Source organism: Fukomys damarensis, unplaced genomic scaffold (assembly GCF_012274545.1).
Source record: "Fukomys damarensis isolate Sample0158 unplaced genomic scaffold, DMR_v1.0_HiC HiC_scaffold_17, whole genome shotgun sequence".
Classification (NCBI taxonomy): domain Eukaryota; kingdom Metazoa; phylum Chordata; class Mammalia; order Rodentia; family Bathyergidae; genus Fukomys; species Fukomys damarensis.
The window spans coordinates 45,552,727-45,624,815 of NW_022900929.1; the positions used below are offsets into that span (position 1 = coordinate 45,552,727).

The 72,089-nt window shown below is 38.7% G+C and overlaps 1 protein-coding gene, 1 long non-coding RNA gene, 1 pseudogene and 4 gene segments (V, D, J or C); 6 read left to right on the forward strand and 1 right to left on the reverse strand.

The window, feature by feature from the left end:
• The first annotated feature begins 18,860 nt into the window (after positions 1–18,860).
• On the forward strand, positions 18,861–19,769 carry LOC104871753. The segment is given in 2 exon segments: positions 18,861–18,972; positions 19,414–19,769. Coding segments are annotated over 2 exon segments (336 nt in total).
• A 4,179-nt stretch (positions 19,770–23,948) lies between these two features.
• LOC104871752 lies at positions 23,949–32,910 on the forward strand. Of its 3 annotated transcripts, none has more exons than XM_033765065.1 (3): positions 23,949–24,355; positions 24,459–25,001; positions 32,836–32,910. In XM_033765065.1, the coding sequence occupies exons 1-2, from the start codon at positions 23,950–23,952 to the stop codon at positions 24,893–24,895; spliced, it is 843 nt and encodes a 280-aa protein (XP_033620956.1). In that variant the 5' UTR covers position 23,949; the 3' UTR covers positions 24,896–25,001; positions 32,836–32,910. The 3 variants fall into 3 exon arrangements, with proteins under 3 accessions (XP_033620956.1, XP_033620957.1, XP_033620958.1); XM_033765066.1 differs by having other exon boundaries at positions 24,459–25,055; positions 32,836–32,904; XM_033765067.1 differs by lacking the exon at positions 32,836–32,910 and adding an exon at positions 25,741–25,777 and having other exon boundaries at positions 24,459–25,055.
• A 4,039-nt stretch (positions 32,911–36,949) lies between these two features.
• LOC104871751 lies at positions 36,950–38,051 on the reverse strand (annotated as a pseudogene).
• A 1,688-nt stretch (positions 38,052–39,739) lies between these two features.
• LOC104871805 lies at positions 39,740–50,263 on the forward strand. The segment is given in 3 exon segments: positions 39,740–40,290; positions 40,411–40,970; positions 50,155–50,263. Coding segments are annotated over 2 exon segments (459 nt in total).
• A 10,871-nt stretch (positions 50,264–61,134) lies between these two features.
• On the forward strand, positions 61,135–61,642 carry LOC104871804. The segment is given in 2 exon segments: positions 61,135–61,186; positions 61,341–61,642. Coding segments are annotated over 2 exon segments (354 nt in total).
• A 4,822-nt stretch (positions 61,643–66,464) lies between these two features.
• LOC104871803 lies at positions 66,465–67,193 on the forward strand. The segment is given in 2 exon segments: positions 66,465–66,617; positions 66,877–67,193. Coding segments are annotated over 2 exon segments (363 nt in total).
• A 786-nt stretch (positions 67,194–67,979) lies between these two features.
• On the forward strand, positions 67,980–70,035 carry LOC104871749. Its single transcript, XR_782963.3, has 3 exons — positions 67,980–68,146; positions 68,367–68,489; positions 69,973–70,035. It is a non-coding gene; the product is annotated as an uncharacterized LOC104871749 (long non-coding RNA).
• The last annotated feature ends 2,054 nt before the right edge of the window (positions 70,036–72,089 follow it).

A 72,089-nucleotide genomic window follows, 5' to 3' on the forward strand; every position in this document is an offset into this window, starting at 1 on the left:
TTTCTTCCTCTTGGATTGTTCCCTTTACAAGGATGTAGTGGCCTTCTTTGTCTCTCCTAAACAGTTTTGATTTGAAATTTGCTTTGTCTGCCAATAAGATTGCTACCCCTGCTTTTTTCTGTGCTCCTGTCACTTGGAGAATTGCTTTCCATCGTTTCGCTTTCAGTCTATGGGCTTCTTTTTGCACTAGGTGCGTTTCTTGTATACAATATATTGTTGGATTTTGCTTCTTAATCCATTCTGCCAATCTATTTCTCTTGATTGGTGAATTGAGGCCATTGACATTGATAGTTATAACTGATATGTACTGACTTATTATTGTCATGTTATTGTCCTTTTGTTGACTCTTTTTATTTTTTGTCCTCTCCTTTTAGTTTCTTGCCTTGGCTATTTGATTTGCTCTGTTGGGCCTCCTGGTGTTGTGATCTTCATTGTCTTTTTCTAGGATATTGTTTAAAATTCTTTGTAGTGCTGGTTTAGTATTCATGAAGTTTCTCAAGTGTTCTTTGTCATGGAAATATCTTATTTCTCCATCCATTTTGAAAGAGAGTTTTGCAGGATACATCACTCTTGGTTGTAGGTTATTTTCTTTTAGGGCTTGAAATACCTCACTCCAGGCTCTCCTTGACTTGAGGGTTTGTGCTGAAAAGTCTGCTGTGATTCTGGTGGGCTTTCCTTTGCATGTGATTTGTTTTTTTTTTTCCTCTTAGTGCTTGTAATATTTTGTTCTTCTGTTGGGTTTCTGGGATCTTGATTATTATATGTCTAGGTGTAGATTTTTTTTTTGATTGTGGCTAGTTGATGTCCTATATGACTCGCTTATCTGTATGTCTAATTCTTCCCCTCTGTTTGGGAAGTTTTCTGTCATTAATTCTTTGAACAGCTTTTTTAAGTCATTTGTATTTTCTCCTGCTACTTCATGGATTCCTATCAGTCTTATGTTATTCTTCTTTGCATCATCTAGGAGTTGTTGGATTGATTTCTCATGCTCCCTTACTGTTTTCATGGTCACTGTCTGCTATTCTATCTTCTATATCTGAGATTCTACCTTTGCAATTTTTTATTCTGTTGTGTATGCTTTCAATAGAGTTTTTAATCTCCTGGATATCTGAATCTGTTTAATGGATTCCATTTCTTTCCTACGTTGGGTGTTCATTGTTTCCATTTCTTTCTTATTCTGGGCCTTCATGGTTTCTATTATGTTCTTAAGCTCATCTATTTTTTTTGTCAGTTTCTGTTCTGGAGTCTTGAATCATGTTTTTCATTTTGCTCACCGTCTCTATGGTTATCTGGGAAATAATTTCTGTTTTGAATTTTTCTAGAGCTTGATTGATCAGTTTTTTTAACTTCCTGTGCTGTGAGTTCTGAGTGTCCTGGGGGTTCACCATCTAATTTTTCACCCTCTTTGCCCTACTGTTTGCCATTGGTGGACTGGAAATCTGTTTTTGTGGCTTGCTTAAGTGTTTTCTCATCTTTATTTTTGCTGTTGGGTTGCCCTTGATTCAATCTCTAGGTCATTAAATCTTTCTGATATCATTGCATCCCAGCCTTTGATTCTCTAATGACTTATAGACATTCTCATTTTCATAATTGAGAAAACAACTCATCAAATCAATCCCTATCCTTTATCCATATCGATACAATCAGGAACATAATAGGATCAATCACCACCCTTTATAGTCCACCATGCCTCTGTGGAATGGGTCCAAGGACTGGCTCAATCAGGGGACCTAACAGCTGGTGGGGGGGTACAGGCGCGGTGCAACAGTGCTCAGCGGTGCCCGCTTGGCTACCCTCCTGGCGCTGTATCGAAGCCAATCAGTGGTGCCCACTGGAAATGGCATGGCTCCAGAGGAGGCCCGTAGATCGAGTCAGGCCACGCAGCAGAGAGGGCTTGGAGTCCAAGCCAGGGCAATGACACAAAACTCACCTGCCTGGCACTGTGCCCTGTATCTTTACTTCTTATAGTCGGGTATCTCTACTCATTGTCTTGTAGAACTGATTCCCTTGGAGTTTACTCATGACTGAGGAATAGTTCAGAATGCCTTTCCTTTTTTATGACTTTCTTATTGAGCATAATTGCCATGCAATAGACTGGAACTATCAACAATATACAGTTTGTTGTGTACTGATATATGCATACATCCTTGATGACAAGTAAGTCCATTCATTGACAACCAAGTTATCACATGTCAAATTCACTGACTTAATCTCTTTTGAAAATTACCCCATGCTCCCCCATATTCTCAATCTTGTTTTGCCAGGCAGCCACTTATGTGCTTTCTGTCACTGTAGAATAATTTGCATTTACTCAAAGTTCTAGAATTTTAGGTAAATTTTAGGTAAACCAGTATGTACTGTTTTAGGGATCTAATTTATTTCACTCAGTGTAATTGAGATTTATTTGTGCCATTTTTTTGTGCCAATGGCTGGTTCTTATTGTTGCCAAGTACTGTGCCACTGTAGGAATATACTAGTTTGTTTTTCCAGTGTATAAAGATGTGGTCTTTGAAACAAGTTGGAAAGTACACAGTTAACCAAAAGATACATGGAACAAGAAAAACACAGAAACAAATGCTGCCTCATGTAACAACCTACTATGGGGTAAAAAGGAGAGAGGAAGTCATACAATTAGACAAATTTAAACATCATTTTTGGAATCACAATAAAAATGGAGCCAGAAGTCTAGATCCATTGTTTTATTTAATACAGTATGAGTAATTAAGCAGTGCAATGACATATTAAGCTGATGTTGTGTATGTTTGTTAAATTGCTTGTGACATGCTTTTCTTTAAGAAGGATCATTAGCAGTGGTGTGCAGGATTGATGAGAATGGGAATTACTGAGATATGGGTGCCAAAATAAGGAGGCTGTGATAGCATTAGAAATATGAGTTAATAAAAACAAGGGGATGAGAATAGAGACAAAAGGGAAATTACGAGATTTCAAAATTTCAAGGGAAGAACTAATAGGATGTCATATTTTTCTAACTGCAACTCCATTAAAGAAATCCCTTAACATTTTTTCCAGACTCTTCAGGTGGCAGAGACTCATAACTTGCCTTGAAGATTAAAGAACTAGGAGACTGGAGATCTAGCTGTACATCTTGTTCATCTACGGAGTTTCCTTATGACCTTAGATAAATTGTATGTACTTCTTGAATATCTACTTTCTCTCTTGAGTAATGAGTGATTTACAGCAGGGCAATTCTAAGTCTTCTAGTTCCAAATATGTGATAGGATTTTATTATTTTAAAATGCATTCCCAACTGAGTTTTAGACAACAGCTGGAAATGAACAAAAGGAGTGGCTTGTATGGATTAAACCACCCACACAGGGAGGGTCCTGGTGAAGTAGTTGACTATCATTTCATTGAGTGTCTTCTGTACACTTTGCTTTTTTTTTTTTAATGATAAGGAAGCTGGATATGAAGGGATAAGGTTACAGGACACTAATTTGCTTCTGCTCTGCTGGGTCAAATGACACTCAAGAGGTTAAGGGTTTGTAGATGAGGTACATGCAAAGTTCTGGGAAGGAGGAAGCCTAAACTTTGGTTACTTTTGACAAGTTACAGATCAATAGGGACTTCTTGTTAAAAAGACCCAGAAGAAAACACAACTTTTTAATTAATCTCCTGTGCTTCTCTGGCTCACGCCAACATCATAGATAAAACAGAGGTGGCCTCTAGTGATTCATTATAACTCTTACTCTCACTGATTGTTCTCTGCTCTCTCAGTGCTTCTCTGGGGCAGGAAGTATAAAGGGAGTTGAGTTCCTCAGGGGACCTTATTAAAACTGTTGTGGTTATGAAGTGATTATGTAAATGAATCGTTGTGGCCAAAGAACCAAGTTACACACACAGAATGTGTCCAGGAAGTAGAGAACCATGAGGTCCTGAGAAAATTGGTATTTAAAAGTGAATTCTGGGAGAAAGATGAAGACAGCCTGAGAATGATTGTTTTGATTCAGAAACACTAAATGCGAAGGGGCAGAATATTAGATCTTAACAGAATTTGTACATTTTGCTGTAGAATAGATTCCTGGAGCAAACGTAAAAGTTCCCATTGAGGAGACTGCTGTGCTCAAGACTGTACTAAGCTACCATTATCCATCTAGTGGAATCATATCCTCTCTATAGTCAGCCAACATCGCCAACTCCCTTAGCTGTGATGCTTGTTGATCTCAGAGGCAGATCACTTTTACTCCTCTGTGTAGAATAAGCTGGGGGGAAGAATAAGACAGCATAATTTTTTTCTTTTATTGAGTTTAGTGGTACATTTTAAGTATACAGTACAATTATGTTCATTATTGGGACCTTGTACCTTTACATGACAGGTCTTGGTTCTCATTCTTTCCCCTTGTCCCTGCCCTCCCTTCACTCCCTCTCCCCATTTACAGACACTTTATTTCTATTTCCTCATATTTTTCCTTTTGTCTTATTACCTTTCCCCCACCCTTCCCATTTTCCTTACACCTTTAGCCCTTTTCTTACTATTTCACATGGTCAATTATATCATTAGGATCTTATGTACTATTATAGTTTTTCACACCAGAGAAACTATTCAGTATTTACATGTGTGACTTATTTATTTCACTTAGGAGTATATCCTCAATATGTATCCATTTTCCTATGAATGAATCTATTTTCTCATTCTTTATGGCTGAGTAGTATTCCATTTTATAGAAAAGCCACATCTTCTTTATCCAATTTCCAACTGATGGGCAAATGGGATGTTTCCAAGTTTTAGCTATTACAAACTGTGCCGCTATAAACATTGGTGTGCATATATCATTGTAGTATGATTCTTTTAATTCTTTTGGAAAGATACCCAGCAGAGGGATGGCTGGGTGAAATGGAACCTCTAGTCCCAGCTCTTTGAGGTATCTCCATATTGATTTCCATAGTGGTTGCACCAGTCTGCACTCCCACCAACAATGGAGAAGGGTTCCTTTCTCCCTGCAACCATGCCAACATTTGTTATTGCTTGATTTCTTGATAGCAGCCATTCTTTGTGGGGTGAGGTGAAATCTCAGTGTGGTTTTCATCTGCATCTCTCGAATGACCAGTGATGTGGAACATTTTTTCATATATTTACTTACTGCTTTTACTTCTTTGACAGCATAATATTTTAAAGCTACGTGAATATTCAAAACATGCAAATATTGACAGTTGAGAAGAGAAATAGACCAAGTGCCTGCAGGCTCAACTATTCTGGAGGCTGAAGGGGAAGCATTAATTGAACCCAAAAGTCAGAGTCCAGCCTGGGGGATATGGGAAGGCACTGTGTTAGGAAAAAAAAAAAAAAAAAAAAAAAAAAGAAACAGGCAGGATTTCTGTGAAAAAAATAAGTTAAAATTTAGCTTGAGTAAAGAAAGTTGAATCTGTCTTTTAAGGGGTCATTAGATTCTTTGTGTTCCTGACACAGTAGGAATGTCAGGGCTACTATAACATTTTACATGAATTGTGATTAATTATAACATTTGCAACTTGTTGATTTCTGTGAGATAAATTTGACTTATAGAACGTGCTGGAAAATTGTCATGAAGAAACAACTCTATGGGTCAGTGATGTGAATAGTTCTCTTAGGGCCAGGCAGTACACACCTGCATTATTATATGCACAGCTATAAAATGTTATATACTTAAAGATAAATAGGGGCTGGAAGAGTAGCTCAGTGGTATAGTGCATACTTAACATGCATGAAACCTTGGGTTCAGTATAAAAGACAACTTCATTATATTACAATGGCAGGGCATCTCCCACAACACAAATAATATAATAAATGTGACACTAACTCCTAATACTACTGGTGACAGTAATTAATAACAGAGGTAGCTGTTCTCTAGTCATATTTTATATTTTCAAAGTGCCAATATTATGAAAAGGCTATGATAGGGTAGTTAAAATTAAAGCCTACTCTTCCACTTGAAGACTGGTACAGCTGATCTGGGTGTTCAATAACTGAGGCTTAAAAAGCAAAGTTCAAAAAGGTGTCTGGACTAAGAGGATAGCCAATGTTGGGGCCCTCGCTCTTCCAGGTTATCCAGCACCCAGAAATGATGGAAACCCTCTAAAAAGATCCTACAACTTTAGTGAGTCACCTAACCTCCCAAACAGGAAGATTGTTGGACCCCAGAGGACAAGAGCCATCCAGCATACATTATACTAAAAAAGAAGGTCACTAAAGATAAAATGTCCCCATGGTTCCAAGGAAAATGCTGTGTGATTGAGCAAAGACTGTGACCCATCCTGATAGGTGACACAACTGTTAAAAATTTTTTTTAAGAGCTAAAGGGCTCTACACATGGCCCCTTACCCCCCAAAATGTGTACCCACTTCAGGAAAAGAAAAACTTGTATAATATTTTAATACTAAATTTACTGAGACATCGTGAGATTAATACCAGTTACTTTTGGCCTCTACAATTACAAGAGGTGCTCAAAGTGGTGGTCACTGGCTTCCACACATTTATTAGCAGAGCAAACTGCTGCTTAGATAACCCTGGTCATTGGGATTGCTGCATACAAGTTTCCAATTTCTTCTCTAAGGGCTGGTAGTGAAGTGGGTTTTCTGCAATATTTGACATCCTCTCCAGTCCACCATATGAAGGTAACACCATGTGTTGACAAAATATTATACTATTTTTCTTTTCCTGAAGTGTGTATACATTTTTTGGTGGACTCTGTATATATATGAATTTTAATTAACACAGATTTTACTTTAAACACTCAGCAAAAATACGTATAGAGAAAATAATAATAATAAGTGAAAAACTAGATTACATATAAAAAGGGAACTTAAAACATCATGCCAGTCCCTACTAGCAGTCCCTAGCTACATCTGTAACTTATAACCATAGAAAGTTTTTGATTCCCAGTTGCACTAGCCTTTCCAAAATTATGTCCTTTGGCTTCTGAGTATATTCTCATTGCATTATCTTAATGTACTTTCAAGTACCGCTCAGATAAAGATTTAGCTTCTTATATAGATGTGCCTATAAAATAAAAATGACAATATAAATATTCTAGCTACTATACTTTGCTACCTTTGTGCTGCAAATTAACTTTCTACTGTTATACTGGAGAATTTATGTTTACTTTATCTGAAGCCAATCATTATAAAAGGTCCTGAAGACTACAAAATAGAGCCCTGTAATAAAAATTTTAATGCTTAATTGTTAAAAAAAGATTAATACAAATATTTAGTGTTTTCATTCACCAATGTTATAATTAAACTAGAGGACATTAAATTCTTTATAAACAAAACAGGGAAGAATCTGTGTAGTCTTTCCTTTTTTTATATCAGAAATTGAACTCGGGACTTCGTGCTTGTGAGGCAGGAGGCAGAACCACAGAGCTAAATCCCTGGTCCTGAATCTGTGTGGTCTTAAACTCCACCTGTTACACTTGGAAAAACAAATAGAGGTTAATATTAAAGATAAAAGTCTTATCCCAAATGTTATTGACTTCTGTCATTTTTTGGAGCCACTATTCATCACTATTCTACTGTTAAACCCTGGCCTCAGTTTATTTAACAAGTTCATAAATAAAGCTTAAGTGTCAATAACTTATGACTGTTCTTTTTTCCACTCAAAAGATGATCATTTATCAAACAGCAAAACTCACCTTCTGTTTCCTTTAGAACAATCAGGGTGAGTTTTAATCCCTGGCTAGACAAGATCAAAGTGTCTCCTCAGCCCAAAGCAGTTCCAAAAAAATAGACCTTTGGGCCTTTAAAACAAGGGGTTAAAAACTTGGGCTGGCAGAGGAATGAGGCAGTATTAAAAAAAAGATAGATAAAAGGAGATAAGAAAATAAAAATGAGAAAGCATACTTTAAAAAAGACTTCAACTTCCATGACCCAGCCAGGGTTACCATATCAGCATTCCTTTTATTAAATTTAGGATGTTTCCCTTTCAGACCTATCACACCAAAAATTCCTTAAAAATATTAAAAGTCCATGAATTGGCTTAGTAAGTAAAGAACAGAAGCTGATCCAAAAACCAAAACACCCCCCACCCCCCAAAAAAAGAAAAAAAGAAAAAAGAAAAACAGGTTGAGGGAGCAAAAAAATGCTTAAATTACCTATTCAAAACAAAACAAAACTGAGCCCATAAGTATAAAATGGGCCATTACTCTTCTGGGGGGTTATCACCCCTTCAAGCGAAGTCTAACTGTTTCCTGTTTCACAAAATAAGTGCCTCTCTTTTTTGAGGGCTTGCCCTGTAGTTCTTTGAGTATGTACCTTTTAACATCTGCCTAATAAAACCCTTTCTGTGCTAACTTTTACTAACTCGTGCTAAAAATTACTTTTCTGCAACAAGAGTCAAGAATCTGCAAACTTATTCTCCAGAAAAGAGTGGGTTAGTTTCCTTATTTCTGTTTTGGGAACTGCCTGGTGGCAATCTGGCTTGTCTTGGAAGAGATAAACCAGCAAAACTTGTGTAGGTTATGAACATTCCCTTTTCTAAGTGTTTTCACCTGTTCACTGCCCACTGTACTGTCCTTGATTTTAGGGAATTGACTACCTACTTGATATCAGTGCAGGTCTCCTCCTGGTTGTTGTGACTCCACCCCAACAAGTATCTTCCGACCGTCCCAGGCTGCCATCCCTGTTTCTCTCCCCTTCCTTCAGATCTGCTGGAATTGTTTATTTCCTACTGTCTCTAGTCAGCACTGCCTGTCACTCCTCCCAAATCTTGGGGGGCAGCATTTTGAGGGTACAGATAAAGATTTATTTAAACCTAGCTCTGAAGGAGATAGGGATCGTCTATGTTGCCTAAAAGTCTCTGTTTCTCTGTGCTCAGGTGTGTAAAGGTTTTTATTGTGTGTGTGAGGGGGAGTGTAAAGTGAGATAATATACAGAAAATCCCTGTGCTGGGCAGGGGTGGGTGTCTTTGCAGGAGTGTGGTGTCATCTCGTGGCCATTCTCGGCTCTTCTCCTTCCTCATCCAGACAAAAGTGAACCTCAACCTGCTGGAGCAAGCATCTTCCTGTTCTGTTTGGATGAATAAGGTACTTTTCCGGACAGACAAGTCTTTTATTATGAGCTGAGGAGAGAAGGGGCATTTATAGAGCTTCTTGTTAGAAATTACAATTAAAAAAGGAACAGAATGTTAAAGGACCACGAAAAGAAAAGAAAAGAAATTAACAAGGGAGGCAGTTCTATTGACATTTTTATTCCCTGGGAGGCCGATTTGTTACACTCTCTTCATCTTCCCATACTTAATAAGCTATAGATTTTTTTTCCTCTGAGGATATGGATTTCATGCGACAGTGTAGGCAGCTTTGATAGAGGGTTAGCAAGAAGGTAGAAATCTGAACAGTAGAGCAATTCCAGAGCTTTCCTTATAGCTGCCCTCTCTGCCTTCCTCTTTGAATGTGTCGTTCTTGGCCAAATGCTAGGGGTGCTGTGCTCTCCTACCTGGTTCATTCTGCAGAGAACATTTGGTCATCTTCAAATTTATTCTTCATGATGCTTTAGCAGAAACTCTGAGTTCTTGTCTTATTGCATGATTTCTATCTAATCAGATACAAGAAAGCACACTACAAATATGTGAAAGTACTATACATTCTGTTTTTTAATCTTCCTTTTCACTTCAGTGTATTGTCAGTATATCACTATGTCAGGCATTTTCTTCTATATGTTCTTAGCAGCTGTTTTTTACATTTTATTTTACATTCTGCAGAACTGTAGATAGTCAAGGAAAAGTGAATTAAGGTGAGGAAGAGTGAAAAAACAATGAACATAAAGACTTGATTTTACATTCAAACAAATGTAGAGCCATTGTCAAATCTTTTGGCTATAGACTAAAAATATTTTCTTGGAAAATGTCCCCTTATTCAAGTTACTTGTGTGAACTGTTCCCGTAAAACTAGTTTTGATCTTGTAGACAGGGCAGACTGTAAATTACATTTAAAGAGAGGCTAAGGATGCAGTTCACTGGTAGAGCTTGTGTGTAGCATGTTGGAGGCCCTGGATTCAGCCCTTGGCATTACTATTCCCTCTGAAAAAATTAAAGTCATTCAATATAAACTTCTAGATTATTTGCGAATTATTCCAACGTTTTAATAAAAATAAAATTGATGTATATAGGTGTGAAGAAAGAATGCACTTGTATTTGGGGTTGCAGGCTATTGAGCTCTTCACAGATGTGTAGGCTGTTTAAGAAAGCCCAGTCTGGCTGGACGTGGTGGCACGTGCCTGTAATCCCAGCACTTGGGAGGCTGAGGCAGGAGTATCGCTGTGAGTTGGAGACCAGCCTGGGCTACATAGTGAGTTCCAGGTCAATCTCAACTACATAGTGAGACCCTGTCTCAAAAAAAAAAAAAATCCCAGTCAGCTACTGGTGTTTTATTTGAGAGAGGGAATGTTAGGTAAGGTGGAAAATCAGTGGAGCTAGAAGATAATCTGCTCTTTCTACTGGTTATATTTGCCATATATCATCATTTTTGACTTCTATTGATGAGTCCCATTGATTTCTAGTTAATTCTCAAATTTTCATAAATCCACTCATATCCTTAGAATAAATTCCTAAAGGAATAATTATACATGCATATATATGTAATTATCTACACACACACACACACACACACACACACACACACACAGTACCAGGAGTTGAACTCAGGACTTGCCAGGTAGGCACAGCACTGCTGAGCTATGTCCCCAGTGCACCATATTTTTGAGAAAAGACTGTCAGACTACTTTCCTGAAAGATTATGGCAGGTATGCTTACTTTTATTATTAGATGTAAATATGCACTTTGACTTCCTCTTTCAACAACAAGTTCAATAATATTGTATGAACTAACAAAACTTGCTCAGAGTAAGAAGTAAAATTTTAAATTACATCTTATTTCAGTTGATTTAATTTAGCAAAGAACATTTTTCTTGTGAAACGATGAATACATTTCTTCTAATTTTGCTTCAGGTATTTCTGTACTCCCTATTGATTTGCATCCCTTCTTTATCAGTTAATGATATTAAATCTTCGTCTGAGCAGCTGCACCCATAGCCCAGGCAGCACAGCAGCTATGCCCCTGTCTGTGTTTGTCCCTCTCTGCTCTGGGCCCATAAACTCCACACTCTGGCTGTGGCCGGCCGCCAACTCCAAGCCGTCTCTATGCTTTATTGCCCCTTGTCGTGGGCAGCAGAGTTGATCTCCAATCAACTGATTGGATCGTGGATGAGGCCAATGCTTGGAGAGAGAAGGATCTTCTATCTCAGTTCACTCGCCTGTTTTCCATCATCCATTAATTATTATTTCAAAATTTAGTTTTCCATCCTCCAGTTTTCTACCCACTCTACCTTTATTAGTATAACCATTAAGCCTTATGAATCTTTAGATAGCTAGTTAAATTTGTAATATTACCATTGAATTACTATTAGTGGAGATAAAGTCATTCCATTTTAGTAGATATTTACTATAAGTCAATATTTGATTTGTCTTAGTGTTTATACAACAATTATAGATCTCTTTTCTATGGTGAAGGGTGGTACATGAATGATTAGAGTTTATCAATATTCAGTTTGTCTTTGATACTAGTATTGTTGCTAATTTTTTATTATGGCTGAGGTGAGACAGTTGTTGCTATCAGTTTATCTTCTCTGTACGCTAATATCTGTTATACCTTAGTGTAATTAACAACACTAGAGCCCATTCCTGGAGAACTGGCTACTGAGCCAAAAAACATTGCAGCTTCCCCTCCTCACCAAATGGAAGCAATGGTATTCTGGGACAGAGGCAAAGGCCTATAGTTAGCCATGCCTGGAATGCATCACTGAAAAGTGTACATTAACTAAAGAGGTTTCCATACTAGCAATAAAGTCTTCTAATATAACCTACAAGTCTCAGCACAACACACGAACAAACAAACACAAACATGAGAAGGCAAGGTAATGAAATATCTCCAAAAACTCCCACCCCCCCAGAGCTGATCGGAGGGGCATTGAAGGGAAGTAAATAAAAAAGCATGTAGCTGAATTATTTGAAAATATAACAGAACCAATAAAAAAGATCAATAAGATGTTTTCTGAAGAGGGAAGGGAAAGAAGTGGAACAAAAAGTGGAAGAGACAGAGGGAGATACATCTAAACAGATAAATGACCCGATAAAGCGATCAGTAAGTCTACAGAAGACATTTAATGAAAAGCAAAATATGCTAAACAAAGTGATACTAAACATAAATGTCCAGTATAGGAAAGAATTAGAGTCCATGAAAAGGCATAAAACAAAAATTGGGGAGATTAAAAGTTCTATTGAAAGTATGGGCTGTGGAAGTGACAAATGTGAGGACAGAGGGTCAGAAATGGAAGACAGGACTGTTGTTGATGACTAAATCATTGAGATACCTAGAAGACAACAAGAGGACGTGAAAAGAGGACCCAGCAGCTTCTAAATGACACAAGGAAGACTAAGATTAATTAGAATTAGTGAAAAATCAGAAGACACCACAAGTGGCTTAAAACCTGCATAGAAAATTAATAGAAAACTTTCCAAATATGGGAAAAGAGTTTAACACAGAGATAATGAGGAATATAGAGTCTCAAATAGTCTTAATGAGAAAAGAGCCTCTTCCTGATCCATCATAGTCACAATCCCAGAAGTCCAACATAAGAACAGAATCTTAAAAGTTGTTAAGGAAAAGCAACAAATCACTTATAAAGATAAATTCATTAGAATGATCACTGACTTCTCACCACAAACCTTAAAGTCCAGGAGAGCTTAGAGTACAGTGTTTCAAACCCTAAAAGAAAAAAATCTTCCAGCTCAGACTGCTATGTACTGCAAATCTATCTTTCAAAATGGACAGAAAAATAAGATATTTTCTTGCTAAATAGCATACAAAAAAATTCATGACCACCAAACTAGCACTTTAATATATTCTCAAGTGTATCCTAGAAAGAGACAACGAACTTAACAGTACTGTAAGATCCAATATAATGCGTATTCTAGGCAGGACAAGAAATTAAGTAGAAGGAAAAGGAAGGGAATCAATAACAGGAAAATAATGTAATGACAGGAAAAAGTCAATACCTTTCAGTAATAATTGTCAATGTAATAATTCAGTAATAATTGTGAACGGTCTCAATTCCTCAGTGAAAAACTATAGATCAGCATAATAGATCAAGAAACAAAATCTAATGGTATGCTGTATACAAGAAACACATTTAACCCGAAAAAGAAATTCAAAGACTAAAAATCAAAGCATGGGAAATAATATTCCATGCAACTAAAACCTAAAAAAAAAAAAAAATCAGGAATAGCTGTCTGATTTTGAGAAAAGAGGTGTATAAGCCAAACTGATTAGAACAGGCAAAGAAAGTAACTATATACTGGTTAAGAGAACAGGAAGAGATAATTATAACATATATGCACTATTGCTTTTTGGCCTATTGGCTAAGATCAAACATAACATATATGCACCAAATGACTGAAATTCAACTTCAAAATACAAACACTATGGATGTAAAAGACCAGATAAACATCAATACAATTATAGTGGGTGATCTCAATATCCTACTGTCATAAACAGACAGGTCAACTAGACAAAATATTAGCAAAGACATATCAAAGCTGAATCACACCTTTGAACAAATGGATTTAGTAGATATTACAGTGTTCCACCCAATGACAACAAAATGCACATTGTTCTCAGAAATACACAGAACTTTCTCTAAAATACACCACATACTTGCCAATAAAGCATACTTAAATAAACACAAAGAAAATTATCTCATGCATATGATCATATCATAGCACAATAAAACTGAAAAATCAATGACAAAAGAAACCATAGAAATTACACAAATGTATGGAAATTAAGACATCGATGAGTCACAGAGAAAATCAAGGAAGAAATAAGATAGTTCCTAGAATTAAATGACAATACCACTAAACATGCTGGAACTTATGGGACACAGTGAAAATAGTCCTAAGAGGGATTTTATAGCTGAGAATGCCCACATCAGAAAAAGAGTGAACTCAAATAAATAAACTAATGATGCACCTCAAGATTCTAGGAAAACAAGAATAGTCCAAATCCAAAGCTAGTACAAGGAAGGAAATTATAAAGAGCAGAATTTAATGAAATTGAGACTAAAAAAATACAAAAAATGAACAAATTGAAGAGTTGGTTCTTTGTTTCTTTTCCTCATAGAATTTATTGGTACTTTTAAAGTACACAGTACAGTTACATTTATCATTGGGATCTTGTACCTTTACATGACAGATCTTGGATCTCATTTTTTTCCCCATCCCCCTGCCCTCCCTTCACCCTCTCCACCCTCCCCTATTTACAAAGACTTTGTTTCCATTTTTTTCTTTCTCATGCTTTTTCTTTCCCCTTCTTTCCTTTTCCCTACCCTTCCCACTTCCCCTACACCTTTAGCCCTTTTCTTCCAATTTCACATTGTCAGTTTGTTCTTCATTTCCTTTTTGGTGTTTCTATATTTCCTTTTTATTTGCATGCACTATTGTATTTGGTACCGGGGATTGAACTTGGGTCCTTGCTGCATGCAATTTTGTTAAGGGTCTTAAGCCTTTGTGCACAGTTGACAATAAGACATATTATGTTTGTTCCTGTCATTCAGCAAGGATTGGAAGTGCAGATCTTTTGTGGTTCATGAGCATGATGATTCAGGTAGGTCAGTAGAATGTACAGGTTCCTAATACTTACATTGATGGCCTTGTCTCTACTGACTTGTACATTTTTTTCAGGAAGCCTGGTGAACATGGACAAGTGAGATTGGTTGTAATTTTCTTGTTCTGTGGCATCACTTTCAGGTTTTGTGTCATGACTTTACATTTGACATGATTTTTTCCTCCCTCCTCCAGGCTTGATGTTTTCTGGCTTCTGTACTTGAATATCTCCTTCATGTCAGCTGGCAAATGACTGTGGATCAAATAGGGCCACTGATGTTTTGTATCTACTGAGAAACAAACTTCCAACCTATAAACCAGTGTGTGTGTGTGTGGGGGGGGCACAAACCATATCAAATCAACAGCAAAAGGAGAACGTCGGTGTGCTTGTAGGAAGCAAATTCACCTTTCCCCTGCAGTTGTGTCCTGCTCAGACTTTGTACAGCTTGGATGATGTCCACCTACACCTAAGGCAGATCTTTACTCAGTCTACTGATTCAAAAGCTAATGTTGGGGCCGGGGATTTAGCTCAGTGGTCCCTCCAACTGCCTCTCAAGTACAAGGACCTGAGTTCGATCCCTGGTACAAAAAAAAAAAAAAGCTGTCTAGGTCTTCCTTACAGAGTTGAGTTGTCCTGTAGAATTAACTACTGCAACAATGAAACATAGAAATAGCCCAATATATTAGTTTGCCTGGCTTGCCACAGCAGAGTGTCACGGGCTGTAGTTTAAGCAATAGATACATATTACCACACAATTAAAATTAAGGTGTTGTCAAGTTGTCTCTCTCAGGACTGAGAAGGAAGGATCTGTTCCCACCGTCTCTACTTGGCTTGCAGATGGTTTTCTTCTTACGTTTCTTCAAAGTTGTCCTCTATGCGGGTCTATTTCTGTGTCCAAATTTGACTTTTATAAGAACACCAGTCTTATTAAATCAGGGCCAAACCAAATAACTCCATTTTAAACTTGATTATCCCTGTAAAAACTACCTGCAAATAAGTCACATTCTGAGGCACTAGGGGTTAAAATTCTAACACATTGCTGTTTGGTGGTGGTGAGAACACAATGCAGCCTGTAACACACCACTACCATGAAAGATGCTAGAAACTGAGGCATAGGAAACTTCCAGAGTTTCTTCCTCCAGTTGCTTGGTTTGAGCCCTACTCTCCTACTTGAAATACCAGGTGGCCACACAGAAACGTTAGGTTCCACCTGTTGTCCTGAAAAGTAAGGTCATTTTGGTTTCATGCTATTTCCCTCATTAAACATAGTTTTTATTTTAATAGAGCAGTTTAGCTTAGAAAACGCTTACTTATGCTCGTTTAAATGATCCTTATAATCTCTCTGAGAGATGAAGAAACTGTGCTGCTCAGAGGGTGGTCACACAGCTATTGAGTGCTGAGCATACAGTCCAGTTTGCCTGAGTCCTCACTCAGTGCTTTTTCCATTGCAGAGAGTATAATCCATGCTCCATAAAACCAAGCCACGCTACCTGCCACCACACTCAACAAAGAAACACACTACCTCTTTCCAGAGATTGTGGGGTTCTGGGACTCACTTGGGAAACATTTCTTCCGCCCAAGAGTTGTTACCACAGGAGGGCGCTGTTGCAATGAGTTGACTATGAAGTGTAACTAACCGGTCTTTCCTTTCTATGCAAGGTGTATTGTCAAATTCAACTTCCTCATGAACACTTCTTTTCTCCTCCCCTCTACCTGATCCCGAGGGCCAGCCCGTTATTTATTTCATACCTTGTGATACCTTATTTAAGTATTACTAGAAGTCATTAACATTTACTGTTTTTTTTTATGGGAAAATGGAAATTTTTTTTCATTCAGAATATTGTGCGCAAACCTTGATCTAAAGAAGAGGAGTCTTCCAAATATTTCCCAATGATTATTTTTCCATTTCCATGCTATATGGGCACAGAACTCAAACAACACACCACTTTTCCGTATTAATGTGGATATGTAGCATGTTTATTACAGCATTTGGCAGACTCAGTTAACAGAATGGTATCAATTGGATATGGCTCTTTTCCTGAATGCTTAGATTTTAAAAAATTTCTTTTTGTGTCACTGAGTCTGTACTGTAGTTCTTTTTTCAAAGTGTTATTAATACCTGTTTCCAGTATGTAATGATTACATTCATCCTGGGGAGTTGCTGCATGTACATAACGCCTTGATTCTTTTTACACTCTTTTAAATTTAAATTATTTTCAACTTATACATGAAACTTAACATGTTTATGGAGTTCCACGTGATGTGTTGATACCGGTATAAATTGTGTGATATTTAATTAGAACAAGGTAAAGATATCTCTTCAAACATTTATTATTTCTTTTTTGTTTTTTGTTTTTTTGGTACTGGGGATTGAACTCGGGTCCTTGCGCTTGGAAGGCAGGCCACCGAACCGCTGAGCTAAATCCCCGGCCCCATTTATTATTTCTTGATGGTGAAAATATTTTAAAACTTTTCCTTTAGCTTTTTGAAATATATTTTGTGTGTATTTTTTTTAGTTTCACATAAATGTTTACTTGTTTTTCTTCAGTTCATATAATTTTTTGCAGTTATCACACAGTTTAAAAATTCACCAACACACCAATAGTACAAAACTAAACAGTATTATAAGTTATTCCTCCCTCAGGAAAATAAAACATACTATGATTGTCAAAGCTAGATGTCAGCCTAAGTTTTAGAACAAAGGAAGAGAGGGAAACTAAGGAAAGGAAGAATCACTCACAATGACCACAAAAAGAAAATCCAAAAGTAAGTCCATTTTTCTCACAGACATTGAGTGTCTTCTCTAAATTAATAAAAGTTATTTTAACATAAACTGTATTTAAAAAAACTAGAAACTCTTCGAGTAACTAAAGGTAATGCTCCAAGGCCATTTTCACAGCTTTGTTTGCTTTAAATGCCATTACAGCCAAATTAACACACATTTGACCAAAAAATGTTTACTTGTTTATTAGTTTACATTTGTGATACATAGTGAACATAGTCATTTGAGGGATTACTACATACAGGTTGCTTCTCGATCTTTTCTACTTTCCTTTTTTCTCTCTTCCTTTTTGTCTCCCCTTGGCATAGATCCCTTTCCCATCGTCACGAAAATCTCCCGTTTCTTATCATTTTCCTCTTTAAATTATTTATACTTTCTCATACAGGAGAAACCACACGATATTGAACCATCTGCTTTATTTTACTCAACGTTATGATCTCTAGATACACACACTTTCCTACAAATGACTGCATCTGTCCTTCTTTATGGCTGAGTAATACATCTATATCACATTTTCTTTTTCCAGAAAATATGTATTTCTTAAAGAAAGAGTACACAAAATATTTTTTTAAAAAAAATCACAAACATATGGTATGTGACTGCTTTCTACTGGCTGTGGTACTTTGTATGTGGTTCAGATGAAAAGAAAGAGTGGGTGAAGAAATGAGAATTTATTATTGAACGGATGCCACAGGCTGACTGTAATATGTATATTATTGCCTCCATTTTGTAGATGAAGAAACAGGCCCAGAGGAGTGAGGTGCCCACAGTCCCTAGGTGACAGGGCTGAAATTGAGGTTCAGGCCTGTCTGACTTAGAATCTGTGCCTATTTTTGTTTGTCACCTCACTTCCCTCAGGATGGCTGTGTTTCTGTTTAAGATTTGTTAAATTGGGTCTGAGAAGCAGATGTCAGACGTGGACTTGGTTGGATCATAAGAGGACTGCAGGGTGGGTGGCTGCTTCATTCATACTTGTTTTGGAGTAAGATTATAATTCCTTGCTCCATGTTGACTACCTAGGGATTAGTGGAGCATTTCAGGCCTGAAGTACCAGGTCAGGTGGGTTTTGCCCAGGTTAGGGGTGTCCATGAGTCCATGAGTGTCAGACGACTATAGGAGATGACCTCCCTCTGTGGCCGTGCAAAGGGGATGGGGGCAAAAGAGCCTAACAGAACTGACCTTCTGTTAAATTTGCTCCATTCAGACCAAACCTCTAAGTGGGAAGACCTCAACAAAGCTCTAAAATGAAATTTGGGCTACTAGGTTCTCGTACTGGCAGTTTCTATCTCATCCTTCTTGGGAGATCAGCTGCATCTTGAAGGGAAACTGCACTCTGTGGAGCCGCTGCCTTGTGACTGGCTGTTCTTCTGGGGACAGTCCCAGGTGACAGCTGCTAGAGCGCAGCCATGGCAGTTGCTGCTGTGCTTTGGCCCTAGCTCTTCTCTTAGCTCAGGGCCAGACTCAGCAAGACAGCCTAGAACTTCAGCCTCATTATACCCCTGAAATATGAAGCGGGTGACAACAGTGACTGTGCTCCTGATTCTGGGTGAGTTATTTTGGACTAAGGAGAATTTGGATCTGGGCTTGAGGATGTTGAACAGAGATTTTTATCCAATTGTTCCTTATCCAAGATGTTGAGGGAAAGCTTTGAGTTGTATTTTTCTCCTGGCAGCTCCTGAGTGTTTAAATGAAGGGTATTTCAGGGTAGTAAAGTTACTCTTGACTACTGGTCTTGGGGTTCATCCATGGGAGGGAGAAAACAGAACTGCTAGCTCTGCATATGTAGTGCTGGGCCTCCCTGGAATACATATATAGAATATTTTTTTATATACCGGGACACAAATATAAATTGTGTGTGTAAGTGTATGGTGAGGAAGTTGGGTTTGGGGTGGATTCGACTGGGAGAGAGAGCTCTTGGGGAGCTGAGTGGGGCCTTGTGATCCACTTTGTCCCAGGACAGGCACCCGCATTGTGTTCACTCCGACAGGCACCGGGAGCCTTGCTGAGACCACTCAGCCCATCTCCACGGAGTCCTATGAGGGCCAAGAAGTGAACTTGACCTGTGACCACCCCGACATTGCTACAAATGAGTACATCTTCTGGTACCGACAGGTCCACCACCAGGGACCACACTTTGTTATTCAAGGGTATAAGACGAACGGGGCGAATGAAGTGGCGTCTCTGTTTATCCCTCAAGACAGGAAGTCCAGTACCCTGAGCCTGCGCCACGTTGCCCTGAGAGACACTGGTGTGTACTACTGCACTGTGGGCGGTGCACAGTGAGACATCTGGCCCTGCGCCTGTGCAGTATCCCTCTGTTGTGTGGCAGTCACACCTGGGAGAAGCCCCAAAGCAGCGCTTTCTAAAATTTTAGTTTTGCAAGGTGTTTGTAAAATAATTCTTGTACCACTTAAACATCTCCTGTGATTCATTTTTAAATAAATATTTCATTTATGTGGTGTAAATGTCTTTATTCAGTGCAATGCCTTTGTTCTACCATTGTCCCTTATCACTCAACTATGCAAAATGAGGTACTTGGTGGTTTTTGCACTCTTCCTGTTTAGAGTGCTGGAGTGCCTCATTTTGCACATAAACACACACATGCACACATACACACACTACACGTATGTTATATCGACATCACATGCAATGTGGAAAATATGTCTCCTTAGATTTTGAAAAAATTTCCTTGTCAGGTCCTTATTTATTAGACAGAAAATTTGAACATTTCTGTGGCCACATTCAGGTATTCGCAAGCTGGTTTCCACGTTTGGTTAGATCTCTTTGTTGCCTGTCTTTCTCCTTCCTTCTATCTCACTGCCCATTGGTGGATGATGTGAAAGGGATGAGGGTTGAGGAGACTGGGTTCCGATTGGAGCTATAAACTGTTTTGACCATATTTGAATCAGAAGCAGAATCTGGTCATTATTAATTTTCAGAGTTGCGTGTTGAGTCCTTAGCTGCTGGAATTTGGTAGTGGTCTTCTGGCTTTGCTAGGACCACGAGAGAGAGAGAGTGTGTGTGTGTGTGTGTGTGTGTGTGTGTGTGTGTGTGTGTGTGGCAGTCCTCCTCTTATTTTGATAACAGGTAAAGCAATATTTGATGATATTTTCTATTAAGACTGATAGTGCTAAACCGTGGGATGGGAAGGTATTTCTATCTAGCTCATCTTAGAGTTTGCTGGGGGAGAGATATTGTGGAAAGAAAAAATCTTTAGAGCTCTAGAGTCTACAGATTCATCTTCTTTGAGTAACATTTTTTGAAATAAGGGCGATGAACCTGTAGTAAGATCAGTGTCCTAGCCACCAAATGTCCAGAAGGTAGCCGGGTCTCCTCTCCAATGCACTTTTTTTCCTTTTTGGTGCTGGGGATTGAACCCAGGGCCTTGTATGGGCCAGGCAAGCACTGTACCACTGGGCTACATTCCCAGCCTCTCTAGTGCACTTCAGAAGATCACGGTTTTTAGTGCTTCATGGAGTTCAGGCAATATCCTGACAAAAGCAGTATCTGTTCCCCATCCTCTCAGTGGAGAAATAAGGAAGATACACCGCTCACTGGAAATGTACCTCTTTGCATACCACAGATCTCAGGGCTGAGACTCAAACATCTTTTCACAGGAAGCTCAGGGTGATGTCCAAATACCCAGGCAGCCTTTGTGCACATCTGAGGAACTATCAAGAGCACTGAGACGGTAGGGGTGAGGGGACTCTCTGCAGTGTTTCCATCTATTTATGAAATAAATGCCCATGTCAGAGAGGCTGTGGGATTATCTGAGGAAGATACAAGGCTATGCTGTGGAAGATGATCTTGGTTGGATGAGGCCATGGTTATGGCGTAGAGGGAAAGAGCCATGTCAGGGAGAGGGGAGCCAGTGTTAAGATCCAGGCTCTTTCAAGGAGCGAAGATACAAAAGAGGCTGTGTTTTAGGATTCATTTTTATGAATGGAATCTGTGTGTTAATCACTTTGGCACAAGATCCCAATAATGAATGTAATTGTACTGTATACCTAAAATATACCAATAAACTCAATAAAAAACACAATATCTTCCAACTTCATCCTTTTTACTGCTTTAAACCTTTATGGGTGAAGAAGAGTCAAATTTGTACATATATTACATTTTCTTTATCAGTTCATCCATCAGTGGACACCTAGGTCGGTTCCACATCTTAAATATTGTGACTAGAGCCTCAATAAATGTTAGAGTGCAGGTATATCTTTAGTTTGCGGATTCCTTTTCCTTAACATATGTACCTAGATGTGAGATAGTTGGATTATACGGTAGATCTATTCTGAGTTTTTTGAGGAATCTCCATACTGCTTTCCAGAATGGCTTCCCCTCAAAAGTGTATAAGAAATTCCTTTTGTCCACATTCCCACCAGCATTTGTTTATTTATTTTTTGATTATATGCATTGTAACTTGAGAGGGGTGATATCTCATTGCCGTTTTTATTTTCATTTGCCTGATAGCTAACAACAGTGAACATTTTTTCCATGTATTTGTGGCCATTTGCATTTCTATTTTATAGAGATGTCTCTATAGATTATTTATTTTCTTTTTTCATAAGGAGGGTTTCACTTCTCTGGTTTATCATCATACCTTATGCATTTCTATTATTTTATCAGCGGGGATTTCAGAGTGAAAGGCTGTTATCAAGCAAGGCTGATATCTAAAGTGAGTATTATTCATGGACATTGAAATTCTCAAACTGACAACTTCTTATAGATTGTTTTTTCCCCCGCTTTGGAGATCAAACTCAAGACCTTGTGCTTTCGAGGCAGGCATGGTGCCCACATGTAGGAAAATCTGTAGGGAAAAAGAAACAGGAAAATATGAATCCTGAGGTCGTACTTGATCTTATGATGCTACAAATAATCACAGCCCCGAGAATGCAGATTTCTGATGTTAGCAAAAGGACCCTATTTGCTGGTGGGAAGGTGGGTTATTTCTCTAGTCTAATTTTTCCTGAAATTGATTTCCCTGTGTGATGGCCACTCTTTTTTCCCAGGGGTTTGCAGGCTGAAAAGAGCGGAAAGAAAACTATTGCAGTAAAAATGCCATTGGTTTTGTCCATGGTCAACACCACTCTCATTTATAAGACCTGACTTTCACCCATATAAAACTGCTAGCAAAGTTGAGTTGAATAATCAATCTGTCCAACGTCTTCTATTCTTTTTAGTTTTCCTGAGCCCTGCTCTGTTGGTGATACTCCTTGGATTTCAGGGTTAATGGAGATTTTCTTTCACTTTGTCTTCTATCCTTCCAGAATTATATGTCTTATTTTGCAATATTTGCATCAAATGACCCAGTTTCATCATAGATGCTCCGATATATCAATGTTCCTTTCAGGCTGTGGTAACCAGAACTGGGAGTGATACGGAAGGCATGTCAGACCGTAAGGCCATGGATTTTACTCTCTTATTTGAAGTAACAGTATTATCAATTATTGTTGACCTAAGGCCACTGGATCTTCATAATACTGCCTGAAATAGAGAAAAAAGTGAGTGAAGGCCCACGTCCTAGATTGTAAAAAAAATTTTTTTGAGACGGGTCTCACTATGTACTTGAGACTGTCCTGGAACGCACTATGTAGCCCAGGCTGGTCTCGAACTCACAGCGATCCTCCTGCTTCAGCCTCCTGAGTGCTGGTATTACAGGCGTGCGCCATCATGCCAGGCTCTAGACTGTAATTTTGTAATGTGATGTTATGAATATATTTTGATTTTTTCATCTTTGAGTTTATTGGTACATTTTAGGGATACAGTACAGTTACATTCATTGTTGGGATCTTGTACCTCTACATGACAAGTCTTGGTTCTCATTTTTTCCCCTTGTCCCTGCCCTCCCTTCACCCCCTCCTCCCCTCCCCATCTGCAACCACTTTATTTCCATCTTTTCATTATCTCACATTTTTTTTCTTTTCCCTTTTTACCCTTCCCCTACCCATCCCACCTTCCCTACAGCTTTAGCTCCTTTCTTCCCATTTCTCAATGTCACAGTAATCTTTTTAGGATCTTCTGTATTATTGCAGATTATTCACACCAGAGAAACTATTCGTATATTTTGATTTTAAAATAGGGTCTTGCTGTGTTGCCCAGGCAGGCTGCCAACTCTTGAACGCAAGCCAAACTCTTGCCTCAGTTTCCCAGTTACCCGGAAAGAGGTATAGGCATTTGACTACGTGATTCTGTCTTTAATTTCATGAGCCAGTGTAACTGTCCCCATATCCTAGCACTTTCTACTCAGGATCAGACACTCACGGCCATCAAGGCTATCTAAAGCTCACCTGAGAGAAGTCAGTCTGAAGGAATCAGCCTAAAGAAGGGTCCACTGCTTTTATAGACAGGAGGCGATGGACTCCCAAATCTAACAGGGCTGTTTTGTGATCATTTTTTTTCTAAAGTAAATTACTCCGAAAAAGAAAAAAAAGTAAATTACTTCAGTATTTTTCGTTCAAGACAGGATGACTCTAATCAGCTACAGAGTGGGCACAGCACTGACTACGGAAGAAAAAAAGGTTCAATGAAAGCTTTTGTTACATCCCTAAACAGAAGAAAAGCGCAGATGAACGTTCCCGGAGGAGACTGGGGCGTCGACGCCGCATCCGGGCTGCAGAGGGCGCTGTTGTGCAAACCAGAGTCCCAGTGTTTTATGGCGATCCGTAGCCTCCGGCGACCTCTCCTCCCTGCGGCTGCCGGGAGCTCCCCCGCTGAGCCTGTTGGACAAGTGAGGAGGAACGGAAGGCAGGAGCACCCAGCGTCCCCCTGCAGGTTTTGTGTGCCTAAACGCAGGCGGTGTCTAGCCCGGCTCCGCTCGCACCTCGCGCTTCCCAGGGCCCGGTCCTCAAGCCATTTCTCTGCCTGTCGGGACAGCGGCTCGGCCATGCTCCTGGTGCTCATTCCGGTCCTGGGGTTACATTTTGCCCCGAGTGAGTAAAATGTCTTACGGTCCCTGAAGTCACGGTTTTCTGATTTAAATCTTAGTAAAAATACTTTTCTTGAACACCGACTGACGTAATGCGGATTTTCCAGGACACGCCGGAGCCCAGTCGGTGAGCCAGGCCGACGCCAGCGTCACTGTCCCTGAAGGGGCCCCTGTGGAGCTGAGGTGCACGTTCTCCTACGGCGGAGCCGTTTTCCTCTTCTGGTACGTCCAGTACCCGGGCCAGGGCCTCCATCCTCTGCTCAAGTACTATTCGGGAGACACCCGCGTTCAAGGCATCAAAGGCTTTGAGGCCGAATACAGCAAGAGCGAGTCCTCCTTCCACCTGAGAAAGCGCTCTGCGCGCTGGAGCGACGCGGCTGAGTACTTCTGCGCTCTGAGTACCACAGTGCCTGGGGCTGCAGGGGGAGCTGAACAAAATTCAGGGGTGCCAGGGAGGATGACTGCGTCTGGGAGCCTTCGGGTTCTGCCACAGCGGAACCATGGTGTTCCCGTCCCACAGTGGGAAGTGTTCAGGGACTGCTAGCCAGCGTGGCCGATTCCCTTGCGGTGTTTGGACGAAGGACTGTGGCGAGCCACAGGGGAGGTCTGCGTTGCATTCATCATTTTGTCTTCCAATATCCTGAACACAAGTGAGTCTCCTTTCTAGGCTTATCTCCTTGCAAGTTTACTGCCTTCTTCGCTTGGTAATTTATCCTTAAATTATTTTTTTGGGGGGGTACCGGGGCTTGAACTCGGGACCTTCTGCTTGCACGTCAGGGGGAGAACCACTGAGCTAAATCCCCGGCCCTTTACATTAATTTTATTGCTACATTCTAGATATACCTAACGATCACATTCACAGAGAATTTGTTCCTGTACTGATAAAACTTGATCTTTTTTTCCCATCTCCCTCTCGTCTTCAACCCTGCTTCTCCTCTTTATTTACAAAAGCTCTGCATCCATTTCCTTTTCTGTCCCTTTTTCTTTTCCTTCCCTCCCGCCCTCTTTTCCCCTCCTCTCTTCCTTGTTCCTCTTACCCATTTGAACATTTTCTTCCTACTTCTCAATATCTCTTTTTCACTTTGGCCCTTGTTCCACTTTCTGTTTCTCACACCGGAGAAGCAATGCAACATTTAAGCATGCGTGTCCTATTTATTTCACTTAAGACTATGATCTCAACGTTGCATCCATTCACCTAAAATATCTTAGGGTTATCCTTCTTTATGGCAGAGTAGTGCTCAACTGTAGAGAAAAACCACATCTTCTTCATCCGTTCATCAGTTAATGGTCATTTAGGCTGTTTCCACGATTTAGTTAAAACAAACTGTGTTGCTGTAAACATGTGTGAGCATATATTGCTGTGGTATGATGCTTTTAATTTTTTTTCAGGAAGATACCAAGAAGGGGAATAACTGGATCAACTGGAACCTCTAGTCTTAGTTGAGGGGCCTCCATTATGATTTCCACAGCAGTTGCACCAGTCTACACTCCCACCAATGGAGGAGGGTTCTCCACTTTCTTGAGTAGCCCTGATAACATTTGTTGTTGGCCGATTTCTTGATAATAGCTATACTGGAATTTCAGCATTGTTTTAACTGGCATCTAACAAATGACCAATGATATTTAACATTTTTTCATATATTTATTTGCCATGTCTACTTTTGCATTTGAATAGAGAAGCATTTATTCATTTCAGATGCCTATTTTTGGATTGAATCCTTAAATTTGAGGGGAGTCTGATTTTTTTGAGTTCTTTATACATTGTAGATAGTACAACGGCTGGCAAATTCTTTCTCCCAGACTGTGAGGTGTGTCTTTACTCTGTTGCTAATTATTTTTTACTGTGCAAAAGCTTTTTAATAAGATAAGATTCCAGTCCATTCTTTGTAATGTTTCCTGTGCAATTGGGGTTTTGTTCATAAGGTCTTTGCCTGTACCAATGTCTTTGAGAGGTCTACCTATTCTATCTCCCAGCAGATATAGTGTTTCTGTTTTAATGTTTAGATCTGCAATCCATGTCAGTTTTAGTTGAGTGCATGGTGAGAGATATGGGTCTAGCTTTAATCTTTAGCATGTGGAAAGTCGGTTTTTCCAGCACCATTTATTTATTTATTTATTTTTCATTCATTGTTAGTTTTATCAGCACATTTTAGATATGCATAGTAATCACATTCTTCATAGGGAATTTGTACCTGCACCTGATATACCTTGATTCTTCTTTATTGCCCCACTCCCTACACCTCTGTTCATCCCTCTTCCCATCCTTCTGTTCTCTTTTTTCCCTTTCCCTTCCTTCTATTCCCCCTCTCCTTCCAATTTGAGCCTTTTATTTTCATTTCCCAATATCTGTTATACATTTTGGTCCTTATTTACATTTTTGGTTTCTTGTACAAGAGAAACATTTCAGTACTTAAACGTATCCAGCACCATTTATTAAAGAGGCCAACTTTTTTCCAATGAAGATGTTTGGCCCCTTTGTCAAAGATAAGTTGACTGAATGTGTTTGGAATTCTTTTTGCATCTTCTTAACTGTTCCACTGATCCTTGGTTCTGTTTTTCTTTTCTTTTTGCCAGTACCATTCTATTTTTGTCATGGTAGCTTTGTAGTATAATTTCAAACCAGGCATTGTGATGCCCCCTGCCTTGCCTTTGTTGCCCAGAATTGCTTTTGCTATTCTGGGTCTCTTCTGGTTCCAAATGAATTTCAGGCTTTTTCTAGTTCTGTGAGGTATATTATTGGTATTTTTAAAAATTAATTTTATTGGTACATTTTAGATATACAATATAATGACATTTATCATTGGGAATTTGTGTCTTTACATAATCTATCTTGGTTTTTATATTTTTCCCCATTTCCCTGCCCTCCCTTTGACCCCCCATCCCCTATTTACAAAGATTTTGTTTCCGTTTTTTTTCATTTTCTCATATTAATTCCATTTACTATTGGTATTTTTATAGGAATTGCATTAAATATGTATAACAATTTTGGAAGAATGGCCATTTTCACTATATTGGTTCTTCCTACCTAATAACAAGGGCTATCTTTCCATTTTCTGATAGAGATATCCTCTTTGATCTCCTTTTTCCGAGTATTATAGTTTTCCTTTGTTAGATTGATTCCTAAGTATTTCATTTTTTTTATGCTATTGTGAAGTGGTGGTTTCCCTAATTTCTCTCTCAGTGGGTGTTTTAGTTTACTTTTTCTCTTCTTGCTTAGACAAAAATACCTGTCACTCAAAAGTTCACGTAGGGAAGGTTTATTTAGCTCCCAGTTTGTAGAGGCTTCAGCCCATAATCAGCTGGCTCCAAGGCAGGGTGACACATGGCAGAGGGGCCATCGCACAGGCAAAACAGTTCATGGCACCCACATGGTAACAAAAGCAACAAGAGGATTAACAGCATCTTTCTGCCCCTTGCATCCTATTTAGACTACTTAGGGCAGGTGGCACTCACACCCTTCATCCTAGTGCCCTTGAGCCTAGCACTGTACCATGAATCAATCCCATCATCACACTCCAGATCCAGCGCCCCCTGAAATTGCCTCTGACTATATGAGGCTTTGGAAGTAAACCTAGACTCAAACCATGACAGTGAGTTTGCTACTTGTATGCAGGAATGGTATTGATTTTTGAGTGTTGGCTTTGTATCCAGCTACAATTTTTGTATCCAGCTGAATTTGGTTACTGGATCTAGAAATCTTTTGGTGGAGTTTTGAGTTTCTTCTTAAAACTAGCTTCTATGAGGTCTTCTATGTAGAGTATCCTGTCATCAGCAAATAATGATAATTTATCTTTTTTTCTTTCTTTCCCTTATTCCTTTTATTTCTTTCTCTTGTCTAATTGCTCTAACTAATGTTTCCAGAGCTATACTGTATAAGAGTGGTGATAGTGGACATGTATGTCTTGTTCCTGATTTTAGAGTGAGAGCTTTTGGTTTTTGACCATTTAGTGTGATGTTGGCTGTTGCTTTGTCAGACATGGCTTTTATCTGGTTGAGATAAAGACCTTCTATTCCAATTTTCTGTAGGGGTTTTTTAAAATCATGAATGGGTATTGGACTTTCTGATTGGTAAGTTTGAAACAGTTTTTCTGAAATCTTTCCTGGCTCCACTTTGTGCTGGTTATTTTCTCATTTTCAGGTGCCCCATTTAGGAGACACATGGATTGTGATGGTGAATGTTAACACAAAAACATGTTCATGTAGACATCAGTGATTTATTAGAAACAGTGAAGAGCAGTGAATAACTAAAACCCTTTATATTTTATTTATTATTATTATTATTTTTTGAGACAGGGTCTCACTATGTAGTTGAGACTGACCTGGAACTCACTATGTAGCCCAGGCTGGTCTTGAGCTCACAGTGATCCTACTGCCTCAGCCTCCCAAGTTCTGGGATTACAGGCATGTGCCACCATGCCTGGCAAACCCTTTGTATTTTAAAAGGACAACTAAGAGAAAGTGTGCTAAATCTAAATGCTAACTACATTTACTCATAGAAAAACTTATTTAATTTTTCCTGATGATAAAAATTGATGCTTTTTCTGGATATATTAAAGGCTGTAAATCCATATCAGAAATTTTCAAAATTGGTAAAATAGTAACTTCTGATAATTCCTCCCAAATATCATTATTTTCTTTTTTACTTTCATTCAGTGTTTATATGATTTCATAAGTGGAATATTACAATTGTTATTGGAATATACTAGATGTATATTTTTAGAATGTAATAGATATTTGAATAATATATATTTAACATTGCTATAATTAATTAAGTACAAAACTTAGCAATATTTGGCCTCTGAAAGGATGCTGTGTAAGAATCTGCAGTGGTAATTAAAAAAAATCAAAGGTTATGTGATAGAAGTGTGACTTTGCCTTGGCCAAGAGGAAAAAAGTATAAAAAGAAGAGATTATAACATTAAATTCCTGAAGTTTGGAGATTAATGAGGTCTTTGAAGGAAAATCAAGAGGAGGAGGAGGATGGGGGGGAGAAGAGGGCTTGGTTTATTTGTTGTAATCACTAATGCTGTCATGGGTAAGAGGTTGAAGTTACAGGAAGTAAAAAATATGGAGAGTAGTAGATGTTTCCGGTGGTTTACCTTAGCCAAATGGGACACCAACGTGAAGCAGCATTATTTATCGTCATATTGGTATGGCTATTTGTGCAACAAGCAACTGAATAATTTCTGGAAATGGTGTAAGAATTTAAAACAGTCATGAGAAATTTGTGCTTATTTAATGTGTTATTCAGTTTTCATTTTCTGATGTCCCTGAGAGACTGATTATACCCATCAGACAGAAAGGAAGCTCAGTTCTATGTTCCAGATGACTGCAAGTGGCACTTTATACCACTGAGAAGGGGAAATGCTAATTTATTTATAATCCCAACTGAAGCTTAGTATTGAGGAACATACTTTCTACCAGGTACCTCACACCCCTGGGAAGGCATTTTCCATCCTCAGTGCAACAACCCAGCTTGACATATGTAAGCAATTTTATTTATATGACTATTTTATAAATGTGTAAAATTTATATAGTATTTAAGTAAGTTAAGGAGAAAGTAGAAAACTCCAAGATTTTAGATACAATTATATTTGCCATATGAACAAATTTTAGCATTAATAAACTTTGTGTAATATTTCTTTAAGGTAATAAATATTGTTATATTCAAGCATAAAATTTCAAGTTTTAAAAATAAACAGTACACAAATGAATTTATCATCTCCTTTTTTCCCCAGTCTTTCCTATCCATCCTTACACAAAACAAACTTATGAACTTTGATTCTCAACTTCATGTCTTTATATTTCTAATATATGTATATTTCCAAACAACGTGTGATCTCTGTGTTACATGTTTTAAAAATTTACAATCAGGCATTGCAGAGGAGAAACAGTTCATGGCAGGCAGGAAGTAGAAAAGCAAGCAAGAGATGACCAGCTCTTTCTGCCCTTATATCTTATCCAGGATACTCAGAGCAGATAGCACTCACACCCTTAATCCTAGTGCCCTTGATCTTAGCATTGCCTCATAAATCAAGTCCAGCATCACACACTCTAGATCCTGCCACTTTGGAAAAAGCCCCACCTATGACTATATGAGGGTTTGAGGGACATCTAGACACAAGCCATAATGGGGCAATAAATGAACATCAGGATTTTTGACATATTTCCAACATTAATAGAGATTTTGAATAAGACTAAGCCAGGGACTTTCTCCCATCTGGTGCAAGATCACCTTTCTTGGCTAGTAGAAAAGCAAGCAAGAGATGACCAGCTCTTTCTGCCCTTATATCTTATCCAGGATACTCAGGGCAGATAGCACTCACACCCTTAATCCTAGTGCCCTTGATCTTAGCATTGTCTCATAAATCAAGTCCAGCATCACACACTCTAGATCCTGCCACTTTGGAAAAAGCCCCACCTATGACTATATGAGGGTTTGAGGGACATCTAGACACAAGCCATAATGGGGCAATAAATGAACATCAGGATTTTTGACATATTTCCAACATTAATAGAGATTTTGAATAAGAGTAAGCCAGGGACTTTCTCCCATCTGGTGCAAGATCACCTTTCTTGGCTTTCAAAAGAATTTGAATATCTCTTTCTAACCACAAAAGACCCTCAAACTGGTAAGGAATGGGCCTGCGACCCATTTGTATACAAGTCAGGTGAATTGACTTTATCTATCCTTGAAGTGGATCACCTGCCTGAGGTTGGGAATGATGGTGGCCATAAGTGTGCTTGAGACAGCTTCAAATTTCTATAGATTCTGGATTAAAGTCAAGGTGGTGGGCAATAAATGAACATCAGGATTTTTGACATATTTCCAACATTAATAGAGATTTTGAATAAGAGTAAGCCAGGGACTTTCTCCCATCTGGTGCAAGATCACCTTTCTTGGTTTTCAAAAGAATTTGAATATCTCTTTCTAACCACAAAAGACCCTCAAACTGGTAAGGAATGGGCCTGCGACCCATTTGTATACAAGTCAGGTGAATTGACTTTATCTATCCTTGAAGTGGATCACCTGCCTGAGGTTGGGAATGATGGTGGCAATAAGTGTGCTTGAGACAGCTTCAAATATCTATAGATTCTGGATTAAAGTCAAGGTGAAATAACCTATGATCACCACAGAAGCACTGAAAAGCCTGTTTCCATTTACAGCATCCTATCTTTTTGAAGCGGGGTTATTCTGCTGTGACAGTAACCAAAATAAAATTACAGGGTAGATTGAACAGAAATAATACACTCTGGGTGCCATTGTCTCTCATAACCCCTAGATGGACCCATCTAGTTACAAGAAAATAAGCTCAGGGCTCTTAATGTGCCATGGTGAAATTATTTCATTATATATTCCAAAATAGTAATATTAGATATAAAGTGCACAGTCAATGTAATGCACTTGAATCATCCTCCACTGGTCCATGAAAAAATTGTCTTCCATGAAAGCAGTTCCTGGTGCCGAAAAGTTTAGGGACTGCTAGGTTAGCATATTGATGAATTCACAGCTTAGTAGATTACTGGGACATGGGGCCAGTTATGGCATGTGGGTTGTTGGGCTATGACTGTAGGTACTATATCTTGTCCCAGATACCTATGACTATATGAGGGTTTGAGGGACATCTAGACACAAGCCATAATGGGGCAATAAATGAACATCAGGATTTTTGACATATTTCCAACATTAATAGAGATTTTGAATAAGAGTAAGCCAGGGACTTTCTCCCATCTGGTGCAAGATCACCTTTCTTGGTTTTCAAAAGAATTTGAATATCTCTTTCTAACCACAAAAGACCCTCAAACTGGTAAGGAATGGGCCTGCGACCCATTTGTATACAAGTCAGGTGAATTGACTTTATCTATCCTTGAAGTGGATCACCTGCCTGAGGTTGGGAATGATGGTGGCAATAAGTGTGCTTGAGACAGCTTCAAATATCTATAGATTCTGGATTAAAGTCAAGGTGAAATAACCTATGATCACCACAGAAGCACTGAAAAGCCTGTTTCCATTTACAGCATCCTATCTTTTTGAAGCGGGGTTATTCTGCTGTGACAGTAACCAAAATAAAATTACAGGGTAGATTGAACAGAAGTAATACACTCTGGGTGCCATTGTCTCTCATAACCCCTAGATGGACCCATCTAGTTACAGGAAAATAAGCTCAGGGCTCTTATGGTGCCATGGTGAAATTATTTCATTATTTTTCCAAAATAGTAATATTAGATATAAAGTGCACAGTAAATGTAATGCATTTGAATCATCCTCCACTGGTCCATGAAAAAATTGTCTTCCATGAAAGCAGTTCCTGGTGCCAAAAAGTTTAGGGACTGCTAGGTTAGCACATTGATGAATTCACAGCTTAGTAGATTACTGGAACATGGGGCCAGTTACGGCATGTGGGTTGTTGGGCTATGACTGTAGGTACTATATCTTGTTCCAGGCTCCATTTTCTTAGTTCTTCTCCTGCTCTCTACTTCCAGGATGCCACCAGTTGGGCAGCTTTCTTCTTCCACGCCCTTCTGCCATGATGTTTCTATGTTGGAACCACATGACCATGGACTGAAGCCTCTGAAACTGTGAGCCATAAATAAATTATTTTCTTCTTTAAGTGGTGTATGTGGAAAACTGATACCAGGAGTAGGGTCACTGATGAAACCATACCTGACCATGTGTTTTATGTATTTGGAATTGGTTTGTTAGAGAAGTTGGAAAAATACGAAGAAGAAGAGCGGAGAAAACCTAAAATGTTCTATCCAAAACCTGGAAGGAGATTCTGGCTGATGCTCAAAAAACCAGGATGCAGACAGGAATGTGGAGAGTAAAACTTAGTTTTGTGAGGTTTCAGATTGGAATGAGAACTCTATTAATAGAGAAATGAATAGAGGGCATGTGTGCTTAATTTTACCTAGGAATGTGTCTGTATTTTGTCCATGCCCTAAAGTTTTGTGTAAGGTTGAGATTAAAAGGTGGTGGCCTAATTAACCTGGTGGAGGAAATTTCAAGACAGACTGGTGTCTTGGTGTGAGTTTTGCCGTCTGCATTTAGCTAGATTTAAAGGAAGAGGAGTAAAAAGAAGAGCAGAAGTATTTGAAAACTTTAATTCTGTCCTCACAAGAAGCACATATATGATTGAGGCAAAGGTAGGATGAGCTGTGTGAATTATGATGCATTTAAAAATAGTCATTGAATACTTGTGCATTTAAGCACGTCTCTAAAACTTTGTTTGAAGCTATAATCACGTATTCCCAGAAGTTAATAAAAGCAGAAAAAAGGTTCATTCTGCTGTATGATATACCATATACTCTTTGATATTATCCAGATTTATTGTCATCCTTATAAATATACTCATATGGAGTATTGCATATTCTTTGTTTAGATTTCTTATGATTTCTTCCTAACACAAACATATTTCCTGTTTTACTTCCAAGCTCACATTCATCTCTCACTCTGACTTTAACCTTTCCTTACAATAAGAAGTCCAGATTCAAGGGCTCCAGAGGGTGTGAAAATGAATTGTTTTTCAGGACCAGTAACTATACTGTTCTTAATGTTTGCTGAGTAAAATAGCTCATGAAGAGTAGCATCTGTACCATGGCGTTGATGCAATTTTTGTTTTTGTTTTTTGGTACCGGGGATTGAACTCGGGTCCTTGAGCTTGCGAGGCAGGCCACCAAACCACTGAGCTAAATCCCTGGCCCATCCTTGATGCAATTTTTAACTGCAATTTTCTCTAAGAGGCAGAAGCCAGAACATGACCAAGGTAAGCTTCACTGAGTTGATATTATTTTTTTGTTTTAAGGAAGAAACAATGGAAGATTGGTGATCCAGACAAAAGGCCAAGTGACACTTTCTGAAGGGACTTCCCTGACTGTGAACTGTTCCTATGAAAGCCTACAATATCCTTCCTTATTCTGGTATTTCCAATACCCTGGCGATCGCCCACAGCTCCTCTTTAGAGTCTCAAAGGCTAAAGGGAAGCCACAAAGGTTTTGAAGCCACGTATGCTAAAGAAACGAGCTCCTTCCACTTGGAGAAAGCCTCAGTGCAACAGTCAGACTCAGCTGTGTACTACTATGCTCTGAGTGACACGGTGGCAGGAACTGCAGGGGGAGCCGAGCACAAACTAAACAGCAACAAGGGGCCAGAGGTTGCTGAGAGTCTACCTGGGAGACTCTCCTGGTTTAGGGACCAGGAACTCGTCTACTTTTGTTTCTACTCACCACACACCCCAAGCACTGTTATGGTGGAAAAGTCATACAGATCAATTCAAAGGACACAGCAGAACAAAAAGTAAATGTGTCTCACACAAGATACTTTGGTGGAGAAAAGGAGAAAAGTCTGTCACCAGAGTTCCTTAACCTCACCTGAAATTTGTCGCTTATAAACCATAAAACTCGAAGATGAATGAAATGGTTTCTGTGTTTACCTTTGCAACGAAGTCTATCTCCCTGACCTTGTCTAGGTCATCCAGAGAAATAGTGTATTTAGAGACATGGGTAGAGCATATGAAAGTGCAAATGCTTAATATCTCTGATGAGCTGGTGATTTCTTAGCGAAGTTTCAACCCAAGAAATAATAGTTTCTTAAAGAAAGAAAGTAACATAAGCAAGGCAGAAGGAATAGAGAGCGTTGTTTGTCTACACCCATTAAATGAGAAGATAAACCAAATTTCAGTCATTTTTTTCTTGGCAGGTGGGTAAGATGACATAAACACAATGGTATTCTCCACAATAGTTCACTTATTACTAGAAACCATGGAGACCTCCCACCCTCCCTAATTTTTCAGTGAGCCGCCTTATCAGCAAGATAGTACTTGAGATAGGCTGTGTCCGGGGTCTGGTGAATGAAAACTATTGAGATGACAGTCTTTTGAGTAGATTGATGGAGGAAGGGAACCTAGCTTCCCACAAATCTTTCAGGGCAGTTTTACAGAAGAGGAGTTAGAAATGGAGAGGCAAATGGTGGCCAGTGTTATGAGAATACAGGATGACAAAGAAGAATCCTTGGATTTAATTGGAGGTAACTTGGTGCCTTTCCAAATACAGTAGTACCTCAGTTTATGAAGTTAACTTGTTCTATGAGTTTGGGGAAGATGGTTGCATTTGTGTTTGTGTGGGAAAGATGGCCCTGGTTATGTTTGTCACCTGATGCAGAATTTGCGAATAGAAGCAAAATTTTGCTGAATGCTTTTGTTTGTGAACCAAATTGCAGTCAGAAGTGTTCATGAACTGAAATATTGCAGTGTTAGAGGTTATCTTTTGTCTTGTACATTGTCATACTTAATGTACATCATTTTCCAGCACACAGAGAGTGCAATTTTTCTGGTGAGAAGGATTCTGGAGCAAAAATTTAGGAGTGAAGGGATGGTATATGTACTTTATTGTCTCAGAGGCCTTTGAAGAATGTCACCATACAGATTACAGACATGGTTATTGTCATCGAAGAGGCATTGCTTACAGATCTTTTACTTCTAATGATTATTCCTTCTTAGTCATTGTTGTTGTTTGTTTGTTTCAGTGCCAGGGATCTGGTAGAAGATTATGAAGAGCTAAGAAATGTAAAGCCAAAATTGCTTAAAAGACTTTATAAAAAAAGTCCTCTACCACCTTCTGCAACAGCAGCTGCAACTCATCAATATGACAAAAGAGTGTACATTGGTACATTTTAGGTATACAATATGAAGACATTTATCATTGGAAATTTGTACCTTTACATATCTTGGTTCTCATTTTTCCCCATTCCCCTGCCCTCCCTTCAACACCTCCACCCTTCCCTATTTACAAAGACTTTGTTTCCACTTTTTCATTTTCTCATACTAATTCCATTTCCTTCTTTCCATTGCCCTACCCTTCCCACATCCCCTTCCCCTTTGCCCCTTTTCAACCTATTTCACATCATCTATTATACATTTTGATCCTTATTTACACTTTCAGTTATTCACACCAGAGAAACTATTTGGTATTTACACATGTGTGTCCTATTTATTTCACTTAAGAGTGCTGTCTCAATGTGCATCCATTTAGCTATAAATTTCTATAGTTTTGCATTCTTTATGACTGAGTAGTACTCCATTTTATAAAAAAACATTTTTGGGAGGTACATTTTTGGGAGGGCAGGGACAAAGGGAAAAAATGAGAGCCAAGACCTGTCATGTGAAGGTACAGGATCCCAGTAATGAATGTAACTGTATTGTAGACCTAGATTGTACCAATAAACTCAATAAAAAAACACATTTTCTTTTCTTTTTTCCCATTAAGTTTATTGGTACATTTAAAGCAAACAATACAATTACATTTATCATTGGGATCTTGTACCTTTACATGATGTATCTTGGTTCTTGTTTTTTCCTCATAGCCCTGCTCTCTCTTCAATCCTTCATCCTTCCCTGTTTACAAAGGCTTTGTTTCCATTTTTCCATTTTTCCACATTATTTCATTTACCTTATCTCTTTTCCCCCTCTCCTTCCAACTTCTCCTTTAGCCCTTTTCTTCCTATTTCACACTATCAATTATACCATTTGAACCTTATTTACACTTTTAGTTTTTCACACCAGAGAAGCTCTGAGCGGGGGTGTCCCTTCCCCAAGCCCCGCCCTTAAAATGCACATTTGTGTAGTTGTGACAGAAGATGGTCTGCATCCAATAATGCTGTCTGCTTATCAACTTTCCTAATTATCAATCTTGGGAGTGCCATCCCAGTAACTGAACACACAAGTTTGACTGTCCATAATGGATGTAACCATCTCGGACTGTGAATTCTCCTTCTGATTCATCATCATCCAAGAGATGAACATAAAATGCTCCCCACTGCTGTGAACTGGCAAGGAAATCACCTCCTTCTACATGCAAGTATCTGGTACTGTCTGGGATTGAAGTGGATTAAACAAAGCCACCTTTATTCCTGAGGCAATGCATAAGTCAGCATTTTTCAATGACTGCTGCTTTTTGGAAGGTTTGGAGATAACTTTTATCTGCTTGGTGAGAAATACACAACGTCATCACTGGTGCCACAGAACATCTTTACAGACAACATGAAATGTTTTCTCTTGTCTGAATCAGATATGTACAATGTCTTGGCTGTGCAATAGTTGTTTCCTTCCAAATTCAGCTGCTGCATTTCTTGGTCACTATTTCTTATTCCAATAAATGAAGATGGTTAAGACTTGCTCAGAATGACCATCGCGTTCCATTTGTTCTTTTTTATTCTTCCATCCACTGCCCATACGATATACACAAGGTGGAGGGCAAAAACACCTTTTTTCATTTCCGTATGACTTCTGTGCAACTTTTGCATGAAGAATATGTACGGTTCGATCCCCAGTCTTTTAAATAATTTCCCATAGCTTCCCTAGTGAGTTCTTTAGGCGGAGTTCGCTCCAAATTTCCTTTTAATCCACGCCATGGTACTTCAAGACTTACTTAAGGTAAGTCACAGTTTGGAACACTTCGACGCACCTCAAAGCACCTCAGCCGGTATCTGTATCACTCTCCTTTTCTTTCGAGATCATAATGGTTCTGAAGAACTGTAATACTTCCATTTGAATGATAGTCTTATAATTCTAATGATCTGTCATAACAGGCGCCATCTTTCACAAACTCTTGCCAAAACTCCAACCCTCGCGATAGCCCCCCTTCCCTGATCCCTCTCCTCCACCCCTTCCCTTTTCCTCACTCCTGGGTTCCACCCAACCCCGCGTTCCTTTGCGGCAGCCACAGCGAAGAAGCAGAGGCTTCACACCGCCCGCTGCAAGGGGTCCTGCACGCTCTCTTCCCTGTAAACCTACCCCAGCGATCTCGATATCTATTCCTACATCAGCACCCCTATGAATATATTTTTAGTTGAGTTTTCTTTAATATACTCAGTTTTACTGGTATCAAACAACAAGAACAAGAACAAGAACAAACAGAACAATAAATCAGTGTTTACATAGTTAAGAGTTTCTAGCTTTGAATTTCAGATAATTTGCAATATATTCATCCTAGATCAGACCATTAAATTTTATTTTACAGAACTAGCCTTTCACCCAGCACCTACAAAGAACATAATAAAAATATTAACTCTTGAATAGAGGTGTAAAGATTTAAATTATAAAAAACAAGAAGTAGCATTTTCACAGAATAATGCTGCTTTTTTAAAAAAAAGGTGTTCACTTATATATCCTTTTATGCAAAAAATTTACTGAATGTGTATGGTGGGACATAGCTCTTTTTTTGTGTTTTGAGACAGGGTCTCACTATGTAGTTGAGACTGACCTGGAACTCAGTTTGTAGTCCAGGCTGGTCTTGAACTCACAGCGATCCTCCTGCCTCAGTCTCCCGAGTGCTGGGATAACAGGTGTGCGCCACCACGCCCGGCACATTGCTCTGATTTTACAGCTCATTCTATCTACTGACCTTTACAGAGACTCACTCTAACATGCAAAAGCTCAATTTTCAAACTCCACATTTGCTTCATCTATACCAATATTTATCTATAAATGATCAATACTTAGCATTGTATCAGTATCAGTAACTCTTCAAAGCACACTGTGAAGAGGAAGAGAACAAATTCACTCTGTGCTCCGCTCTTGCTCTTCAGTTCCCCTCCAGAAGCATTTAATAGCATTCTGTAGATCATTTTGCACACGTCCAGAGGTGCCGGGGTTAACCTGTGCCCCAGGAGGATCTCAAATCTTCATTCTCTTCAGGTCCCTCCTTTCACCTCTATTTCCTCACTTGCACATGTGCTAAAGGCAGACATAGTGGTTTATTGTCATGTGATACTGTGTTGTACCTTATTTTTGCACACAGAAACCAGAAGTCTGCATGGATAAAGAGAGGCACCTTTAAGGAAATTTTAAACTACTTTGAATTGTAACAAAAAGTAGAGAAATAAAATTTCCAACCTCAACCATTTTTAAGATCATTCTACAGGGATGTAATTATATTTTTTCTTTTGGCTAGAATTCATATTTTACATTATTCAGTAAGTGTGAAATTCAGGAGTGTTTGACTATGAAATATTACAACTTTTTCATCCCGATGTGGGGTTGCATGCCTGTAATCCCGGCCCCCCAAGAGGCTGAGGCAGAGATCCAGATGATCAAGGTCAGCCTGAGCAACTTAGTGAGATCTTGTCTTAAAAATAAAAGATAAAAAGGGCTGAAGACGGAGCTCAGCAGTAAGATGACCTGGGATTTAATTCCCAGTACTGTACTGAAAAACAAAGTTAGTTTCACTTTACCTCTGGAAAAGCTTTTGTTAGGAAATTGCAATTCCTTAATATTGATATTATTTTGAATAGCAAAAATACAGCCTTTCAAATAACAACGATTCTTCGAGGAACACCCATCTAGTCACTATTTTTATTTCATTTAACAAACGTGAATTGGAAAATATGAGTGAAAACATTAATGAAAAATGTCAGTCACTGCTGTTAGTGTCGGCGACCACCATAACTCAATAATGACTTGACTTTCTGCTATTTCCTACACCCTTTTATGATATTTCAATAGCTCAGACTAAAACAGATGCATGAGACTACCAAAGCTTGTATTAAAATGTTCAAGGTAATTGATGTCCTGTCAGCTACACAGACACCCTGGGATTCACTACGAAATCACCTATGTGTCAGGAAGAGTCCTACAAACTAAAAAGATCCTTCATATTGGCCAAGGCCACCTGATGACCAACAGGTGCTTTAGAAATGAATTCAGGAATGGGACACCCCTGACCTTTAGAAGGAGCCCAGGAAAACATTCAGCCCATGTCCATCCCTGTCCACCAGGGGGTGCAGCTTCCTAACACAAGCTCATTTTCTGAGCAAACTGTACAGTTCGACTCATCATTGCAGTAGCAGTTCAACAGTTCTTCATGTTAAGTGAAATCATTTGGGTGACCCTCCTAAGATGAACATTTCTCCAAGCTTTGTGACTGTGATATTCTTCATACTTGGTGGTGAGTAAAGTACCTTTTAAAATTTGGACTCTTGTAATGTCAAAGGGAGCAAAATTTTTACCCATAAATTTATCTAAGAGTTGTATCCTAAAGGTGACACCGATCTCTTTTTCCCCCCAGGAAGGACATATGGAGACTCAGTGACGCAGATGGAAGGCCAAATCACTGTCCCAGAAGAGGCTATGCTGACCATAAATTGCACTTACACAGCCACAGGATACCCTGCTCTTTTCTGGTACATCCAGTACCCTGGAGAAGGTCTGCAGCTCCTCCTTAAAGCCTCAAAGGACAAGGATAAGGGAAGCCACAAAGGATTTGAAGCCACGTATGATAAAGACACCAGCTCCTTCCACTTGCAGAAAGCCTCAGTCCAAGAGTCAGACTCGGCTGTGTACTACTGTGCTGTGGGTGACACAGTGGCAGGAACTGCAGGGGGAGCCGAGCACAAACTCTGGGCAGTGAAAAGGGGCCTGGCTGCTGAGTGTCTGCCTCTGGGCCACTTTGGTTTCCGCACAGGCTGTGATACGTAGGCTACTTTTTCTCTCACTGATGTAACACCATACAAGTACCCAGAGCAGAAGACAAGAAGTAGATGTCACTTATACCCAGCTCTTCACCAGTAACACTGAGATACAATCTGATATCAATAATTCCACATGGAAGGGCAAAGTAATTTCAAGGTAAGAGCATGTAAACAATGAGTGGTCTCTTTGCTTCTCTTTGCGGACACAGTCCAGCCCCACATCTGGTTACAGCTTATCCTGGAAAATTTTGCTGTCCTTACACTTTTAGGCAGCTAAGTGTGCTAGAGAAAGTGGCATTTTTATATTTCTCTAACAAAATGAGGAATGAGAAAGAATAGGAGAGCTACCGTCCCCATTCCCAAAATCTGGGATGCCTTTTTTTTGGTAGTGGAAAATGCTTCGGTACTTTCTTGAAAGGAAGCAATAAGTAATACTGTGATAAAATATTTCAAAAGTAGACTGTACACTCTGTTACCTGAGCAGGAAGTTCACAAAAGATTAATAGAAAACAGAACAGTAGCAATGAAATGTACAAGTGAATTGAAAGCAGAAACCAAATGTAAGAAGACATGTTGCTTGTATCTGTGAATCAGGAGCATAATGAATAATGCGCCATGATATGACTCCTTTCTTGTTAGCTTTTAAATGTTCCATTTAAAAAGTAAAAGTTACATGTGCTACTTGTAGAATGCCAAATGGCTATACCATCAAAATCTAAAAAAGGTTCATTTCCTAAACATGTGTACAAACAAATATAGAAAGAGGACCTACATATGAAAAATATGGTCTTTATTCAAGTTGCACAGCTTTATTTTCAGCATTTTCTTTCTTCTTCTGCTCATGCACTGATGTCTGTGAGAGGCCAGCACTGTGTTCAGTGATTGGTCCTTCAAGAGTAGCCGGTGGGTACCTTCCACCTGCTCTCAGGCGGGAAAGCTTGGGCTTCTCGACAGAGAAAAAAGGGGAGAGAAGAAAGGAGAACAGAACTTCAAACAGTGCAGCCATGCCAAGAGAGGAAAGGGACTTTCACCATGTAGAGGAAGGGGTTCTGTTCTGGTAAATCAGAAGGTAGATAGAGTGATGTTCAAGAGAAAGGGAGGGGACAAAAGCGCAACTGAAATGGCCATGTCTAAGTGATGAGTGCCCATGACTACTACATAAATAGTTTGTGAGAATGCCTCAGGTGAGTTAGTTTTCAGGGCCAGTGGGAAGTTAAGCATATATTTTTATCTTTTATCATTATAAAATACTGTGGAAAAGAGAAAACCAGCCGCTGGAGTATAGAAAAGGTGACAGCAGTGAAGTCAGTGTAAGTTCAGAGGATAAGCAGGTATACGGAAGATGAAATGTTGTATTACAGAGCAGGAAAAGATGAACCCTGGGCCTAGTGAGGGAAGCCACCAAGGTCTGTCCTGGGCATCCGCACTGGATAATGGAGGAGTCTGAAGCTCTCATAGCTTTCAAATCATTGGGAAAAATGGTGTGTGTGTGTGTGTGTGTGTGTGTGTGTGTGTGATGTTCAGAAGGGAGATGGTGAAGAAGTGGATCAAGGAGAGCAATTGTGTAATTGGCAGACCATCCCTGCTCTCCGTGGCAGCTGGCACAGCAGAAAATAATCATTTTCCAAAGCCAGCAGAAAACTGAAAATGTCTTCAATGAATTGAGGAACAGCATTCTAAACAGTAAGAAAGCAAAAACAATTATAACAGGTAAATATAATGTTTAATTAGTATAGGGAAGTGATATGTTATTCAAGAAATGGAGTGGGGCTGGGGATTTAGCTCGGGGGTTCTGTCGCCTGCCTCACCAGTGCAAGGTTCCGAGTTCGATTCCCAGTATCCGTCCCCAAAGAGAAATGGATTTACACACAGTAGCCTATGTGGTGAAAATATTGTCACATGGTGGCTTCCACTAACTTACACCATCAGTGGCACTGATTAGGCAGAATATCTCTTTCCTCCAAAACTTATGTATTGCCAACTTTTTTTAAACCATTGCCTATTAGTTAGGATTTTCTTTTTATATAAATAATTCATTTAATTACGAATTGGATGGAGCTTTATTTAGTGTATTTAAGTCATTTGTATTTTCTGTATATTGTCCATGGATATATCCGTCCACTTTAAATGATGTAATCTCTGTTCTTCACATCTATCTTTGGTCCAGCCATCTTATATTTCCAACTTTCTGTCCTTTTATTGTGACTTAATTTTTAAGAGTAGTTTTAGGTTGAAGCAAAATTGAGAGGAAAGGTACCATATCAGTTTGGGTTCACTAGAGAAATAAATGTATATTTAATGTTTGCCCTGCTGAGTTTTGTTCTTGCTCTGGTCTGATTCTTTTATTTTCATTTCTCTATTTGGTACATGAGTGTTTATCCTGTTCCATTTTTATCTTGGGAGTATGTAACTTGCATTTTAATTTTTATAAGAGCCCATCGCTAAATGTTTGTCTTTCATCTCTTAGGAGATTTTGGACTTGGACCTTTGAGAAATTATGGAACTGTTGAGACTTTGGAAACTCTGGGTGATAGACTGAATGCACTTTGTATTATTAGGTTGACCTGAGCTTTTAGATCCAGGGGTGGAATGTTATTGTTTAGATTTGAAATGTTTCTGCAAACTCATGTGATACAACTTGCTAGCTAACTAATGAGCTTTTTGGGAAGTGGCGGTGTAATGGATTGTGAATGGATTAATTTATTGATGTGATCATAATTTGACAGTATTAAAGGGAATGGATGGAAACAGCAGGTGGGGCCTAGGTGAGGGGAGTGAATCATGAGGTTTGAGGTTGGATACTATGTCTGCTCCCTGGCCTCTTCTTCTTTACCTCTTTCTCTCTCTCTTCTTCCTTGCTGCCATGAGGCAAGTGGCTTTGGTCCGATATGATCTTCTGCCATGTCTTTCTGTTTCACCTCAGGTCCATAGAAATCCACAGGTAACTGTGGATTGAAATGTCTGATACCATGATATAAAGTAAAACTTTCTTCTCCTATGATCGTTTTCTTGATAAGTGGCCACTGAGCAATATCGTGGTGTACATTAAGGATCATTTTTGTTGTTTTATGTCATATGGGTTTGGAGTAATTTATGATAACATAAATTTATCACTGTAATATCACGCAGAATACTTTTACTGACCTATATGCCCTCTCTTGTCTACCTGTTCACTCCATTGCCAACCTCAAACCTCCCAGCAATTGACCTTTTTACTGTCTCCATAGCTTGGCCACCATTTTCCAGATTGTGATTTAATTTTACTCATAAAGAATATAGCCTTTTCAATTAACTTATTTCACTTGGTCATATGTGTAAGTTTTCTCTCTGTCTCTCATGACTCTATAGCTCATTTTATTTCAACACTAATGAGTATTCCATAGTCGAGATATACCGTTGTTTATTTCACCTCCAGAAAAGCACATTGGTTGCTTCCAAATTTCAGCAGTTGCAAATAAATCTTCTGTAAATGTTCCTGGGCAAGTTTCTGTGTGGACTCATATTTTCAGCAACTTTGGGTAAATATCGAGGATCTTGATTGAGAGGTCATGTGACAAGAGTAGATAAGGAACTACTAAGCTGTCTCCCAATGTGACTGTAGACTTGTTCATTCCTACCAGCATGATTTCTGTTCCTGTTGCTCAAATATCCTGGCTAGAATCTGCTGTTGTCTAGTTTTGCCTGTCATTTTAATAGTTGTGTAAAGGTATTTCATTGTTTTTGTTTTCCTTTCTCTAATGATAATATGATTTAGAACATATTTTCATATGCTTATTTGACCACGGCCTATGTTCTTTGGTAAAGTATTGCTATGGTCTTATAATAGGTTGTTTTTTGTTTATTGTTGAATTTTAAAGACTTACTTGTTCATATTGGATGATAGCCTTTCACCAGACACATGTTTTGAGATATTTTCTCCCAGTCTATGTCTTATCTTCTCATTTTCTTGGTATTGTCTTTTGTAGAGCAGAAGTTTTTAATTTTAAGAAAATTCAGCTGAGCAATGATTACTTTAATAGATTTTGCCTTTAGTGTCGTATGCAGTAAATTGTTGCAATATGCAAGTTTTTGTGGGTTTCATTTTTTTGGTAGTTTTGTGTTATAGTGGTATTAATCTAGTCACAAGTGTGAAGTTCTAATGACCTCTTATTAAATATAGACCAGACTCACAAGACTGGTGTGGTGGGGTTTATGTGTCCAACACAGGAACCTTATGGGACACTAACACCATAGCCACTTCTCTGAGACCTACTATTTCTGTGGGGTGTAACATCACCACCTACCAGGATATTGCGAGTTATAGCAGATGCTCACAAAAGTGTGTAAAAGCTCTACCTGGATCCATATTATTTCAGGCAAAGAAATTAAATACTGTGATATCTATCTATCTCTATCATCCATCTTTTGAGAGAGATTTATTTATTTTTTTATTTTTTCAGCTTTAATTGAATTTATTGGTACATTTTAGGGATACATTACAGAGATTTATTTTAAGGAGTTGGTTCCTGCAATTGTGGGGACTGAAAGACCTACCTCTGCAGGCATATGGTTGGGCTGAATATTCAAGGAGCGGTTGATTTTGCAGCTCAAGTTTGAAGGCCAGTTGGAGGCAGAATTTCATTTTGCTTGTGGACCTCTGTATTTTTTTTTTTGACGACCTTGAACTGGTTTGATAGACCTTCACCTACTCTGTGGAGGATAAAATGCTTTACTCAAAGTCTACTGATTTAGAAAGTTAGTCTTCTCTAAAACACACCATATACATTTTAACAATAGACTTAACAAAGCCTCACTCTAGTACTGGTTGAAATTTAGCATCATATTGATAAGAGAGAACTTCTGTAAACAGTCTGAAGCCTACAAAATGTTAAAAAATACGAAATAACTGCTGCCTTTTGCTTCTATAATTTGCTTTGCTTGTTTAACTAAACACCTGAGGTTTCACCATTGAAGCTTAAAGGCACGTAGCCCGCCTAAAATTAACAGATACCGGAGGTGCTAAGCCGCATCCCAGATAACAAACTAAGATAACAGTCCCTGAGCCATCAAATTTTCTATAAACCTTAAGACTATAAAGGTGTTGAGATGAAAGGAATGTCACCAGTCCTGCTTTCCCAACCCGGACCTCCACTCTTGTGGGCTGGAATAGCTAAAGATAAAAATCCTGAAAGAAAATGCTACATTTGGGTTAACATTGTACTGTCTGTGACCATGATTTGTGATGGGAACTGTGGGAACTAGAATGTCTTATCACCTAAAATGCGGTCATGATTGTAAGACTCCTATAAAAGGCAGACTGTAACCCAGCCCAGACTCAGTCATTTGGCACAGCACTTGGTGCAGACTGATCCTTTGCTAGCAAAGTAAACATTTTTTTATTTTGCACACTGCATGTCATTTGCCATTTCCTCCCACAACAATGTGGTCTAGTAATATGTGTTGGATGAAGTAATAAATAAACAAATTGTTCTGAATGGCAACAAAGAGACTGGCGACAGAGGAATTTGTGACCTATACTGAGATGTCATAATAATAAGTTTCGCAAAAATCCCTGAGACACCCTTGGTCTTTCTTCAAATTCCTATTCAAGAATATAATTTGGCTCCCATTGTCTCTACAGGTATATCATCCTTAAGGAAGAGTAGGTCTTTCAGCACAATGTCCCTGAGGTACCCTTTTGTGTTTCCAAGACTCTTGCCAGTTCAAGGGGACATTGTAAGTGGACAGGGACTGTGGTGTCCAGATAAATATTATTGCAAAATACAGTCTGAACTTGGCAAACTTGTGTTGTCTGTAAAGAGAAACTTTTCTTGCATGAATGCCAAGTAAGCTGTTCCTTGGAATGCTGATCATACAGTAGACAATAATATATTCTTTTTTTTTTTTTTGGTCCCAGGGATCAAACTTGGGTCCTTGCACTTTCAAGGAAGGCAGTAGCACCACTGAACTAACCCCGCTGCCCTCAATAATATATTCTTATAGAAAAAATTATAAGAAATAAAGGGAGGAAGAGATGGAAAATGATGATGGAACCTTTATTAACATTATTTTGATCACATTTTATGGTGGTGTAAACGCACTGGTGTTCTCCAGAGTATGTTAGCTAGCCAGGAGTGGTGGTGCACACATGTAATCCCAGCACTCAGGAGGCAGAGGCAGGAGGATCACTGATAGTTGAGGCTAGCCTGGGCTCCATAGTGAGTTCAAGGCTTGCCTGAACTACCAAGTGAGACCCTGTCTCATAAAACCAAAACAAAATTGGTTACCTATAACACAAAATTGTCCTCTCTCACTTTGGTGGTCTTCATGCTAAGTATCTATGGAGACGCCCCACAGACACACTTCAAAGTGTGTTTTTTAATGTGCTAGGCATTTCTTACTCCAATCAAGTTAATATATCATGATAACAGACACAATCCACTGCTTTTCAACTTGATAATCAGGTATGTTTCCTCAAACTACATTTAATCGCCAAATAAAGGCAATAGCTAACATAGTGTGCAATCATGGCAGCATAGAGGATGAAGTCTTGGAGACAAGACTTAGTTCAGTCACCAAGAGGCCCAGAGGGGCTGTAGCTACTGAAAGTACCCAGCAATAGGGAGTTCATGAACTCCCTGGCTTTTATTTATAATATCAGAAAATATTGCTTCTCGGCCTTTTGGCTAAGATCAAGTTATAATATCAGAAAATACAGGAGAAAAGAAGAAGAGAAACAGGAGAGAAAAATAAAAAAAACAAAAAACAGCTTGAGCAAGAAGCTGTCTCAGGGCTAGGCAGTTTTTCTTGAGGTCATTGGAAAGACTGGCCAGACACCATGCTTCATTAAAGTAAACTTCTTGTTATTTAACCATTTGACTTTCACAAAGTCTGTGTGCTTTTGCCCTGAAGTTTAACCATTCATTTCTTGGCCCAGTTCCCCACAAATGTCAGATTTGTAATTTGCTCCAAACAATACAACATTCTACGTATGACTGAAAATGTACTAATTCCTTCCCCCAAATAGGAGGCAATGTTTTTTGTTTGATACTCACTCTTCTTCTGAAATTATATCATTTATAATGTAGATTGAACAATATTTAAATACCTATATAAAGTCAATGAACATTATGTTTCAAAGAAAGAAAAGATATTTGCATAATATATGTGAATATATGCAGAAGGAAAATAGGAAATAAATACTCATGACAGTTACAGACCTTGTTTCTAGGATTAGTCATGCAGTCATAGCTGATATTTATAAATATCTTCTTCTACACCTTGTGTATTCCCCTGGCCTTCAGCAAACACCTCAGTGGGTCTTGGTTCTTTATCCAGCCTTCATTTTGAGGATTGGGCCCATTTGTCATCCTGCCTGGATTGGAAGGTGTCGCTAGTTTCCTGTTGACCTTAATTTCAGGGCCTGGTAATATTAGCAGATGCCCTAAGGGGTGGGTATTCTAGACTCCATAAATATTCTTCCTTCCATTGTGGAGTAGTAGTCCAATTTCCCCTAGGAGTCTCTGTCAATCACCCTCACAAACACCATCGGTTCTGTTTAGTCTGTTGACTCAGAAGCATGAGGAATCCAAAATGACTAGGTTAAAGTCTTAGTTTTCAGGTCAACGGAATTATTGTTGTGCCTCTTGGTAGCTACCTCCCCATTTCTCCTCATGTGTAGGCCAACAGAGCATAAGGTCACTGGAACAAGAAGCAAAAATTTTGCTAGTGGGTCTCTAATGATAATTGGTACCATTCGCATTTCTACCCCTTCATTCCCAAACCAATTCATCCCAGCTATGGGAAAAATAGTACCAAATATTGGACACAGTTTGAGCATATAAAGCCATCTGAAGAACCTTTCCTCAGCCCCTGGATGGCATTTTCACCTAGTTGGTGTTGTAACTACATCTTCAAAAGGCTATTCCGGGGCCGGGGATTTAGCTCAGCGGTTCGGCGGCCTGCCTCACAAGAGCAAGGACCCAAGTTCGATCCCCGGTACCAAAAAAAAAAAAAAAAAAAAAAAAAAGGCTATTCCACTGTTCTATCAATCCAGCTCCTTTTGGATAGTGGGTAACATGGTAAGACTAGCAAAGTCCATGAGCATGATCCCATTTCTGCAGTTCTTTGGCTAGGAAGTACATTCTTTGGTTAGAAGTAGTGCTGTATGGAAGACATGAGAGAGAATGAGCATTCTATAAGTCCAGGAAGGGTACTTTTGGCAGAAGCACTACATATGCAAAAGGCAAATCCATATCCACAATAGGCTCTACAGCAGTAAGAACAGGGCACTACCCTGTCCACAATGGAGGCATTCCAATATAAACAGCATGGGAACAGATTACAGGCAAATCACCCTAGGAAATGATAGTGCTGGTCTCTACTGCTGGCAGACTGGGCACTTCGTCAACATGAAGACTAACGTATCTTATCTTTCTTTCACCAGCTGTGCTGGTGAACCTGAGTCTTTGTTCATGTTAGGCAGCTTCTCTACCACTGGGCCACATCATCAGCCATTTTCAGTTTTAACCTATAACATTTCCCTTTTTTTCTTTAGAAGGATTTATTGTATCTGCTATAATGCATGTCTTAAGTGTGATGCAATGTGATATTTAAAGTGGTAGCATTTGCTTAGACAAAAAAAGTCACTTATTATTCTTAGGAATGCACCTATTAATTCATTTGTGCATTTAAGAAATAGTTATTAACAGACTGCTATGTTTCTTACACTGTTCCATGTAGCAGAATAGTATACTGGATAAAGGTTTAATTCTTACCATCCCAAGTCATCTGCAAATGTCTAAGTCTGTGTTGATATTCTTCTGATTTTATCCTAAAACTTGCAGATAGGGTTTTTCAGTGAACCACAGGCACCAAATTGGCTAAAGAAGAAAAAGTATCATTAAATTTCTCTTAGAAATGTCAGGTCATGAAGTTTCCAAGTAAGGTGATATTTAGGGTAAAAGTAAGCTAATGGAAAATACTAACTATTCATTAGAATTAAATAGAATCACTTGACAGTCAACAGATATCGTAGAAAAAAAAAAAAAAGCCAGAGGTAAGAATACAGCATTGACTTTTGAGACAACTGGTAAATAATCAGCTGAATTTAGTATCCTGCCACAAGGGGCTGCATCTTCTCAACACACATTTCCTGAGCTCACAATTGTTTTTCACTGGGACTTTAATCTTTTCTTACATTAAGAGATTAAGACTCAAGATCTTCAGAGGTCCTGGAGATGAACTGTTGTATAGGACCAATTATTGTACTACTCTTAATGTTTGGTAAGTGAAATGGTACGTTAAGCTTAATGTCTGTTACATAATGTTGATAAAATTTTTAACGGTAATTTTTTCCTAAGGGGCAGAAGCCTGATCATGACCAATGTAAGAAGCACTGACTTGATTTTTTTTTAAGGAAGAAATGATGGAGACTCAGTGACTCAAACAGAAGGCCAAGTTGTCCTCTTAGAAAAGGACTCTCTGAGTGTGAACTGTTCCTATGAAAGTTTAGTGTATCCTGCTCTATTCTGGTATGTCCAATACCCTGGAAAAAGTCTGCAGCTCCTCCAGAAATCCACAAAGGACAAGGAGAAAGGAAGCAAGAAAGGTTTTGAAGCCACATACAATAAGGAAACCAGCTCCTTCCACTTGGAGAAAGCCTCAGTGCAAGAGTCAGACTTGGCTGTGTACTACTGTGCTCTGAGTGACACGGTGGCGGGAACTGCAGTGGGAGCTGAGCACAAACTCTTAGCAGCAACCAGGGGCCTGGCTGCTGAGGGTCTGCCTCTGGGATCACTCTAGTTTAGGGACCAAATGCTAGTTTATTGTTGTTGCCAAGACCCAAACAGGGTTGTGACATAAAAGTCCTCCAAATCTTCCTATTTCACAGTATGAATTACACCATTTGAACCTTGTTTACACTTTTAGTTTTTCATACCAGAGAAACTATTCAGTATTTACTCAAGTGTGTCCTATTTATTTCACTTAAGAGTATGGCCTTAATATGCATCCATTTAGCTGGTCTCTAGTTTAGCTATGTCTCTAGTTTCTCATTCTTTATAGCTGAGTAGTACTCCATTTTATAGAAAAACCTCATCTTCTTTATCTGGTTTCTAGTTGATGGGCAATTGGGCTGTTTCCAAGTTTTAGCTATTATAAACTGTGCTGCTGTAAACATGGGTGTTGATGTGGTATGATTGTTTTAATTCTTTTGGAAAGATACCCAACAGAGGAATGGCTGGGTCAAATGGGACCTCTAATCCTAGTTTTTTGAGGTATCTCCATATTGCTTTCCACAGTGATTGCACCAGTCTACGCTCCAACAAACAATGGAGAGTGTAGACTTTCTCCTCACACCCCTGCCAGCATTTGTTATTTGTTGATCAATGCCAAGAAAACAGCAGAAGAACAAAAAATAAATATTTCTCGCACAAGATGTTTTCACAGCAGGAGAGAGGACAGTCTGGCTTGGTAGTTTCTCAACAGTGATAGAACTTTGTGATTTTAAAGGCATAAAACTTCAAGATAAAAAAATGGTCTTGGTGTTGTTTTCAGCATCTCTTGAAGGACCGGTGAAACTCAACATTTTTTCTTTTTTAAAATTAATTAATATTATTGGTACATTTAAGGTATACAATGTAATGACATCCATCATTGGAAATTTGCACCTTTACATAATCCATCATGGTTCTTATTTTTTCCCCATTCCCCTGCCCTCCCTTCAACCCTTCCACCCCTCCCTATCTACAAAGACTTTATTTCCATTTTTTCCTGAGGTTAATTCCATTCCCGTATCACTTCCCCTTCCCCTTTGCACCTTTTCTTACCTTTTATGTTATACCATTTATTTATCTGTTATACCTTTTAGTCCTTATATATGTTGCAGAAGGAATTGTTAAATGACACACATGCAGAGACACAGGAGAAGGTAAAATAAAAAAATTTACTTTGCTCATAAAGGATCGGTCCATACCAAAAGCTGTGCCTAAGGATCGACCCTGGGCTGGGTTACAACCTGCCTTTTCTAGGAGTTTTACAATCATGCCCTTATTTTAGGTGATAAGATATTCTAATCTCCACAGTTCCCATCATAAAACATGGTCACAAGATAGTTTCACTATTAACTCAAATGTAGCAATTTCTTTCAAGATGTTTATCCTTAGCTAAAGAGTGGGGCCAGAATTAGGAAAGCAGGACTGGTGATATTCCTTTCATCTTATCACCTTTATAGCCATATTGTTTACAGAAAGTTTTATGGCTCAGGGACTGTTATTTTGTTTTGAACATTTGGTCTCATCCTGGAATGCAGCTAAGCACCTCTGGCATTTGTTAGTTTTAAACTGGTGCTACCTGCCTTTAAACTTCACTGGTGAAACCTCAGGTGTTTTGTTAAACAAGCAAAGGAAAGCAAATTACAGAAGCAAAAGACAGAAGTCATTCTACATTTTCCTAACATTTTGTGGGTTTTAGATTATTTACAAAAGTTCTATCTATCATTTACACTTTCATTTTCTCACACTAGAGAAACTATTTGGTATTTACACCTATGCACCATATTTATTTCACTTAAGAGTATTACCTCAATGTGCATCCATTTAGCTATAAATATCTCTAGTTTCTCATTCTTTATAGCTGAGTAGTACTCCATGAAAACATTTTTTTTCCAGTCTCCTGTTGATGGGCAGGTGGGCTGCTTCCAAGTTTCAGCTATCATGAATCATGCTGCTATAAGCATAGGTGCACATATATCACTGTGGTATGATTCTTGTAATTATTTGGGGAAGATACCCAGCAGGGGGATAGCTGGGTCATATAGAATCTCCAATCCTAGTTCTTTGAGGTATCTCCAGACTGATTTCTACAGTGGTCACAACAGTTTGCACTCCCACCAACAGTGAACGAGGGTTGCTTTTTCCTCACAGCTCCACTAGCTTTTATTATTGATTGATTTCTTAATAGCAGCCATTCTTTCTGGGATGAGGTGGAATTTCAGCATTGTTTTCATTTGCATCTCTCGAATGACCAGTGATGTTGAACATTTTTCCATATGTTTATTTGCTATTTCTTCTTTCTCTGAGAAATGGCTGTTCATTTCAGATGGCCCATTTTTGGATTGGGTCTTTAAATTTGGTAGATCCAATTTTTTAAAGTTCTTTATGTATTCTAGATAGTAGACCTTTGAGGAAGAGCTGGTGAAAAATTTTCCCCACATTGTGGGTTGTCTCTTCACACTATTGATTGTTTCTTGCTATCCATAAGTTTTTTTTTAATAAAAAGGATCCCACTTGTTGATTGTTTGTGCTAGTTCATGGGCAACTGAGGTTTTGGTCATAAAATCTTTTCCTACACCAATGGCTTCAAGAGTTCTACCTTGCCTCTCTTCCAGGTTTAGTGTTCCAGTTTTAATATTTAGATCTTTAGTCCATTTTGATTTTAATTTAGTGAATGGTGAGAGATATAGGTCTAGTTTTAATCTTTGGCAAATTGAAACCCAGTTTTTCTAGCACCATTTACTAAAGAGGCTATCTTCCCTCCAGTGTAGGTATTTGGTTCCTTTGTCAAAGATGAGGTGGCTGAGTGTGTCTCGAGTTGTTTCTGCATCTTCTAATCTGTTACACTGATCCTCAGGTTTGTTTCTTTGCCAGTACCATTCTGTTTTTTGTCATAGTAGCTTTGTAGTATAATTTCAAGTCAGGGATTGTGATACCCGCTACCTTGTCTTTATTGCCTAGAATTGCTTTTGCTATTGAACATTTTTTTCATGTGTTTATTTGCTGCTTTTATTTCTTTGTCTGAGAAATGTCTGTTCATTTCAGATACCCATTTTCAAATTGGGTATTTAAAGTTGGAGGTCTCATTTTTTAAAGTTCTTTAAATATTCTAGATAGTAATCCTTTGTGCGACAAACAGTTGGTAAATTTTTTTTCCCACACTCTAGGTTGTCTCTTAGCTCTATTGGTGGAACATTTATTGCTAAATGGATACACATTGAGGCCATACTCTTCAGTGAAATAAATAGGACAGTCATGTGTAAATAACAAATAGCTTCTCCAGTGTGAGAAACTGAAAGTGTAAAGAAGAATTGAAATGTATCATAGATAACATGGAATAAAGAGAAAAGATCTAAAGGGGAAGGGGAACTGGGAAGGTAGGGAAAAGGATAAAAGGGAAAGGGAAAAATATGAGAAAAGGAAAGAATGGAAATGAAGTCTTTGTAAATAGGGAGGGTTGGAGGGGTTGAAGGGTGGGCAGGGGAATGGGAAAAAATAAGAACCAAGATATATCATGTAAAAGTAGAAATTCCCAATGATGAATGTCATTATGTTGTCTACCTAAAATGTACCAATAAAGGTAAAGAATGAAAAAAAAAGGTCTCTATGCTCATCCTTACAAATAACGAAGATCCCTGGCTCTGACCTCAGTCCAGGGACACTGTGTCTGGAGATAGAGCTGTGGCATTTGAGGGTGTGCTCTGATAATCTGAAACAAGATGGGGTGAGTTTCAAGGCAAACCTTGATACAGGAAATAATATGTTCTTAAAGAATTATAAGAAATAGGAGGAAGAGAGGGTATTACATTTTACTACATTTATGGAAAGTGATGATGGAACATTTATTAACTTTATTTTTATCAAATTATATAGTGTAAATGCACTGGTATTCTCCAGAATATGTTAGCTAGCCTGGAGTGGGCACATCTGTAATTCCAGCACTCAGGAGGAAGAGGCAGGAGGATCGCTGAGAGTTTGAGGCTAGCCTGGGCTACATAGTGAGTTCAGGGATGGCCTGAAATACAAAGAGAGAACCTGTCTCAAAAAACCAAAATGAGAACCAAAAAAAAAAAAAATAGTTTACCTGTAACACAAAAGTGTAGAGACACCCTACTTTCCACAGTTTCTCAGTGAACGGGCTTTCTATCAGTAAGACATTATTCAAGATAGGATGAATGCAGGATATGGAAAAGAAAAACTCTATTGAGATCAGAATCTTTATCTGAAGATATGTGGTGATAGGTATCTTAGATTCCATAATACATTTATTCTACAGAAAGGAAGAATAGACGGAAATGGAAGGACAGACAAGGGCAAGGATTGTGAGGACTGCAAAGAAAAATAATCTTTGGATTTCACTGCAGATAATGTGGTGAGTTTGTAAATATCCAATTTTTTTGTTTTGCTTTATCCATTATAAGAGCAATTTCTATCATATCGGCTTATTGGCCTATAAAGTTTTTGGTTGTGAGATGGGTCCTTGAGCAAAATAGCGAGAGGGAATGGATAGTTTTCCTGACTCACTGTCTTAGAGGCTCGGGCTGCGGAGGAATGCCACAATGCAGCTTACTGATGTCATTGAAAGCTGCCTCTCACTGTTTCAATTTACCAGTTTCATTTCTTAGTTTTCTCTTACTTTTCTATTTTTTTTAAAGGAGATGGCCACTTCTCTAGATCTTTTAAATTAGTTAAGAGTATAACAAACACAAAATAAATAATTTCTGGATATATAGTACCAACACCATTGTGGACTTTCAGATCATAAGTCAACTCATATAAATAACAGATTGTCATGATTGGTGACTAATCATACAGCTTCTTGCAAAGCCTGCTGATGACTGGTGATGGCACATTTGCTAACTAGGTTGTACACTGGAGTCAAAGCACGTAGTTGTGTTTCTCTTTTCTCTCAGTGATGAGCTCAAGGCACATAGCACACAAATGGATAAGAGGAAAAAAAGCCCACAAAGATGAAATGGTAGCCACGAAGTGAAAAGCAGTAACACTGAATGTGAAACTCTAAGAGAATGTAAAGTTAGTGAATAAGTAGCTAAACCCTGTGCATGTTGTCACTGCTGTCCAAGAAACTCTACACGTGCAGCTAGTGACGGTGACCCCAGCAACATCAACGAAGTTGACGTTTATGATGAAAGGGAAGAAGTGGTCTGGGACGGTGACACTGGATAAGCTTCATGAGCTCTCAGAAATATTTCACCTGATTGAAAGCATGACACACCAAATATTAAAAGTTAACCCAGGGCCGGGGATTTAGCTCAGCGGTTCGGCGGCCTGCTTTGCAAGCGCAAGGACCCGTAAAAAAAAAAAAAAAAAAAAAAAAAAAAAAAAGTTAACTCAAACTTAGAAAGATGCGCAAGAGTTTCCCAAGGCATAACAAAGATGTTCCATAAGCTCCATAATAACATCATAACAAAATGACCCTGTCCAAACTACCCTTCACTGTCTTTTTACAAAGAAATAAATCTACACACAAATTCTCAATATTTCCGTGTACTAAATGCAAATCAGTGGGGCCGGGGATTTAGCTCAGTAGTTCCATTGCCTGCGCTTTAGTTCCCAATAAAAAAAAAAAAAAATGAGGGTACTATTTTTATTTCTCTAAACACTTATAATATGCAGAAATGTTTTTAATGTTTTGAGAAAAAGTTTTAAAATTCACAGAGAAATTTCAATTTTTTTCTTATGGACAAATGATTCACACCAGTTCACATTATTTTTTTTCCTCATTGAGTTTATTGGTACATTTTAGGTATACAGTACAGTTACATTCATCATTGGGCTCTTGTACCTTTACCTGACAGGTCTTGGTTCTCATTTTTCCCCCTTGTTCCTGCCCTCCCTTCACCCCCTCTTCCCCTCCCCATTTACAAACACTTCATTTCCATTTTTTCATTTTCTCATATTTTTTTCTTATTAGCTTTCCCCTACCCTTCCCTCTTTTCCTACACCTTTAGCCCCTTTCTTCCTATTTCACATTGTAGTTCACATTATTACTGTTTTAATAGTTTTGCACCACAGAGAAAGTGAGGATTACTTGTGTCTATTTTTTTGACAGGCATGAACAAATTAGAATTTTTTTAGAAAGGCAATTGTGAGTTAACATTAGAATATCACTATGTTTATCCAGTACACAAATGGATTAATGAGTAAAACAATAAGATCATGTTAGTGATAAAGAAAAATTATGTGAAAAAATACAACTCCAAATGGGAAAAACTCATAGAATACTTAAAACAAATAATTTCTAAAATTCTGATAAAGAAAAGCTAAGCAGCATGGGAACTAGCAGAAATAATCAACTGGGATCTCATCTTATTAAAAAGCTTCTGCACTGCAAAAGAAACCATCAACAGATCTAAAAGACAACCTACAATGTGGGAAAAAAATTTTAACCAGCTGCTCTTCAGACAAAGGACTATTACCTAGAATATATAAATGATTCAAAACAACCACCCCCCCAATATAAAAACGCGATTCAAAAAATGGGCATCTGAAATGAACATTTCTCAGACAAAGAAGTAAAAGCAGCAAGTAAATATATGAAAAAATGTTCCACATCACTGGTCATTCGAGAGATGCAGATGAAAACCACACTGAGATTCCACCTCACCCCAGAAAGAATGGCTGCTATCAAGAAATCAACCAATAACAAATGTTGGTGGGGTTGTGGGGAGAAAGAAACCCACCCTTATCCATTGTTGGTGGGAGTGCAGACTGGTGCAACCACTATGAAATCAATATGGAGATACCTCAAAGAGCTGGGACTAGAGGTTCCATTTCACCCAGCCATCCCTCTGCTGGGTATCTTTCCAAAGGAATTAAAAGAATCATATCATAGTGATATATGCACACCTATGTTTATAGCGGCACAGTTTTTAATAGCTAAAACTTGGAAACAGCCCATTTGCCCATCACTTGGAGACTGGATAAAGATGTGGTTTTTCTGTAAAATGAAATACTACTCAGCCATAAAGAATGAGAAATTAGATTCATTCATAGGAAAATTGATGCATATTGAGGATATACTCCTAAGTGAAATAAATAAGTCACACATATATAAATACTGAGTAGTTTCTCTGGTGTGAAAAACTATAATAGTACATAAGATCCTAACGATATAATTGACCATGTGAAATAGGAAGAAAGGACTAAAGGTGTAGGGAAAATGGGAAGAGTAGGGGAAAAGTAATAAGGGAAAAGAAAAAAATATGAGAAAATGAAAAGATGGAAATAAAGTGTTTGTAAATGGGGAGGTGAGGAGGGGGTGAAGTGAGGGCAGGGACAAGGGGAAAAACTGAGAACCAAGACCTGTCATGTAGAGGTGCAAGATCCCAATGATGAGTGTAACTGTACTGTATACCTAAAATGTACCAATAAACTCAATGAGAAAAAAAAAGAGAAAAGCTAAGCAAATAGAAAGCACAAAATACACAGGAGGAAAAAATCCAAATATATCATTCATCATAATAAATATAAATATGTAAAAAGAAAAATAATTATTATGTTCATGAAAATACAGATATAATTGAAACAGAAGGCCATAGAAGAATCAGCAAAAGTGAGCTACTAAATAATAAGAAAGGAGCTAACTAACCAGGAAAGCATAACAAAATTTTTATATGAAATTAAAACCTAGCTCAAAATATATAAAGCAAACTTTGCCAAGAACTCTATGTAGGAGTTTTCTAATTCACTGCCTTAATGGGAAATTTTAGCACTTTCTTTTAAAAAATGTATAAAATCACCAAAAATCCATCAAGTAACATAATTTATAACCTTGCTGTAATATGTACAGAATTTCGACAACATTTAAACCATTGTAATATTTTTATCAATTTGTAATGAGCTTGTCTTCTAATTTTTGCTTGAAGTTTGCTTTGTCAAATGTAAATATATTTAATCCTGCTTGCTTTCAGATTCCATATGCGTGAATATCATTTTCCATTCTTTCTTTCCCTTTCCATTTGTATGTCTTTGCTAGTGAGAAGTTTTTGTGGAGGCCGCAGAGTTGAGGCTTTTTTTTTTTTTTGGTACCAGGGATGGAACTTAGGACCTTGAGCTTATGAGGCAGGCAGCAAAACCATTGAACTAAATCCCTGGCCCTTGTTTTCTTTTCAGCTTTAACCTGGCCCTTGTTTTTTAAGCTAGTCTATCAGTCTGTGTCTTCTAATTTAATAATTAAGACCTTTTACATTCAGGTTCGTTATTGGAAGGTATTAGTAATTCTTGTCATTTTGTTGTTTTTCTAATATTAGATTCCTAATTCTCATCTACATATATACTCTTCCTCTTTGTGTGTAGGATTCCTTTAATTTTCTTCTGCAATGCTGGCTTAGTATTCATAAATTTGTTTAGTCCATGCTTATCTTGGAAGTATTTATTTCTTCTTTAATTCTGAAGGATAGCTTTGTTATTCATAGTAACCTAGGTTGGAAGTTATTTTCATTCAAAGCTTGAAATACCTCACTCCACATACTCCTGGTCTTCAAGGTTTCTGCTGAAAAATCCGCAGCTATTCTGATGAATAGCACCCTTCACAGGCTGAGGGGTGCAAAACTGTAAAGTCCATTTGTAGAAGAGAGTCCTTGAGATGCCTCCTCAAGCAGGGCCATCTAGGGAATTGGTTCCCCAGGATTCATTTCGCAGCACCAGCAACCCATGTAATCAAAGCAGCTGCATGCATGATTCAAGTGGACCTGTCTACTGCTCATTCTGGCAGCACATCTTGGCAGCATCCATATGGTGAGTTTTATATGCATGAAAAGTGCAAGACTTATTAGGTCACGGAGGCTTCCACCTAGATTTCAGAAAAAAGCACGAGAGACAGGCAGTGTGTCCCTGAGTGGGAATTGCAGGAAGCTGTGGGAGTGCAGTTGAAAGTACAGTGGAAACTCCAAGAAGTTTGAGGTGCTGGAAAATGGAATATGTGCTCTGGAAAGCTGCAGACAATGACAGGACTCCCCCCAAGAGAGAGGCACAGGAGCTGCAACAAGCAATGCTAGAGAGGGGGAGCTGCCCAAGCCCTTTGGAGCTCACATCTCTCACCACAGCTCACCCCAGAGGCTGGACACAAAGCTACAGAGTTTAATGTCTGCCCTGTCGGGTTTCTTTCTGTCTTACTTTGGTTTCATTGGTTTCTATCTTATTTTTCTTCCCCATTTGTATGGAAATATTTAACTGTGTCATTGTATGTAGGAAGTGTCTAACGTTCTTATTGAATTTTAGAGGAGTTCACAGGTAACAGCTTACCTTGAGGTCTCAGAGGAGACTGTGGCCGTGGACTATTCAGTAATGCTGGAACTCAGATTCTGGAGATTCTTAGAGATGAACCAGCTCTGTTTTACATAGTGAGATGGACATGAGCCTTTTGAGGGCCAGGAGCTGAATGCCGTGGTTTATGTCTGAAATAGTCTCCAAATGTCTCATATGTTTGGAATATTATTAGATCAGGAAGGTGCCACACTCATCAGTGAATTTATGCAATTAAACACGTTAAATGTACTGGTATCAAGTGGGGCCAGTCAGAGTGGGTCACGGAGGCTGACTTACATGGGTATATTCTCTTCCCTAGCTCTGTCCTTCTTGCTGTGTTTCCGGGCTGCCGTGGGACGAGCAGCTCCTCTCTGCACAGGGCCTATCACGATGCCATTTCCACCCTGGAGACCATTAATAACGGACACAATAAATTTCTTCCTTCAGTTGTGGGTGTTGGGCATTTTGTCTCAATGTTGACAAAGTGACTAATATATTTCATCTTTCTCTATTATATTTTAAGTTTAATATGCCATGGCTAGCTTGTCTTTTATCGATCGTGCCTGTTGTAGGTTCTAAATACCTCCTGTACTGGGACATATATAACTTTATGAAGATTTGTAGTAGTTTTTTGAGTATGTTGAGGCTCATCATCAGGTTATTTGAGCTTGCTCTGCTCTTTTAAAAAAATTTTTATTTTAGCCACATATATATTATTTTTTTTTCTGATACTGAGGATTGAACTCAGGACCTTGAGATTGCCAGGCAGTTGCAGCACCACTGAGGTACATCCTCAATCCAAGATCTGTTTTTTTTTTTTTTTTTTTATGTTAACATTGACTGTAATAGATTTCCCTCTTAGGATTGCTTTCCCTGTGCCCCGCCTGTTCTGTCATTTTTTTACTGGAATTGTCATTTGATCCCAGAAATTTTTAAATTTCTTCCTTGATTTTATTATGTAACCCACTAGATGTTCATAAGTGTGTTATTCTCTGAATCAAGATCCACTTGGTTTGATCTAGCACTGCTTTTATAGGTCTGAGTCCTCCATAGTTAAAAGAGCACTGGCCCAGAGAATTCTGTAGTTAGGGATGTGACCACGAGGTGGCAGAGTAGCTCAGCGGCTGCAGAATAAGGTTTTGCGCGACTAGGCTTGGGGCAGGAGTAACTTTTTCCTTATTGGCTGAGTAGATCAGAAACCACTATAATTGTTAGACGAAGAAGGGAACAACCAGAGACGAGAAGTAACACACACAGGTGGAGTTACCAGTCTGTGACTGATCCTCACTGGAATGAAAAATGAAGACAGTCATTCAGGCTTTGTTCACATTCTTGTACTTCCAGCTGCACCGTGAGTTTGGGGACCACAGAATATATAAGAGATGGTCTTTATACGTCTAGGTAGAACTGGATGTATTCGGGTTTCCTGTAGTTACTGAAGAGAAAAGCAATTCTGGAGAGTGACTACTTGACCACCTTTTGCTTTCCCTTTTTCTTACATACAGTGGGCCGCGGAGAGCAGGTGGAGCAGCGCCCTTCCACCTTGAGAGTCCAGGAAGGAGACACCTCCGTGATCAACTGTACTTATTCAGACAGTGCTTCATCCTACTTCCCTTGGTATAAGCAGGAACCTGGAAAGGGTCCCCAGTTAATTATTGACATTCGTTCAAACAAGCAGAAAGAGCAAAAGCAAAGACTCGTTGTTTCACTCAACAAGGCAGCCAAGCACTTCTCCCTGCACATCACAGCCACCCAACCTGGAGACTCAGCTGTGTACTTCTGCGCGGCTGTGCACATTGCTTCCTAGGCACCTGCAGCCTGTGCAGGAACCTGCCCCTGGCCTGGGCCCACCCACTTTCCATGAACACGGATCTTCCGTTATGGAATTTGCTGTAATGATTTGGGACATCTGTCATAGAGATACAAAAAGCATATAATAATAAATTTAGATTCAAGATGACAAAATTGAAAGCATTTTGTTGGCTGGCTGTTGCATCACAGATATGTAAAATTTGATTTTTTATTTATTCAAGGCACACAGCTTAGAATTTTTATATCCAAAGTAAGAAATGAATAATAAATCAGCAGATGTATAGTACAGGATCTGGAGCACATGCCATGAGACCTGCACTATTCCCAAATTCAGGCATATCCACGTGGTCATAAAGATGTGCTGAGTGAATTCTTACAGGGATTTAGGATGTTTCATCTTGAAATTCATGCTGTAAAGGTGAGCTTACATTAGCTATTTAGATTCATATAAATAATTCAATGTCATAATTTCTGATATGCATGCATTTTGAGAGCTTTCAAAATTGTATTTGTTAGTTTTCTCAAGCCAAAACTGTTTAGAAGAAGCAAAGGAGGCCACTTTACATTGGTTAAAGGAACAATTCAGCATTTCTATTGTTAGTGGAGATAAAATTGTTCCATTTATCAAATACTTGTCATAGGCTAAGTTTTGGTCTGTCTTAGCATTTACACTATAATCATAGATCTCTTTTCTACAGTTAAGGGTGGCACTTTGTTGGTTCTTAGGGTATGTCTATTTAGTTTGTCTTTGATGTTATTACTGATGCTGTGTTTATTTCTAAAGCCAAGGTGACATCGTTGTTGCTATCCATTGCTTTTTATGTATGCCAATGTCTGGGTTGGCTTAGTTTCACTAACAATACTCCTGCTGATTCCTGGAGAACTGGGTACTGGGCCAAATACACTGTACTCCCCCACCCCAAAAATGGAAGCGGTTTATCCTGGGGCAGAAGCAAAGGCCTATAGTTAGTCTGCCCAGAGTGCATCACTGAAAAGCAGACATTACCTAAAGAGGTCTCCATACTAGAACTTAATTTTCCATAATAGTCAAACCTCAAACCCCCAAAAGCCAAATAAGCAAAAATAGAAAAATTAGAAGACAAGGCAATACAAATGCAAAAACTCCCAACTCCCCTAGTCAAGGTTGTTCCGTGGGGTATGAAGGAGGAGGGAAGCAAAAGCCTAACAGCCAAATTATTTGAAAGGATAAGAGAGGAGATTAAAAAAAAAAATCTTCCTGGTGCTTGACCAGTACAAACAAAACATAACAAATAATGACCGTACTAAAGCAATCAGCAAGTCCATGGACAACACTAATAAAAAGTGAGCCAAGCTAAATAAAACAATACAAAACAAGAATTCCGAATCAGAGTCCATAAAATGGTACCAAGCAGAAATTCAGGAGATTAAAGATTCCACAGAAAATATGTACAGCAGATGTGACCAATGAGAGGTGAGAGTGGCTGAACTAGAAAACAGGGCAGGTATTGGTAATAAATTAATGAGAGATAAATAGAAACAATGAGTGCATGAAAAATGGACCTGACAGCTGCTAAATGACACAAAGAAGACTAATCTAACCACCTGCCTCACAAGTGCAAGGACCTGAGTTTGATCCCTGCTAGAAAAAGAAGACAAAGCTAAGATTAATTAGTGAAAAATCAGTTTATCCTGGTACCAAAAAAAAAAAGAAAAAAAAAGAAAAAAAATCAATGAATTGAAAAGTTGGTTCTTTGCAAGAATAAACAAAATAGACAAACTCCTGCCAGAAATAAAAACCTCAGAAAGTTTGTGATGATTCTATGTGTGACACATGTTCACAAAATAGTCTTTGAGGACACTAACCTAAGTGGACAGTTGACATCTGAGATGTGCACTTCTGGAGCCAGCAAGGGAAGAGCCTCGAAACCTCACAGATTTAAAACCATTCCCCTTACAGTAGTAAGGAGACGACCACAGCAAAAACAAAACTAGCTTATTGGTGCTCTTCTTGGCCATTCAATGTATAGCAAAAGGGCTGTGTAAGAAGGAAAGAAACCAGGTGAGAATGAATGATGCCCTTTTTCTGCCATCCCTGCCAGCATTTATCCTTGCACATAAAAGCCTATTTCAATGTGTTTCCGAGAAGTCTCCCTCTCTGTGGATTCAGAGAAAACAGCTACTGAGACCTGCAGAAAGGTGTAGAAAGTAAGGGACTACAGACTGGGATAGAAAATTTCAGTCTGGATATTGTTCATATTCAAACTCAACCCTCTTTCTCCTCTTTCACATGAAAACTATCAAACCTAACCCAAGAAGATGTGAAGATGCTTAACAACCCAATGATAAGCAATGAAATTGACTCAGTAATAGAGAATTTACCAAACACAAAAATACCCAGGACTTGGTAAGTCATATGTTGGCCTGCTATAAAGCGGTTACCAAGAGACACATCCCTAACCACACATATGTCATCATTTGAAAGCCTACTCATTTCATAATAAATTCATAACATTTAGTTTTTTTCATCAATATGACAAGAGGTTTCCCTTCCTAACTTCTTTTTTAAACAGCCTTTATACGATTTAGCTCAGTGGTTTCACGGCCTGCCTCGAAAGCATAAGCTCAAGTTCAATGCCTGCTACCCACCCCCCCAATACATAAACAGCAAATAGCCTTTATGAGACCTAAACCTGCATGAGTCAGTGTTCCAAAAATAATCTCAGAGAAAGATGGCTTTTCATCTGTGGGAATGACCTCATGACAAACTTTATGCAAATGCAGCAGATAAAGTACAAGGAATTGATCCTTGATTACATTTTACCAACTACTATGACATCATCTATCCTTAAATAACAGGAATTAAAACCTTGCACTAAATATCTTAATTATTCTTCTCAAGAGAGTCTCCATAAGCAGACAATCCTCAGAAGATAAGAGCTGACCCAGGATTCCAGAAATAGCAGGTCCATGCATAAAGTAGACAGCACAGAACAGAGCTCTCTGATTGCTAAGGTTTCTGATGGTCAAACTCTCCTTTGCAGGCTATTGTTTTTACCCTGTTATTGATGTTTATCACTTTCATAGTGGAATTGTATATTTCAAATCTACTGTACATTGCTCTTTCACTAATAAAATAACAGTGAGGTGTAAGTTTTACTTAAGGTAATAACCATGTTAGTGTGTTAATTCAGTTCTACAAAGCCACTGCTTGTGCAGCAAACTTAAAGAATTATTAATCCGTCATTCCATGCCACTCCTAGGCAAATACAAACAAAAATCTGGCTTTGATGAACAAAAAGAGAATTTTGAATTAATAAAATTAGCCTAAAATGTTGGAAAAATATGTATTGATTAAAAAAATATATATATATGGAGGGGGGGCTCTTCCCTTGCTGGCCCCAGAAGTGCACATCTCAGATGTCAACTGTCCATCTAAGTTAGTGTCCTCAAAAACTATTTTGTAAACATGTGTCACACATAGAATCATTACAAACTTTCTGAGATGATTAATTTTAAATTCTGAAAGAATTGGTTTTATCAGTAAGAGGAGATATTGCCATAGATATATTTTTACTTTAATTCCCTTTATACACAAAGAACTATCATCTTTCTATGAGATGCTTCTCCACATCAGCAGACATCTTTCTACAAACTCTAAAAGGTGAAATGGAGCTCATTCTTTGGTTTTTGAGGAAAATTCACATTCAGTGGTATCCTCTCCTGTGATGACAGTAATTTTACTGAACTATGTTGGTCAATACTATTAGCAGACAGATATATGTAGAAATCACACGAGGCAAAATTTCCATGAAGCTTAGTATCAGAACAAAAACAATTTTGAAGCCACATGCACTAAAGAAATCACTTACAAAAAGGCCACTCATCTAGGTATTGTTGTTATCCTGGGATGGAAGAAACCAATGTCAGATAATTTTATAGGTGATTAAATGACTTTATTATATATACATATAAAACTTTTTTTCAGTGCTGAGAACCTAGGGCTCACACATTCTTGTCACCTCTCTACCACTAAGCTATATCCTCAGCTACTTACTATATGTGTAATATAAAATTTCCTTTTTCTTTAGAAGCTTTCATTAAGTTCCATTTGCTATAATTGATATCTTCAGTGTTAAGCGATATATTTTAAGTAGTGGCACTTCTCAACCAAAGATAAATCATTTATCCATTTATCTGTACATTTAAGAAATATTTGCTAATTGCTCCTAGATTTCTTACATTTTTCCTTGTGTAGGACTAGTACAATGAACAAAAGTTTAATTCTGTACCATCTAACCTCACCAGCAGATGACCAAAAATTCATTACTACTCTTCTGATTTTATCCTAAAATTTGATTATATGATTTTTCATCAGATCACAGCATTGTCCAAATGGCTAAGAGAGAGTAAAATTAAATTCTTCTTAGAAATATTGTAGTATGGAGTTTCCTAGTAAGCTGATGTTAGGGTAAAAGTATGAAAAATACCAACTATTCTTTAGAATTACGTAGGACTACCTGACAGTTAACAGGTGTCTTAGAAAAAATGGAAATACAGCACTGACTTTTGAAATAAACAGGTTATAAGCAGCTGAATTTACTGTCTAGCCCATCAGGGGGAGCACCTTCCTCTCTCTCTCTCTCTCTCTCTCTCTCTCCCTCACACACACACACACACACACACACACACACACACACCTCTTTTTTTCTTCTACTCCAAGCCTTTGTATGTGTTAGCATCAACTTCTTAACTGAAATTGTTAATGGTTGCTCTCTCTCTCTCTCTCTCTCTCTCTCTCTCTCTCTCTCTCTCTCTCTCACACACACACACACACACACACACACACACACACACGTCCCTTTTTTTCTTGAGTCATATTCATCTTTCACAGAGACATTAAACTTCGTTTACATAAGCCAAGATTCATGTCTGGAGACTGAAAATGAGCTGTTCTCCAGGACCAGTGATTGTACTACTCTTAATGATCGGTAAGTAAAATGACCCATTAAGCTTAGTCTCTTTTTTTGATGCCATGTTTTTGTTCTATGTTGTTGATACATTTTTTTTTTTTTTTTTGTACTGGGTATCAAACTTGGGACCTTGCTTCTGTTAGGCAGACGGTGGAACCACTGAGCTAAATCCCCAGCTGCTGATGCAATTTTTAACCACAATTTTCTCTCAGAGGCAGAAGCCATATGTCAACCAAGGTCAACTGCACAGAGTTGATATTACCTTATTCTTTTTTAGGAAGAGTCAATGGAGACTCAGTGAACCAGACAGAAGGCCAAGTGACGGTCTTTGAACGAGCTTCCCTAACACTGAATTGTTCTTATGAAACCAAACAGTATCCAAACCTATTCTGGTATGTCCAATACCCTGGAGAAAGTCTGCAGCTCCTCCTGAAAGCCATGAAAGCCAATGATCAGGGACGAAACAAAGGTTTTGAAGCCACATATGTTACAGAAACCAGCTCTTTCCACTTGAAGAAAGCCTCAGTGCAACAGTCAGACTCGGCTGTGTACTACTGTGCTCTGAGGGACACAGTGGCAGGAACTGCGGGGTAGCTGAGCACAAACTCTAAGCAGCAGCCAGAGGCCTGGCTGCTGAGTGTTTGCCTCAGTATCCACTGAAGTTTAGGGACCAGGAGCTAGTCTATTCTTTTTACCTTCTACCACCCACCACCAGCAATGTTTTTGTGTAAAAAGTCATCCAAATCAATGCTAAGAATACACCAGAAGTGAATGTGCCTCACACAAGATACTTTAATAGTGAAAGAGTCTATCAAACTAGTTTCTCAACCATGCCAGACAATTGTGAGTTTTAAAAGCACAAACCTTCAGGATGACTAAAATGGTCTAAATGTTCATCCTCACATACAATTCTATATTCTTGAGCTTGTTCAAATTCATTCAGTGAAATGTTTTATATAGAGATACAACAGTGGCATATGAGACTGCAAATGCTTAATGTCTTTTCCCAAGTTGGGGCAAGAAGGGAGTGATTCTGAGAGAAGATTTGTCCCAAGAAATAACTGTTTCATAACAAAATAAACATTTAGAAGAGGGGGAAGATAGGGTTCTACATATAACCACATCTTTGGAAAGAGATGATGGAACATTTCCTAGTTTTGGGGGAAATTACATCATATAAATACAATGGTGTTCTCCAAAATGGGTTACTTTTTTTTTTTTTTTTAACCAGAACCACTACAAGCCTTTATTGTAGGCACAATCTACAGGGCTGTTTCTGAACAAAGCAGAGAGAGCAATATGGCTGGGACAGGGAGTATCTTTTATAGGGGCTGGGAGGGGTTTACAGAAGCTGAGGTAGGATTGAGTGAGGTAGTGGCTAGGGATTGGAAGAGCATGTGATGTTACTAGGAAGCGCTTGTGATGTCACTAGTGGCTTGTGTCATCTCTAGTTGCCAGGAGGTAGCGAGTATCAGGTCACTGTCTTGATGGGAAGAGGCATGGTGGGAAGAAGGCTGTCCTTTAGTGGCAAAAGCCATATTTTTTAGGTGAGAAGCAGGGCATTATGGGAAGGGAAAGGCTATTCTTTTTATGTAGTGGCCATCTTAAGATGAGGGAAATCTAACATTTCAGGCTTTTGTTTTATGGTTATTGGGTGAAGGTCTCTTCCTCTGGAGCTGCTTCAAGCTGGCAAAGGGGTGAAGATTGGGGCTAAATCTGGATCTAATGGGGGCAGCAATAGATGGGCTCTTCCTCCTTCTGTTGCAGTGGCTGGTACTCCACCATGATGAGTTCTGTGACTGGTTGGTAAATGCCCTCATGTGTTCCTGCAAGAAATTTTGAAAACAGCAGAACAGACACAGGCCTACCATGGCCAGAAGACACACACAGGTCACTGGGCCCAATGAAGTAGCAGTGGCATAATCTGTTGGAGCCAGGAGTAGTCTTGGGTCATTCCTCACGTACCCCATTGTTTCTTAAAGTTTTTGATGCAGTATTATAATTCTTTAACCTTGGCCTTGACTGTGCCTGATTGGTTAACAAATTAAGACACTCTTCACCCAGAGCCTTGGCACTTTCCCCTTAGGCTGCTGTCAGCATGTCGAAGGCATGTCTGTTTTGGAGCACAACAGCTGCTAGGAAATTAATCTGGTCCTGACTATGTTTAGGGATTGGTTTATTTTGTCTATGTCTTCTGAGATCTCTACTGACAATGCGTGATAGAAAGGTGCAGAGGTAGAGAGATACATGCTATACCCATTGTCATGCCAATGAGGACCCTTGTTTCCATTAAGAAAGGGACCAGAAGGGGGGCCGCCTCTTGACCTCTGACAGTGGGAGGATCCTTTCGAACATCTGGGATTCTGTATAAGATGGTCAAGGGAGGGCTGAGAGATGCTATGTAACAGAAAATTTCAGATCGGCTGAGGTGTTGGAACGCTTCCTGGCTGCATATGAAGTATAGGCCATTGGATAGGCAGAACAGGCACTCTTCTGTGATAAAGAGGAAGCACGCAAGGCAAGTGATGGTGTCAAAACTGGGTTAGGTTATTTATGACCCAAAACTGTAGAGATCTCCCATCCTCCACAATTTCTCACCGAGCTAGCTTTTTATCAACAAGAAATTATTTGGGAAAGATGGGCAGTATTTAGGATCTGAATAAGGAAAATTTCATTGAGATGAGTCTTATCTAGTGACTGGAGCTGGAGGGAATCTCAGTTTCCTCAATATCTTTCCAGCTATTTCTCTGACAGGAAGAATACAAGGAGTGGGAGATAGCTGCAAGGACTATGAGAGGAAACTTGGCAAATCAGAATCTTTGTATTTAGTTGCAGGAGTCTTGATGTCTTTGAAAATACTGGAGTTTTTTTTTTTGCCTTTCCTACTGTAAATCCTTAATTGATGTCAGTTTATTGGCCCATAAAGTGTACATTTTATGTTACATGGGTCCTTGGGCAAAAAAATGTGCATGTAAAGGGATACTTGGCATAGTTCCCTGATGCAAAGGCTATACAGGAAATCCGCTCTGTGGATTACTGACCTTGTTATCCAGGAAACCTTGCCCAAAACTCTTTCATTTTCATTATTTTCCTTTCTTAGTGCTCTGTCTTATGTTATTTTTTAAAGAGGACTCCATTCTAAGTCTTTTTCATTAGTTGAACACAAAACTCACATCAAAATTTATGTACTTACAGTACAAACATCATTGTAGGTCTCTGGCTCACAATCACATGTAAATTCCAAATTCTTATGGTTGGTAATGAATCAGGAAATTTCTTGCAAAGTCTGCTGGTGACGGATCATTGAGCATTTTGTTATTTAGGTCATACACCGATAGCAAAGCATACAATGTGTTACTTCTTTCTGTCTCAGTGATAGGGTTATGTGACATACTACCCAAATGGATAACTGAAAAGAGGAACAGATCAGCCAAGCTGAAATGGCAGCAAAGAACTGAAAAATGATAATATTGAAAGCCAAATTCAAAGAGAAAGTAAACAAAGTAATAGAAGAGATAGTTGAGGGCCAGAGATTTAACTCAGTGATTCCACTGCCTGCCTTGCAAGCTCGAGGACCCAAGTTTGATCCCAGGTTACCCCCCGCCGAAGAAGTTGATCATGGTCACATTGACACTGCTGCCTTCAAAAAACTACATATGCAGGCCAGGTATTTACCTCAGAGGTGCCACCACCTGCCATGCAAGCACAAGGTCCTGAGTTGGAGCCCCAGTACCTAAAAAAAGAGAAACTACATATGAACCAGTGAAGACAAACCTAGCAAAAACGGTGAAGAAGGTGGTTATGATGAAAAGAATGAAGCAGTCCAAGAGAGTGACACCACTGAAAAGCTTCGTATTAAAGGAACATGTAACAACTGAAATGTAACAACAGCATTACAAAACATGGGTAAGCATAAGTGCAAATTCTCATGACATCGTGTTGGGCAAATTTATTTTAGATATGACATCAAAAGACCAAGAAATAAAATGAAAATAAATCAGCCTTTAAAATTCATCAATAAAGTAAAAGGAAAACCCCCAAGTGGGACAAAAATATTTGAAATAGTATATCCGATAGGATGCCTCCAAGAAGAATGTAAAAACATCTCTCACAATGCAGCAATAAATAATAAGCCAATTAAAACTGGCAAAGGATGTCAAAGGACATTTCTCCAAAGATAGTATTCAAACGGCCAAAAAGCACACGAAAAGAGAATAAGCATCATTAGTCTGTAGGAAAATTTAAATCAAATCTAAAATGGATTAGAAAAACCCCTAAAATGGATACCATCTGACTATCAGTAAGATAGATAATATAAAAGGCAGATGACATAGCCAGATGTGGACAAATTGGAATCTTCATATATTTCTGGTGAGAATGAAAAATGTTGCAGGTACACTGTAAAGCAGCAATTCTGTTCCTATTTCTTTACCAAAGAGAAATGAAAACATGCATCTATACAAAAAGTTTTTCAAAGATGTCAATGTCAACATTACTCATCATAGCTAAAAGTTAGGAAGAACCCGGTGTTCAACAGTTGGTGAATGGAACCCTAAAATGTGGTATATCCATAAAGTGGAACTTAGCAAAAACAGTGGAATAATACGATAAATATTACAGCATGTATAAATTTGAACTATGCAAAAGCAAGTGGGTATCAGACATAAAAGGTCACGTGATATCTAACTGGCTTATACACAATGTCCCATACAGATACATCAATTTCACTATGTATTTAGACTTCTAATTGCCTAGGTGGCAGGGGTGATGGGAAGGGAAATGAGTGTGAAGGGTAGTGGGCAATGAGAGTGTTAGAATTGATTTGGCTGATGACTGAGCAGGTATGTGAAAATATTAATAAGGATTGAAATTTAAATGGCTGAGTTGTGCAGCTGGTAAATCAGATTTCAATAGAGCTGTTAAAAATGTAAATCTCTAGACAAAAATATGTGGTATGTCTGGGCACTTTAAAAGCAAAATCAAGTAAAGGGAACAATTTCTAGTGGCTCGGCCTTCCACCCCTACTCAGACTGTACCCACTTGTCTGTGTTGGCTGAAGCCCTTCTAAGCCTGCTCACTGGTGTTCCTTGTCTTCACCCTGCCAGACTGCAGTCTGTTTGTGAGACAGCAGCAGAGTCATCCTTTAAAATCATGAGATTAGTTTGTGATATTCTTTTAAAGCAAGGAAACATCAGCAAGAAGACAACCTTTTCTCAACCCTAATGTCTCGTATCACAAAGAATAAAAAGCAAAACTTTTGCGTGGATTTAAATGCTGTACATGATGTGCATGCTATAAATAAGGATACCTACTTGTTCCCTTCAGCCCACTCCCCTGCCTTGAGATTTATCCCTGGAATATCCACATGGCTTCCCTTTTTAATATTTGCTCTTTTCTCTTCTTAGCATGGTCTTTTCTAACCACCCTGGAGCAGCAGCACCTCTCATTGCTTGATGTCTCTCAAACAGCTTCTTTTTTTTTCTAAAACTA

Coding starts and splice junctions, on each gene's coding strand:
- LOC104871752 (XM_033765065.1), top strand. CDS start 23,950: ATGAAAGCTTTTGTTACATCCCTAAACAGAAGAAAAGCGCAGATGAAC. Junction 24,356..24,458: donor GGGGTTACATTTTGCCCCGA/GTGAGTAAAATG, acceptor CGGATTTTCCAG/GACACGCCGGAGCCCAGTCG.